Source organism: Muntiacus reevesi, chromosome 1, assembly GCF_963930625.1.
Source record: "Muntiacus reevesi chromosome 1, mMunRee1.1, whole genome shotgun sequence".
NCBI lineage: Eukaryota > Metazoa > Chordata > Mammalia > Artiodactyla > Cervidae > Muntiacus > Muntiacus reevesi.
In genome coordinates, this window is record NC_089249.1 from 115,072,482 (window position 1) to 115,144,570 (window position 72,089).

The following is a 72,089-nucleotide window of genomic DNA, read 5'->3' on the forward strand; positions in this document are numbered from 1 at the left end:
ACATGATGAGAGGTGTGTTATATTTATGTGCCACCTTCTCTGCAGGAGAAGCATTTCCCAGTAATCCACCTTGGTTCACAACCTCATCATGGCTCATGGTACCATTTGTGCTATTTTTCACCTCACAGGACGAGTTAGAAGCAAAGCGACATGACTTTTGTAGACAGAACATGAAAGCATCTTCAGATTACTGCATGGCTTTAATTGATGATATATTTCATCCTCTATATGAAGATGTGAAGCAGGGAACATTTTCTAAACCAGGAGGTTATTATCTATTTATTAAGAAGATGAATGAGCCGAAGGATAAATACCACCAGGTCCCCAGAAAGGGGGTACAGGTAAATTACCTACTGATCACCATTTCTGGGGCCTCGCTGATATGACTCTTTCAAACTACAGTGGGAACAACAAAAATGCAATGGGTAAATGGTGCCTGTGGCTTTCATTGACTACTATGGGTTTATTCAATAGGACAGACTACCATGAGATGAATAGCAGATTCATCCCATGGTAGTGCTTCTTGGAAGCACAGATGGGAGCCCTCAAAAACGTTTGCAGAATTTATTCAATAATTTAGTCATTCTATCATCCAAAAATTCTCTACTCAGGCCTAACTCTATGTCTATAACTGGGATTAGTGCAGTTTTTTTTTTTTTTTTTTAAAAGCAAGTTCTTTCAAAGTATTCAGCAATCAACAAATTATAGCTTACAGCAAATCTAATAATAATAGCAGTTCACTTATAGACCTATTTTGTGTTAGGAAAGAAATGAGCTTAACTCATTCAGTCCTCATAAGAGCAATATGAAGTACATGACATCAGTGTCCTCATTTTATAAATTAAAAAACTGAGAGAAGTAAAATAACTCACCTAAGATGTACAGGTAATAAGTGGTACAGCTGAAATGGAAACTCTAACAGGAAAGTCTGGGCTCATAACTTTGCTTCTGTGCCAGTATACTCAGGTTATATCAGTTAGAATTAGGTTTGGGCACATATGTTTTCCCCCAATTATTTTAATTAGTTGGAGGCTAATTACTTTACAATATTGTAGTGGGTTTTCTCATACATTGACATGAATCAGGCATGGATTTACATGTGTTCCCCATCCTGAACTCCCCTCCCACCTCCTTCCCCATCCCATCCCTCTGGGTCATGCCAGGGTACCAGCCCCGAACATATGTCTCATGCATCCAACCTAGGCTGGCGATCTGTTTCACACTTGATAATATACATGTTTTAATGCTGTTCTCTTAGATCATCCCACCGTCACCTTCTCCCACAGAGTCCAAAAGTCTGTTCTATATATCTGTGTCTCTTTTTCAGTCTTGCATATAGGGTTATCATTACCATCTTTCTAAATTTCTAAATATATGCATTAGTAAACTGTATTGGTGTTTATCTTTCTGACTTACTTCACTCTGTACAATGGAGCCCATTTTATCCATCTCATTAGAACTGATTCAAATGTATTCTTTTTAATGCCTGAGTAATATTCCATTGTGTATATGTACCACAGCTTTCTTATCCATTCGTCTGCTGATGGGCATCTAGGTTGCTTCCATGTCCTGGCTATTATAAACAGTGCTACATTGAGCATTGGGGTACACATGACTCTACATTGGGGTACACATGTCTCTTTCAGAACTAGTTTCCTCAGTGTATATGCCCAGGAGTGGGATTGCTGGGTCATATGGCAGTTCTATTTCCAGTTTTTTAAGGACTCTCCACACTGTTCTCCATAGCGGCTGTACTACTTTGCATTCCCACCAACAGTATAAGAGAGTTCTCTATTCTCCACACCCTCTCCAGCATTTATAGCTTGTAGACTTTTGGATAGCAGCCATCATGACTGGTGTGTAATGGTACCTCATTGAGGTTTTGATTTGCATTTCTCTGATAATGAGTGATATTGAGCATATTTTCATGTGTTTGTTAGCCATCTGTATGTCTTCGTGGAGAAATGTCTGTTTAGATCTTTGTGGGCACATGTTATTTAAAAACAAAACAAATGTGCCTTAAGAACACAGAAGTTTCTTTCTCTTATATACAAGAAGTAAGGCAGAGGGGTCCAGGCTGCTATGACAATTCCACAATCACGCTGTTCCCAGACTCTCCTGTTCTGCTCCAGCACCTTAGCACCCAGCCTCCATCTTCAAGGTCAATTCATGGTATAAGATGGCTGTTGGAGTTTCACCCATTCTTTCCATATTACAGATGGGAAGAAAAGGGGAAAACAGAAAATGTCTCTGGATCAAGTCTCTTTAAGGTGATCTGTAAAAAGCCCAATATAATACCATTGCATAAGTGGTATTAACCAAATTTTAATCTTATGGCCACCGCCAGCTACCAGGGAGGTTGGCTAAAAAAAATGCAGTATTTTATCATGGCCAATGACGTGCCCTGAGTGGGAAAAAAATGAGGTTCTATTATTATGAACAAAGGGGAGTAAAATATTAGGGTGACTCTAGAAGCTGCTATCAAAGAGACAAAAATTGCACAGAGGAAAAATAAAGTAGGGTACAGGTTTAGGAGAGGAAGGGAACATGGTCCTATTTTATATGCAAGATTTTAGATAGGACCTCTCTGGTGAGGTGCTGTTTCAACAGTCTTCAAGGAAGTCAGGATGTAAGCCAAGCGAGCATCTAGAAGAAGATAACTTCAAACAACAGAAAATCCCAGAAGGATGAATTGGTTTATGTCCAACAAACGTGGCAAGAGGGCAATGAGCAAAGAAAGTGGTGGCAGGAGGTAAGGTCAAGAGATGCTCAAGGCCAGAGGATAACCAGGTAGTATCCTGGAGGGCCCTGAGAGTAGTTTCAGTTTTACTTGAAAAGAGTTGGAAAATCAGCAGAGGGTTTGGTGCATCAGAGTGAAGTGATCTTTTTTAAAGTGATACGACACTAGCTGCTCTCAGGAAATCAGACAGTAGGGGAGCAAGAGGAGAAGGAAGTAGGACACGAATTATGAATCTTTAATACCATGGTCCAGGCAAGAAGAGATACTATCCTGGACCAGTGTGTTTGGGAGGAATATGTTACAACTGATGGGCTCTTGCTGGCTTTATTTTGAAGCCAAAGCAAATTGCATTAGCTGATGTAAAGAACAGCCACAAGGTTTGCAATCCGTACAATTAGAAGATAAGCTTTACTGATTACATTTCTAACATCGGGGTGACTGAGAATGAGGCAAATTTGAGGGTGGATCTAGAGTTGGGTTTTAAGCCAGTTTGAGATAGTATTCATTAATAAATTCTAAAACGGGTAAAATGAAATTGAATTGAAACATGTACTGCTAAGTTTTCCTTTAACCCATAACCTCTATTTCCTAATTCTAACTTGATCTGCATCAATAGACAGAAGAGACACTGAGGAAATATTTGGGTTCCAAAGAGGGTGTGGCTGATGCACTTCGACAGACTGATCAGTCGCTGACAGAAAAGGAAGAAGAGACTGAAGGTGAGAACAGCTGAAAACACTCTGCTGCTGCTAAGTCGCTTCAGTCGTGTCTGACTCTTATGTGTGACCCCTTAGTCGGAAGCCCACCAGGCTCCCCTGTCCCTGGGATTCTCCAGGCAAGAACACTGGAGTGGGTTGCCATTTCCTCCTCCAATGAAAGTGAAATGTGAAAGATGAAAGTGCAGTCGCTCAGTCGTGTCCGACTCTTAGCGACCCCATGGACTGCAGCCTACCAGGCTCCTCCGTCCTTGGTATTCTCCAGGCAAGAACACTGGAGTGGGTTGTCATGCCCTCCTCCAGGGAATCTCCACCAAGGGATCCAACTCACATCTCCTGCACTGGCAGTCAGATTCTGATTGCTCAGTGCAAAAATAAACACAAGAGTCTTTCTTCATGAGACAAGCAAACAAGGAAAAAGGGAGAAAGTAGAAATAAAGCTATAAAAATAACTTAAGATTCTCATATTTCTCTGCTTATTTTTCTTCTTAAGTGGAACGTATAAAGTCTGAAGCTGTGGAAGCTGCAAAGAAAATGTTAGAGAAAATGCAAAAGAAGTATCAACAGATGATGCAAGAAAAAGAAGCGAGTTATCAGGAACATATGAAGCAACTGACTGAGAAGATGGAAAAGGAGAGGGCCCAGTTAATAGCAGACCAAGAGAGGGTTCTAGCCCTTAAACTTCAGGTATTCAACTGTAGCATCTCCATTCTACTTCCACTGTGCTGAATCAAAGCTCTTAAAAGTTAGGGCATTATATCAGTTTAAGGACTGTTCTAGCCCAAACACTGGTAGACATTTCATTCCCTTACTGCTTCTACCCCTAACCATCTCTGGTTATTGAAGTCTATCCTGACAGGGAATATATGAGATGGATACAATTTCCTGCATTTTACCAACAAAGAAATCTCATTTCATGAAGGTTGAGTGTCACTAAGTCACAAACCGTGGAATCAGGAACTTCCTGCAGGCCTGCCATACTCAACCATTGTGTGGTGAATTATTAGGGACTTAAAAAGAGAAGTTTCAAATGGAGCAGTGTTTATGCTTTGAGACTCATTCTCTGAAGCTAAAAAAAAAAAAAAAAGGAAAAAAAAAACCATGGGGAAAATAGCTTCAGATAAAAACAAAGAGAAGTAGATGTATTTTTTAAACCAACACTCTATCTAACAGTTTTCTAGAATCTCCCAACATGATGAGGGGTGTGTTATATTTATGTGCCACCTTCTCTGCAGGAGAAGCATTTCCCAGTAATCCACCTTGGTTCACAACCTCATCATGGCTCACGGTACCACTTGTGCTATTTTACACCTCACAGGACGAGTTAGAAGCAAAGCGACATGACTTTTGTAGACAGAACGTGAACGCATCCTCAGATTGCTGCATGGCTTTAATTGATGATATATTTCATCCTCTATATGAAGATGTGAAGCAGGGAACATTTTCTAAACCAGGAGGTTATTATCTATTTATTAAGAAGATGAATGAGCCGAAGGAAAAGTACCACCAGGTCCCCAGAAAGAGGGTACAGGTAAATTACCTACTGATCAGCATTTCTGGGGCCTCGCTGATATGACTCTTTCAAACTACAGTGGGAACAACAAAAATGCAATGGGTAAATGGTGCCTGTGGCTTTCATTGACTACTATGGGTTTATTCAATAGGACAGACTACCATGGGACGAATCTGCTATTCATCCCATGGTAGTGCTTCTTGGAAGCACAGTGGGTAGCCCTCAAAAACGTTTGCAGAATTTATTCAATAATTTAGTCATTCTATCATCCAAAAATTCTCTACTCAGGCCTAACTATATGTCTATAACTGGGATTAGTGCAGTTTAAATAAAAAAGCAAGTTCTTTCAAAGTATTCACCAGCAATCAACAAAGTATAGCTTACAGCAAATCTAATAATAACAGCAGCTCACATATAGACCTATTTTGTGTTAGGAAAGAAATGGGCTTAACTCATTCAGTCCTCATAAGAGCACTATGAAGTACATGATATCAATGTCCTCATTTTATAAATAAGAAAACTGAGGGAAGTAAAATAACTCACCTAAGATGTATAGGTATTAAGTGGTACAGCTGAAATGGAAACTCTAACAGGAAACTCTGGGCTCATAACTAAGCTTCTGTGCCAGTATACTCAGGTTATATCAGTTAGAATTAGGTTTGGGCACATATTATTTAAAAACAAAACAAGAGTGTCTTAAAAACAGAGAAGTTTCTTTCCCTCTTATATACAAGAAGTAAGGCAGAGGGGTCCAGGCTGCTATGACAATTCCACAATCACGCTGTTCCCAGACTCTCCTGTCCTGCTCCAGCACCTTAGCACCCAGCCTCCATCCTCAAGGTCAATTCATGGTATAAGATGGCTGTTGGAGTTTCACCCATTTTTCCATATTACAGATGGGAGGAAAAGGGGAAAACAGAAAATGTCTCTGGATCAAGTCTCTTTAAGGTGATCTGTAAAAAGCCCAATATAATACCATTGCATAAGTGGTATTAGCCAAATTTTAATCTTATGGCCACCTCCAGCTACCACGGAGGTTGGCTAAAAAAAATGCAGTGTTTTATCATGGCCTATAATGTGCCCCGACTGGGAAAAAATAAAATAGGTTCTATTACTAAGAATGAAGGGAAGAAAAATATTAGGGTGACTGCTATCACAGGTCTAGGAGAGGAAGGGAACATGGTCCTATTTTATATGTAGGATTTTAGAGAGGACCTCTCTAGTGAGGTGCTGTTTCAACAGTCTTCAAGGAAGTCAGGAAGTAAGCCAAGCGAGCATCTAGAAGAAGATAATTTCAAACAACAGAAAATCCCAGAAGGATGAATTGGTTTATGTCCAACAAACGTGGCAAGAGGGCAATGAGCAAAGAAAGTGGTGGCAGGAGGTAAGGTCAAGAGATGCTCAAGGCCAGAGGATAACCAGGTAGTATCCTGGAGGGCCCTGAGAGTAGTTTCAGTTTTACTTGAAAAGAGTTGGAAAATCAGCAGAGGGTTTGGTGCATCAGAGTGAAGTGATCTTTTTTAAAGTGATACGACACTAGCTGCTCTCAGGAAATCAGACAGTAGGGGAGCAAGAGGAGAAGGAAGTAGGACACGAATGATGAATCTTTAATACCATGGTCCAGGCAAGAAGAGATACTATCCTGGACCAGTGTGTTTGGGAGGAATATGTTACAACTGATGGGCTCTTGCTGGCTTTATTTTGAAGCCAAAGCAAATTGCATTAGCTGATGTAAAGAACAGCCACAAGGTTTGCAATCCATACAATTAGAAGATAAGCTTTACTGATTACATTTCTAACATCGGGGTGACTGAGAATGAGGCAAATTTGAGGGTGGATCTAGAGTTGGGTTTTAAGCCAGTTTGAGATAGTATTCATTAATAAATTCTAAAACGGGTAAAATGAAATTGAATTGAAACATGTACTGCTAAGTTTTCCTTTAACCCATAACCTCTATTTCCTAATTCTAACTTGATCTGCATCAATAGACAGAAGAGACACTGAGGAAATATTTGGGTTCCAAAGAGGGTGTGGCTGATGCACTTCGACAGACTGATCAGTCGCTGACAGAAAAGGAAGAAGAGACTGAAGGTGAGAACAGCTGAAAACACTCTGCTGCTGCTAAGTCGCTTCAGTCGTGTCTGACTCTTATGTGTGACCCCTTAGTCGGAAGCCCACCAGGCTCCCCTGTCCCTGGGATTCTCCAGGCAAGAACACTGGAGTGGGTTGCCATTTCCTCCTCCAATGAAAGTGAAATGTGAAAGATGAAAGTGCAGTCGCTCAGTCGTGTCCGACTCTTAGCGACCCCATGGACTGCAGCCTACCAGGCTCCTCCGTCCTTGGTATTCTCCAGGCAAGAACACTGGAGTGGGTTGTCATGCCCTCCTCCAGGGAATCTCCACCAAGGGATCCAACTCACATCTCCTGCACTGGCAGTCAGATTCTGATTGCTCAGTGCAAAAATAAACACAAGAGTCTTTCTTCATGAGACAAGCAAACAAGTAAAAAGGGTGAAAGCAGAAATAAAGCTATAAAAATAACTTAAGATTCTCATATTTCTCTGCTTATTTTTCTTCTTAAGTGGAACGTATAAAGTCTGAAGCTGTGGAAGCTGCAAAGAAAATGTTAGAGGAAATGCAAAAGAAGTATCAACAGATGATGCAAGAAAAAGAAGCGAGTTATCAGGAACATATGAAGCAACTGACTGAGAAGTTGGAAAAGGAGAGGGCCCAGTTAATAGCAGACCAAGAGAGGGTTCTAGCCCTTAAACTTCAGGTATCAACTGTAGCATCTCCATTCAACCTTCCACTGTGCTGAATCAAAGCTCTTAAAAGTTAGGGCATTATATCAGTTTAAGGACTGTTCTAGCCCAAACACTGGTAGACATTTCATTCCCTTACTGCTTCTACCCCTAACCATCTCTGGTTATTGAAGTCTATCCTGACAGGGAATCTATGAGATGGATACAATTTCCTGCATTTTACCAACAAAGAAATCTCATTTCATGAAGGTTGAGTGTCACTAAGTCACAAACCGTGGAATCAGGAACTTCCTGCAGGCCTGCCATACTCGACCATTGTGTGGTGAACTATTAGGGACTTAAAAAGAGAAGTTTCAAATGGAGCAGTGTTTATGCTTTGAGACTCATTCTCTGAAGCTAAAAAAAAAAAAAAGGAAAAAGAAAACCATGGGGAAAATAGCTTCAGATAAAAACAAAGAGAAGTAGATGTATTTTTTAAACCAACACTCTATCTAACAGTTTTCTAGAATCTCCCAACATGATGAGGGGTGTGTTATATTTATGTGCCACCTTCTCTGCAGGAGAAGCATTTCCCAGTAATCCACCTTGGTTCACAACCTCATCATGGCTCACGGTACCACTTGTGCTATTTTTCACCTCACAGGACGAGTTAGAAGCAAAGCGACATGACTTTTGTAGACAGAACGTGAACGCATCCTCAGATTGCTGCATGGCTTTAATTGATGATATATTTCATCCTCTATATGAAGATGTGAAGCAGGGAACATTTTCTAAACCAGGAGGTTATTATCTATTTATTAAGAAGATGAATGAGCCGAAGGAAAAGTACCACCAGGTCCCCAGAAAGAGGGTACAGGTAAATTACCTACTGATCACCATTTCTGGGGCCTCGCTGATATGACTCTTTCAAACTACAGTGGGAACAACAAAAATGCAATGGGTAAATGGTGCCTGTGGCTTTCATTGACTACTATGGGTTTATTCAATAGGACAGACTACCATGGGATGAATCTGCTATTCATCCCATGGTAGTGCTTCTTGGAAGCACAGTGGGTAGCCCTCAAAAACGTTTGCAGAATTTATTCAATAATTTAGTCATTCTATCATCCAAAAATTCTCTACTCAGGCCTAACTATATGTCTATAACTGGGATTAGTGCAGTTTTAAAAAAAAAAGCAAGTTCTTTCAAAGTATTCACCAGCAATCAACAAAGTATAGCTTACAGCAAATCTAATAATAACAGCAGCTCACATATAGACCTATTTTGTGTTAGGAAAGAAATGGGCTTAACTCATTCAGTCCTCATAAGAGCACTATGAAGTACATGATATCAATGTCCTCATTTTATAAATAAGAAAACTGAGGGAAGTAAAATAACTCACCTAAGATGTATAGGTATTAAGTGGTACAACTGAAATGGAAACTCTAACAGGAAACTCTGGGCTCATAACTAAGCTTCTGTGCCAGTATACTCAGGTTATATCAGTTAGAATTAGGTTTGGGCACATATTATTTAAAAACAAAACAAGAGTGTCTTAAAAACACAGAAGTTTCTTTCCCTCTTATATACAAGAAGTAAGGCAGAGGGGTCCAGGCTGCTATGACAATTCCACAATCATGCTGTTCCCAGACTCTCCTGTCCTGCTCCAGCACCTTAGCACCCAGCCTCCATCTTCAAGGTCAATTCATGGTATAAGATGGCTGTTGGAGTTTCACCCATTCTTTCCATATTACAGATGGGAAGAAAAGGGGAAAACAGAAAATGTCTCTGGATCAAGTCTCTTTAAGGTGATCTGTAAAAAGCCCAATATAATACCATTGCATAAGTGGTATTAGCCAAATTTTAATCTTATGGCCACCTCCAGCTACCACGGAGGTTGGCTAAAAAAAATGCAGTGTTTTATCATGGCCTATAATGTGCCCCGACTGGGAAAAAATAAAAAGGTTCTATTACTAAGAATGAAGGGAAGAAAAATATTAGGGTGACTGCTATCACAGGTCTAGGAGAGGAAGGGAACATGGTCCTATTTTATATGTAGGATTTTAGAGAGGACCTCTCTAGTGAGGTGCTGTTTCAACAGTCTTCAAGGAAGTCAGGAAGTAAGCCAAGCGAGCATCTAGAAGAAGATAATTTCAAACAACAGAAAATCCCAGAAGGATGAATTGGTTTATGTCCAACAAACGTGGCAAGAGGGCAATGAGCAAAGAAAGTGGTGGCAGGAGGTAAGGTCAAGAGATGCTCAAGGCCAGAGGATAACCAGGTAGTATCCTGGAGGGCCCTGAGAGTAGTTTCAGTTTTACTTGCAAAGAGTTGGAAAATCAGCAGAGGGTTTGGTGCATCAGAGTGAAGTGATCTTTTTTACAGTGATACGACACTAGCTGCTCTCAGGAAATCAGACAGTAGGGGAGCAAGAGGAGAAGGAAGTAGGTAGACGAATTATGAATCTAATACCATGGTCCAGGCAAGAAGAGATACTATCCTGGACCAGTGTGTTTGGGAGGAATATGTTACAACTGATGGGCTCTTGCTGGCTTTATTTTGAAGCCAAAGCAAATTCCATTAGCTGATGTAAAGAACAGCCACAAGGTTTGCAATCCATACAATTAGAAGATAAGCTTTACTGATTACATTTCTAACATCGGGGTGACTGAGAATGAGGCAAATTTGAGGGTGGATCTAGAGTTGGGTTTTAAGCCAGTTTGAGATAGTATTCATTAATAAATTCTAAAACGGGTAAAATGAAATTGAATAGAAACATGTACTGCTAAGTTTTCCTTTAACCCATAACCTCTATTTCCTAATTCTAACTTGATCTGCATCAATAGACAGAAGAGACACTGAGGAAATATTTGGGTTCCAAAGAGGGTGTGGCTGATGCACTTCGACAGACTGATCAGTCGCTGACAGAAAAGGAAGAAGAGACTGAAGGTGAGAACAGCTGAAAACACTCTGCTGCTGCTAAGTCACTTCAGTCGTGTCTGACTCTTATGTGTGACCCCTTAGTCGGAAGCCCACCAGGCTCCCCTGTCCCTGGGATTCTCCAGGCAAGAACACTGGAGTGGGTTGCCATTTCCTCCTCCAATGAAAGTGAAATGTGAAAGATGAAAGTGCAGTCGATCAGTCGTGTCCGACTCTTAGCGACCCCATGGACTGCAGCCTACCAGGCTCCTCCGTCCATGGTATTTTCCAGGCAAGAACACTGGAGTGGGTTGTCATGCCCTCCTCCAGGGAATCTCCACCAAGGGATCCAACTCACATCTCCTGCACTGGCAGTCAGATTCTGATTGCTCAGTGCAAAAATAAACACAAGAGTCTTTCTTCATGAGACAAGCAAACAAGTAAAAAGGGTGAAAGCAGAAATAAAGCTATAAAAATAAATTAAGATTCTCATATTTCTCTGCTTATTTTTCTTCTTAAGTGGAACGTGTAAAGTCTGAAGCTGCAGAAGCTGCAAAGAAAATGTTAGAGGAAATGCAAAAGAAGAATCAACAGATGATGCAAGAAAAAGAAGCGAGTTATCAGGAACATATGAAGCAACTGACTGAGAAGATGGAAAATGAGAGGGCCCAGTTAATAGCAGACCAAGAGAGGGTTCTAGCCCTTAAACTTCAGGTATTCAACTGTAGCATCTCCATTCTACCTTCCACTGTGCTGAATCAAAGCTCTTAAAAGTTAGGGCATTATATCAGTTTAAGGACTGTTCTAGCCCAAACACTGGTAAACATTTCATTCCCTTACTGCTTCTACCCCTAACCATCTCTGGTTATTGAAGTCTATCTTGTTGTTTAGTTGTTAAGTTGTTCCTGACTTCTTTGCGGCCCCTTGGACTGTAGCCTACCAGACTCCTCTGTCCATAAGATTTTCCAGACAAAAATACTGGAGTGAGTTGCTGTTTCTTTCTCCAGGGGATTTTCCCGACTCAGGGATCAAACACAGGTCTCCTGCATTTCAGGGAGATTCTCTACCATCTGAAACACCAGGAAATTCCATATCGTACAATTAGCTGCATACCCAGGCTGCATCTTTCTTCTTGCTACTCTCCAAATCTGTGCCAAGTTGGGATGTCTACCCTGTAATATAGCATGGACCAGTGTAGGCTTTACCTCCTCAACTTATTTCTGTTATCTCTGCTACCAAAATTTGGATACTTGTACTAAATTGCCTGATCAAACACCTGCTGTGATTCTGAATTTTGTAGTAACCTTCCTATGGTGTTCTTTCATCTTCCTTGCCTTCTTAGATATACATTTGGGAGTTCATGTGATATAGAGCTGAGATAGAAAAGGACAGTTTTTTTTTTTTTTAAAGACTGTTGTTTCAGGTTGAAGGAAGTAAAAAATTAATTCTAGGGTTCACAAATATTTTAGAAACTATAAGAGAAGAATATTTCTGAAGCTAAATAAATCCCAGAAAAATTTTGTTAGTAGACTTAAGAAAGAGGGATATAATGAATATTAAAGGAGGAAAAGACTTCAAAAAGAAGTTTCACAACCCATGAGGGATTAATATAGGTATAATTTAGCAACTGTGGGAAATGTTTTAAGTTGTGTGTTCAGTCTCCACTTTCCCTTTTAGGAACAGGGGCGACTTCTCCAGGAGGGATTCCAAAAGGAGGGCATGAAACTTCATCAAGAGATTATAGCCCTCCAGAAGAATCAGGGAGAATTGCCATCATGTAACATTCACTAAAAACCTAAGGACCATAATTTCCTAACCAGCTTCTATCTGTTAAGAACAAGTTGAATGAGCACCTTCAAGATGTCAAACAATTGCCACTAAACTTGAAGTCATAAGATGCATTTGCATTGAGGCTTAAAGTTTGCAAAGATGAAATAAAATGTGAAGGCAGTGTTTAACCTATAGAAGAATTCAATTCATGATTAAATATAGTATAAATGACTAGTATGATACCTCAGTAGAACCTATATTTGAAATCATGCATATTGATTCTAGAGAGACTTTTAATTGTGTAATTGGGATACATTTACATCCAATTTGGGGATATCAGAGGTGTTCTATTCAGTGTAGACTGTTTCCTCACACATAAACCACCCCTCTAGGTATCCTCAGCTCCATGGTCTTACTCAAGGATTTACTTTGGTACTGGGATGGAGTTGGAGTGTTGTGTACACCGGAAAAGTCTGATGGGAGCATACAAAGTCATGGAGCACAGTCAAGCATCACTCCTGCCAAGCAGTCACTAGGTCACATGATGGCTTCCAATAAGGGAGACCTGGAACAATTAACTTCAGGGTGCAGAGAATGGACAGTTCTCCATTAGGTGGAGGCTGTATTGCTGGGGTCACTGAAGGGATTCCTGAACACTGGTAGGGGAATTACTTGCACCTGTGTGAAATGGATATATGAGTGGGTGTTCAACCTTCTTTGTCTAGAGAATCCTTCTAGATAATTACTGCCCCATTTCTAGGCCACAGAATGTCTCTCATGCACAGTTCCAAGAATAACTTCTACAATCACAAAAAGGAAACTTTAGCTCATAATTCCTTTCTATTCCTCCGAGAATCATAGCTATAATTCTTCAAAACCTTACCTAGCTCCATTTTTCAGTGATCAAGACCATACCCATGCAAAAGAAATGCAAAAAGGCAAAATGATTGTCAGAGGAGGCCTTACATGTAGCTGAGAAAAGAAGGGAAGTGAAAGACAAAGGAGAAAAGGAAAGATATACCCATTTGAATGCAGAGTTCCAAAGAATAGCAAGGAGAAATAAGAAAGACTTCCTTGGTGATCAGTGAAAAGAAGTAGAGGAAAAGAAAAGAATGGGAAGGCCTAGCGATCTCTTCAAGAAAATTAGAGCTACCAAGGGAATATTTCATGCAACGATAGGCAGAATAAAGGACAGAAATTGTATGGACCTAACAGAAGCTGAAGATATTTTAAAAAGGTGATAAAATACACAGAAGAACAATAAAAAGCAAGATCTTCATGATGCTGATAACCATGATATTGTGATCACTCACCTATAGCCAGACATCCTGAAGTCTGCAGTCAAGTGGTCCTTGGAAGCATCACCATGAACCAAGCTAGTGGAGGCGATGGAACTCCAGTTGAGGTATTTCAAATCCTAAAAGATGATGCTGTGAAAGTGCTGCACTCAATATGCCAGCAAATTTGGATAACTCAGCAAGGCCAAATTTGGATAAAATGGGACTGGAAAAGGTCAGTTTTCACTTCAATCCCAAAGAAAGGCAATGTCAAAGAATGTTCTAGCTACCATACAGTTGAACTCATCTCACACGCTAGCAAAGTAATGCTCAAAATTCTCCAAGCCAGGCTTCAACAATACATGAACCGTGAACTTCCAAATGTTTAAGCTGGTTTTAGAAAAGGCAGAGGAACCAGAGGTCAAAATGCCAATGCCCACTGGATCAACAAAAAAGCAACAGTTTTCCAGAAAAATATCCACTTCTGCTTTATTGACTATGCTAAAGCCTTGGACTGTATGGATCACCACAAACTGTGGAAACTTCTTCAAGAGATGGGAATACCAGGCCACCTGACCTGCGTCTTGAGAAATCTGTATGCAGGTCAGGAAGCAACAGTTAGAACTGGACATGGAACAGCACACTGGTTCCAAATCGAGAAAGGATTTTCTCAAGGCTGTATATTGTCACCCTCCTTATTTAACTTATATGCAGAGCACATCATGTGAAATGCAGACTGGAAGAAGCACAAGCTGGAATCAAGATTGCTGGGAGAAATATCAATAACCTCAGATATGCAGATGACAGCACCCTTATGACAGAAAGCAAAGAGGAATTAAAGAGCCTCTTGATGAAAGTGAAAGAAGACAATGAAAAAGTTGGCTTAAAACTCAAAATTCAGGAAACTAAGATCATAGCATCCAGTGCAATCACTTCTGGCAAATAGATGGGGAAACAATGGACACAGTGACAGACTTTATTTTTGGAGGGGCTCCAAAATTACTGCAGATGGTTACTGCAGCCATGAAATTAAATGCTTGCTCTTTGGAAGAAAAACTGTGATCAATCTAGACAGCACATTAAAAAGTAGAGATATTACTTTGCCAATAAAATTATGTCTAGTCAAAGCTATGGCTTTTCTGTTAGTCATGTATGGATGTGAGAGTTGGACTGTAAAGAAAGCTGAATGCCAAAGAATTGATGTTTTTGAACTGTAGTGTTAGAGAAGACTCTTGAGAGTCCCTTGGACTGCAGGAGATCAAACCAGTCAATCCTAAAGGAAATCAGTCCTGAATATTCATTGGAAGGACTGATGTTGAACCTGAAACTCCTATACTTTGGCCACCTGATGTGAAGAACTGGCTCATTGGGAAAGACCCTGATGCTGCGAAAGATTGAAGGCAGGAGAAGGATAAGATGGTTAGATGGCATCACCCACTTGATGGACATGAGTTTGAGCAAGCTCCTGCAGTTGGTGATGGACAGGGAAGCCTGGCGTGCTGCAGTCCGTCATGTTGCAGAGTCGGACACGACTGAGAGACTGAACTGAACTGAACTGAATTAATGTTATCTACCATCATCTATATATACCATACAAGATATATACTATAATCTGTATATACCCCATATGATATACCATAGTCTCCATCCCTTTAGTCTACCTTTGTCTTCATAAAGTGGGTTCCTTGTACACAACAGATAATTGAGTCTTGTGTTTTTAATCCACTCTGGCAGTCTCTGTCTTTTAATTCGTGTATTTAGATCATTGATATTGAAATTGATTACTGATAGAGTAGGATTAATATCCACCTTACTTGGTACTTTTTGCTATTCATTGCCCACATCTTTGTCAATATTTTATCTTTCAGTCCTTTTCTAAATTTTGGTTTTAATTATGCATTTTATATGATTCCATTTTCTATCTTTTCTTAGCATAGCAATTATACCTCTTAAAATGTTTTTTTTTAAACTGTTTACCCTAGAAATTGCAATATACGTTTCTAAACAATCCATGTTCAGTGTCAGTTAACACTATACCACATCACCAATAGCACAAACACCTTAAAATAACAAAATATTCCTGACTCTTCTGTCCGGTCTTTTGTATCATTGCTATAATTCATTTCATTCCTACATACACCACAATCTTCAAATATATTGGTGCTATTATTGTTTTAATAAATTGTATGTTAGATCAACTTAGAATAAGAAAAATATATTTTTATTTCCTTGCCATTTATTCCTCCTTTGGTGCTATTTTACTCTTTATGTAGATCCAAATTTCTGATATATTATTTTCCTCCTCTGAAGAACTTTAAACATTTCTTACAATTCAGGGTTCCTGGTGACAGATTCCCTCAATTTTTGCTTTTCTGAGGAAGTACTTATTTCTTCTTCACTCAGAAGAATAATTTCAGTAGATACAGAATTCTAATTTGGTGTTACTATTTCTTTTGAGGTTTTAATTATTTCACTCCATTTTCTTCTTGCTTGTATGCTTTCAAAGGAGACGTCTGATATAATTATTAACCTAGTGCCTCTGTGAGTAAAATAAAATCTCTGGCTTATTTCAAGATTTTCTCTTTGCCTTTGGTTTTCTGTAGTTGAATATGATGTGCTCTTCAATCTGAAAAGTTTCTATTCACACACCTCCAAATTCACTGAGTCCATCCCAATCATGTTCAGTCTACTGATGAACCTACCAGAGACATTCTTCATTCTGTCACCATGTTTTTAGTTTCTTGTATTTCCTTAAAAGTGTGGGAGTTTCCATTTCTCTCTATATATTACTCACCTGTTCATTCACATTTTCCTCTTTCTCCATTAGATTTCTTAGCATATTAATCACAGTCATTTTAAATTTAGCTGTCTGATAATTTGTAAATTTCTGCCATTTCTGAATCTGGTTCTGATGCTTGATTTGACTCATCAGACTGCTTTTAGGTCTTTTAGCATGTCTAGTAATTTTTTGTTGAAAGCTGGCATAGTTTAATATTTTGAAGGACCTGAGGTAAATACGTCTCTAGCGTGAGGTTTTATGTTAACTGTCTACAGGTTAGATTGTGTTTACCACTAGTTTTGGCTGCTGTGTCAGGAAATAAAATTTCCTTACTGTTAATGTTTTTGTCTCTGCTATCTTTTGGTTTCCCTAGAAGAGTGGCCCCAAACATTTTGGAACCAGGGACTGGTCTTATGGAAGACAGTGGAAGTGGAGGTAGAGGATAGTTCAAGTGGTAATACTAGTGATGGGGCGTACCACATGAAGCTTCCCTTTCTTGCCCTGCATCTCACCTGCTGGTGTGCAGCCAAGTTCCTAACAGGCCATGGACTAGTACCAGTCTGCAGCAGGGGGTGGGGGGTGTTGGGGACCCCTGCCCACCCTAGAGAACTTTTCTACTACCATCTAATTCAGTTCAGTTCAGTTCAGTCACTCAGTCATGTCTGACTCTTTGTGACCCCATGAAGATGAAAGTGAAAGAGAAGAGTGAAAAAGTTGGCTTAAAGCTCAACATTCAGAAAACTAAGATCATGGCATCTGGTCCCATCACTTCATGGCAAATAGATGGGGAGACAGTGGAAACAGTGTCAGACTTTATTTTTTCGGGCTCCCAAATCCCTGCAGATGGTGACTGCAGCCATGAAATTAAAAGACGCTTACTCCTTGGAAGGAAAGTTATGACCAAACTAGATAGCATATTAAAAAGCAGAGACATTACTTTGCCAGCAAAGGTCTGTCTAGTCAAGGCTATGGTTTTTCCAGTGGTTGTGTATAGATGTGAGAGTTGGACTGGGAAGAAAGCCGAGCACCAAAAATTTGATACTTTTGAACTGTGGTGTTGGAGAAGACTCGGGCTGCAAGGAGACCCAACCAGTCCATCCTAAAGGAGATCAGTCCTGGTATTCATTGGAAGGACTGATGCTGAAGCTGAAACTCCAATACTTTGGCCACCTCATGCGAAGAGTTGACTCATTGGAAAAGACCCTGATGCTGGGAGGGATTGTGGGCAGGAGGAGAAGGGGACGACAGAGGATGAGATGGTTGGATTAGCATCACGGACTCGGTGGACTCGAGTTTGAGTAAACTCCAGGAGTTGGTGTTTGACAGGGCGGCCTGGTGTGCATATGTCTCCCCAAATATCATATGTTGAAAAACTTATGCCCAATGTGCTGGGTTTTCGTGGTGGGACCTTTAGGAAGCGATTAGTTCATGAGTACAGAACAATCATGAATAAGTGTAATGCTTACATAAACTCATACTATCTACCATCCTCATACCGTACCCTTGCTATGTTAGCTATAATTTTAGTCTTTTGAGGAACTTTCATACTGTTTTCCATAGTGGCTCCATCAATTTACATTCCCACCAATAGGGAACATACAAACGCTACATTTTAAAAGTCTTTTGCATTCATTTTAAAGGCATTGTTACTCTGTAGATAATTCTGGTTGACATTTTTCATTCAACACTTTAATAGAGATGTTATTCCACTTTCTCCTAGCTTATATAATTTCTAGCAATGTTCTTTCCAAACCTAGCTTTTGTTCTTCTGTATGTAATGTTTCATTTTTTACTGCTTTTCTTTAAGATTTTCTCTTCATAATATGCTTTTATTACTAGTCTGTTGGGTGCAAGGCCATATTTATCTTATATTTGTTTAGTTTGGGGTTCTGTGAACCTTCAATTGGCCATTTGTCTCTTTTATTAATTTTGGGAAATTTTCTCTTCAAGTATTTTTCCTGCCTCTTTCCTTACTTCTATTTTTATTTTTCCAATTATGTGTACAAGAAACCTTTTGTCATTGTACTGGGGGTTATCCTAAACTACTGAAGGCTCAGAATACTTTTGTCTCTTTATTTCTGTGTTTCCATGTGGTTAATGACTATCGATCTGTCTCAGATTATATGGTTCTTATACCAATTTGTTCATATATCATCTGTTAATTTTTTTAAAATAATTCTTAGTCACTGATACTGTGCTTTACTTTTATAGGATTTCCACTTAACTCTATTAACAGCATGCAGTCTTAAAAAATTTTTAATGTGTTCATGTGTGTTATTCACTTTTCCATTAGATCTTTCAACATAGTAATTGTGATTTCAAAGGCCCTGATTGTTCCACATTAGGTTTATTTCTGATTTTGTTTCTGTTCTTTGTCTTATCTCATTATGATGCATAGTTTTAACTTGGGTTTTTTTGTTTGTTTGTTTTTGTTTGTTTCTTCTTCTTGCTTGACTCCATTTTTATTGTGTGCTTAGCCCTGTTTAAAAAAAAATAAGTGGATATTGAGATAATAAGATTTATATTCGACAAATAGCACAATCTCTATTTTGGTTAGGATGATTGTGGGGGGCATTTATTCAGTGTAGTAATTCATCTGTGCTGAGTTTTGTTGTTGCTACACTACATCAAGTCCACCACAAGCTTCACATTCCTCCAGTGGAATTCTACTATTTGTAGTGGAAGACCTGAAGCACCAGAAGATTCTCTTAGTTTCCCTGTTCCATCCTCAACCTTTAGCAGGCCCTGCATACTTGTCATGTGGGCAGTCTTGGTGCTCTTGACCTATTCCAGTGGTAGACTGCTGTTTTTGTTTTTTGTTTTTGTCTATCTACTCATTGCAAGGCTTTGTTGAATGCCTGCATACACGTAGGTTTTCTAGGTAAATCTGTTGCACCTCAAACTTTGAAAAGTTCAGCCAGTCTACTCAACAAGTGTTATTGCATATCTCCTGCCCTGCACCTACTATTTCTTATGATACCTGATAGAGGCCAATGGAAGATTTTATGAGTATGTGTGAATTTCTCTTATGTCAAAGTTTATTGCGGATTCGGCCATTGTGCAATATGCAGGATGTTTACTAAAAATTTTGTTATTCTAATATCTGTAATCAGATAAAAGATAACTTGTATATGTGGCTCATCTCCTCAAAAGGGATTGCAACTCTTTGAGATTTTATCTTCTTGTTTTGCGACCTCACTTGGGATGGTTTCTTAAAAGCATGATTTTATAGATTATTTGGACCTTTTTTCTTTTCAGGTTGGAGCAATGTTCTCTTGAGACATTTTGAATTCTTAGTAGTTTGGAACATGGATCTCATTTCTCTTGATTAGTCACTCTAGCTTTACCAATTTCATAAACTACCAATTTTACAAACAGTTTGGTTGCTTTGACTCTCTTATTATATATTGGTTTTCTACTTCATTGTTTTGTTTTTATTTTGGTTTCTTCTACTTTTTCTGCATTTGGTTCACTTGAAGAGATTGGTATTTAGCTTGTTTTCTACTTTAATTCTTTACTATGTATTTACTTTATAGCTTTGAGGATATGAATTTCACTGAAATTAGTGATTTAACTGCATCTTGAAGTCTGATACCTGGTATTATCAGTATTACTCATTTAAAAATATTTTATATTTTTCAAAATAAAATTTTCTGTGACCCATATATTAACTAGAATTGTAATATAAAAATACAAGAATCTTTAGTTATCTTTTTGTCACTGTTTTATAACATTGAAAGGTGAAAGTGTTAGTTGCTCAATCATGTCCAGCTCTTTGCAAACCCCATGAAGTGTAGCCTGCCAGGCTCCTCTGTCCATAGGATTCTCCAGGCAAGAATTGTGGAATGGGTAGCCATTCCCTTCTCCAGGGGATCTTCCCATCCCAGGGATTGAACATGGGTCTCCTGCATTTCAGGCAGATTCTTTATCATCTGAGCCACCAGGGAATATTTTTTTAACATAGCATTATGGTAAATTGGTATACTCTGCTCGACTTTAATTTGTTAGCCTGAAAAAACATGTTTTCTGCAGTGTTTGATCACAATTATCAACATATAAAATATCTATTTGTTCAACTTGCTAATTAGCCTCTTCAAATCATTGTGCTTCCCTGGTGGCTCAGACGTTAAAGAATTTGCACTTTATTTAGTTTGAAATAAAAGATCCAGAATGAAGAGAAGAGACTGATATGTTCAATTATGGTCATCTGCATCCACCAGCACATCACTCTTATCATGTAAACCCCTGAAGTGTGGCATGCTCTAAGTTTGTGGTGGGTAGACTGCTGCTGAGAAATCATACTTCTAATTAAGTAGTGATAAGAATTTTTGTCATGTTTGGAATTTTAAGGATGACATATTAAAAAAATTTACATAATTTGGGGGAGTAAAGTTTAAATATTACCTTCAGGTGTTGAGATGAAGTTTTTTGTTGTTGTTTTTCCCCACTTAGGTGTAGGTCAATTTAAATAATTGGTTTAAAGATTACTAAATGCTTTAAACATATTGTAGCTTATAAACAGAAATGTTAAGGTACATACATGAGAAATTCTTTAAAGTAATTATTGTGCATGCCTGATGCTTAATGGAACACTTAATAGCATCAAATATTGTTTGCAGCAGTCTCCGTAATTATATGCAGACCCTTCCAATGCTGTATCAAAGTAAATGAAAATAAATATATTCACATTGGCTTTTGGGGAGCTTATTTGATATGCATCAAATGGTGTTTTGTTCCTGTGTTTAATGGTGATTCGTGTACAGCTGTGCGTATATTTCATCACTTATTCCAGCATCACTGTTTAAAGAATGGCTATGACTATGTTCAATTTTCACAGAAGTCTTAATAGAGAACATGATCTGTTTTTCCTGTGTAATTAGTTGAGGGGTGTTTAGGAGTCCTTGCAGATTTCTGTAGAATACTGAACTAGATATTCAAGGACTCTGGACTGTGGACACCGAAGCAAGGTAGAATTGGCTGCAGAATTTATTCCAATTGAAAATAGACTCTGGAAGATTGCCGCTTACAAGGCCATATAACGTTTGTTTTCTGAGGCCTTTCCCCCCCCCCCCCCATTTTTTCCCTCCTTGGGTCACCTTGGAAATTTTTTCCCAGCTGGTATTTTGGAAGGGGAAGAGCTATTATACTGTATACTTATTTATAAATGTTTTGACAGCGACTTCATATTTTAATGGAATGTATGTAGAATAAATAGCAATTAAAACTCATTTTCAGGCTACTATTTGAATTTCTCTTGAACACCTTTATAAAGAGTTTCATATTATACTTAATAAAGTCTCATCTCTGTACAGTACAGTATAAATAAATTTGGTTACTTCTGGTCATGATCAAGATAGTAATTATTATTACACAAGAAACTTTGTTCTTATTATTACACAAGAAACTTGGTCTGCCATCACGAGCAAGGAAATCGAAACTGTAATCAGAAATCTTCCAGCAAACAAAAGCCCAGGACCAGAAGGCTTCACAGCTGAATTCTACCAAAAATTTAGAGAAGAGCTAACACCTATCTTACTCAAACTCTTCCAGAAAATTGCAGAAGAAGGTAAAATTCCAAACTCATTCTATGAGGCCACCATCACTCTAATTCCAAAACCAGACAAAGATGCCACAAAAAAAGAAACCTACAGGCCAAAATCACTGATGAACATAGATGCAAAAATTCTGAACAAAATTCTAGCAAACAGAATCCAACAACATACTAAAAAATCATACACCATGACCAAGTGGGCTTTATCCCAGGAATGCAAGGATTATTTAATATCTGCAAATCAATCGATGTAATACACCACATTAACAAATTGAAAGATAAAAATCATATATTTATCTCAATAGATGCAGAGAAAGACTTTGACAAAATTCAACACCCATTTATGATTAAAACTCTCCAGAAAGCAAGAATAGTAGGAACACACCTCAACATAATAAAAGCTATATTTGACAAACCCACAGTAAGCATCACATTCAATGGTGAAAAATTGAAATCATTTCCCCTGAAATCAGGAACAAGACAAGGGTGCCCACTCTCACCACTACTATTCAACATAGTTTTGGAAGTTTTGAGCACACCAGTCAGAGCAGAAAAAGAAGTAAAAGGAATCCAGATAGGAAAAGAAGAAGTGAAACTCTCGCTGTTTGCAGATGAATATCCTCTATATAGAAAACCCTAAAGATTCTACCAGAAAATTACTAGAGCTAATCAACGAATATAGTAAAGTTGCAGGATATAAAATTAACACACAGAAATCCCTTGCATTTCTATACACTAACAATGAGAAAACAGAAAGAGAAATTAAGGAAACAATACCATTCACCATTGCAACAAAAAGAATAAAATACTTAGGAGTATATCTACCTAAAGAAACAAAAGACCTATACATAGAAAACTATAAAACACTGATGAAAGAAATCAAAGAGGACACAAACAGATGGAGAAACATACCGTGTTCATGGATTGGAAGAATCAATATTGTCAAAATGGCTATATTACCCAAAGCAATCTATAGATTCAATGCAATCCCTATCAAGCTACCAACGGTATTTTTGACAGAACCAGGACAAATAATTTTACAAATTGTAAGGAAATACAAAAAACCTCGAATAGCCAAAGTAATCTTGAGAAAGAAGAATGGAACTGGAGGAGTCAATCTACCTGATTCAGGCTCTACTACAAAGCCACAGTCATCAAGACAGTATGGTACTGACACAAAGACAGAAATATAGATCAATGGAACAGAATAGAAAGCCCAGAGATAAATCCACGAACCTATGGACACCTTATCTTCGACAAAGGAGGCAAGGATATACAATGGAGAAAAGACAACCTCTTTAACAAGTGGTGCTGGGAAAACCTGAAAACCACTTGTAACAGAATGAAACTTGAACACTTTCTAACACCATACACAAAAATAAACTCAAAATGGATTAAAGATCTAAATGTAAGTCCAGAAACTATAAAACTCCTAGAGGAAAACATAGGCAAAACACTCTCCGACATGAATCACAGCAGGATCCTCTATGACCCACTTCCCAGAATATTGGAAATAAAAGCAAAACTAAACAGATGGGACCTAATGAAACTTAAATGCTTTTGCACAACAAAGGAAACTATAAGAAAGGTGAAAAGACAGCCCTCAGATTGGGAGAAGATAATAGCAAATGAAGCAACAGACAAAGGATTAATCTCAAAAATATACAAGCAACTCCCGAAGCTCAATTCCAGAAAATTAAATGACCCAATCAAAAAAGGGGCCAAAGAACTAAACAGACAGTTCTCCAAAGAAGACATACAGATGGCTAACAAACACTTGAAAAGATGCTCAACATCACTCATTATCAGAGAAATGCAAATCAAAACCACAATGAGGTACCATTACACGCCAGTCAGGATGGCTGCTATCCAAAAGTCTACAAGCAATAAATGCTGGAGAGGGTGTGGAGTAAAGGGAACCCTCTTACACTGTTGGTGGGAATGCAAGCTAGTACAGCCACTATGGAGAACAGTGTGGAGATTCCTTAAAAACCTGGAAATAGAACTGCCATATGACCCAGCAATCCCACTCCTGGACATGCACACTGAGGAAACTAGATCTGAAAGAGACATGTGCACCCCAATGTTCATCGCAGCACTGTTTATAATAGCCAGGACATGGAAGCAACCTAGATGCCCATCAGCAGACGAATGGATAAGGAAGCCGTGGTACATATACACCATGGAATATTACTCAGCCATTAAAAAGAATTCATTTGAATCAGTTCTAATGAGATGAATGAAACTGAAGCCCATTATACAGAGTGAAGTAAGTCAGAAAGATAAAGAACATTACAGCATACTAACAGATATATATGGAATTTAGAAAGATGGTAATGATAACCTTATATGCAAAACAGAAAAAGAGACACAGATGTACAGAACAGACTTTTGGACTCTGTGGGAGAAGGCGAGGGTGGGATGTTTCAAAAGAAAAACATCAAAACATGTATATTATCTATAGTGAAACAGATCACCAGACCAGGTTGGATGCATGAGACATGTGCTCGGGCCTGGTGCACTGGGAAGACCCAGAGGAATCAGGTGGAGAGGGAGGTGGGAGGGGGGATCGGAATGGGGAATACATGCAACTCCATGGCTGATTCATGTCAATGTATGACAAAACCCACTTCAATATTATAAAGTAATTAGCCTCCAACTAGTAAAAATACATTAAAAAAAAAAAGAAAAAGAAACTTGGTCTTCAGTCCAATAGCTGATTGGGTTAAGCCTGTAGTATTAACAGTGTGGAATGTGGAAGTGAAAATAATTGGATGTTAGAAATTTGAATGTATTGTCATCTAGAAGAAGTTTTGATTTTATTGTAGTTGGTTGTCTCTGTGATGTGATAACTAAAATTAAAGAATACATGTAAACTTTCATTGTATTCAGCCCTTCTTAAGCATCTTTAATTTACACTTTCTCATGTGTCATTTTCTGTATTTAGTCAGTGGCTCATGGTATTTATAATATGTCCTTAGCTAGTTAAATGCAGTGGTGTTATGGTACACAGTACTTGGACGGAAAAGAAGTCTTATAAAGATTTATCTGTGTGAAGAAATGTGAAAAGTTTATGTATTATATAGTGAATAGTCAGAAATGCCCACAGTGAATTAAAGCTTCGTATCTGCTTTGTGAATGAAAAAAAAAAAAAAAAAAAAAAAAACACGAATTTGCTTACAGGGCAGGGAGCTAAGATGGCAGAGGAATAGGAAGTGGATACCACTTTGTTCCCCACAAATTCATCAAAAGGTCATTTGAACACTGAGCAAACTCCACAAAACAACTTCTGATTGCTAGCAGAGGACATCAGACACCCAGAAAAGCAGCCCATTGTCTTTGAAAGGAAGTAGGACATAATATAAAAGATAAAAAGAGAGACAATAGAGTTAGGGATGGAGATCCGTCCCGGGAAAGGAGTCTTAATAGAGGAAGTTTCCAAACACCAGGAAACCCTCTCACTGGTGGCTCTGGGGGAAGTTTTCAAATCTCGGAGGGCAACCTAACTGGGAGGAAAAATAAATAAAACCCACGTATTAGGTGCCTAAAAGCAACTCCCAGCAGAAAAGTACCCCAGACGCTTGCATCTGCCACCTGCAAGGGGGTGCTGAATGAAAAGGAGCGGCTGGTATTGCTTAGGGTAAGGATGGGGCCTGAAAGCCCTGAGGGCAATCTGAGGGAGCTAAGGAGAGATAGCAACTTAAACTATGGGATAGCAAGGGAGAGAGAATTAACCTGGGAAAAAGCCCTAAACTAAGGCACTACTTGCCCCTCCCCAGAACAAAGGACTGAGTAAATACCAGAGAAGAACTAGCCGGCTGCGGACTGGCCCATCCACCGCCAGAGGCAGGAGTCAGGGGCGAGGGGAAAGGGGCAAATTCGGCCCCAGAGAAGGCATCCCCTACCAAAGTGCAAACAGGCTTCCAGTCTCTAACCAAAGACTTCTTGAGATTCTGGATGGTTGACATCCGACAGGAGGGTCGCAACTAGAGACCAGCTTCCCAGAAGGGACGCAAGGCGCTCACGACTGGCGCGCCCGTAAACTGAGTCTGGGACCACGGAGGGGAGAAGGTACACCGCACCCACCCGGGGAGAGTGCGCTCCTCAAGCTCCTGGCTGTCTGAGCTGTTCCGGCGGGGAAGGCACAAAATGCAGGCCTAACTGAATCTGTGCCTTTGTGGAGTACCCAAAAACCTGAACCTGAGCGGCTTAGGCCTGGGAAGTGCATGCAACTCAGGGCCCACTCCCTGTAGAGCAGCCTGGATCCTGAGCAGTCTAGACGGGAAAGCACACACACCGTGATCAGGGGCATACCCACTGTGGCCAGAACACTGCGAGTGCTCCCCACACAGGCCAGTGACACTTGTCTGCAGCGCCCCTCCCTCCCCGCAGCAGGACTGAACTAGCTACCTAAACAAGAGACCACCTCCGCCGCCTTGTGTCAGGGCAGAAATTAGACACTGAAGAGACCGGCAAACAGAAGCCAAATAAACAAAGGGAACCGCTTCAGAAGTGACGGGTGAAACAGATTAAAATCCCTGTAGTTAACACCGACTACACCAGAAGGAGCCTATAGGTATCGAGAAGTGTAAGCTGGAACGAGGAGCTATCTGAAACTGAACTGAACCCACACTGCCTGCAACAGCTCCAGAGAAATTCCTAGATATACTTTTACTATTATTATTATTGTTTTTAATTAAAAATTTCTTTCGTTTTCCTTTTCTTTTTTTTTAAAGTCCTCTATTACTCCTTAATATTCATTTTTATAACCCACTATAACCTGGCAAAATAAAAAATGGACTCCATTTTTAAAGCAAACTTCATATATATTTCTTACATGTTTTGTGTTTCTGTTGTTCTTTAATATTGTATTTTTCAGAGTCTAGATTTTTAATATTTGTTTTTCAGTATTTGATATCAATTTTGGACATTTAAGAATCCAAACCTCAGTACCCATTTTGACTCAGGAGTGTGATTACTGGTTTGATCGCTCTCCCCCTTTTTTCTCTCCTTTTGCTTCCCCAGATCACCTGTATTTCCTCCCTTCCCCTTCTCTTTTCAGTCCAATTCTGTGAATCTCTCTGGGTGTTCTGGGCTGTGGAGAACACTTAGGGAACAGAGTACTGCGTAGATGTGTCTCTCTTCTCTTGAATCCCCTCTTTTCTCCTCCTGCTCACCTCTATCTCCTTCCTCCCTCTCCTCTTCTTCATATAACTCTGTGAACATCTCTGGGTGTCCCTCACTGTGGAGAATCCTTTCACCATTAACCTAGAAGTTTTCTTATCAGTGCTGTATGGATGGAGAAGTCTTGAGGCTACTGGAAGAATAAGACTGAAGTCCAGAGGCAAGAGGCTTAAGCCCAAAACCTGAGAACACCAGAGAACTCCTGGCTACAGGGAACATTAATTAGTAAGAGATCACCCAAAAGCCTCCATACCTACACTGAAACCAACCACCATCCAAGAGCCAATAAATTCCAGAGCAAGACATACCATGCAAATTCTCCAGCAATGCAGGAACATAGCCCTGAGTGTCAATATACAGGCTGCCCAAAGTCACACGAAACTCATGGACCCATCTCAAAACACTACTGGACACTCCATTGCACTCCAGAGAGAAGAAATCCAGCTCCACCCACCAGAACACTGACGCAAGCTTCCGTAACCAGCAACTCCCAACAAGCCAAACATCTAGCACGACCCACTGGGAGAAACTTCCACAACAAAAAGGAACCACAGACTACCAGAATACAGAAAGGCCACCCTAAACACAGCAATCTAACTAAGATGAAAAGGCAGAGAAATACCCAGCAGGTAAAGGAACATGAAAAATGCCCACCAAGCCAAACAAAAGAGGAGGAGATAGGAAATTTACCTGAAAAAGAATTTAGAATAATGATAATAAAAATGATCCAAAATCTTGAAAACAAAATAGAGTTACAGATACATATCCTGGAGACAAGGATTGAGAAGATGCAAGAAATGTTTAACAAGGACCTAAAGAAATAAAAAAGAGTCAATTAAAAATGAGTAATGCAATAAATGAGATCAAAAACACTCTGGAGGGAACCAACAGTAGAATAACGGAGGCAGAAGATAGGATAAGTGAGGTAGAAGATAAAATGGTGGAAATAAATGAAGCAGAGAGGAAAAAAGAAAAAAGAATCAAAAGAAATGAGTTCAACCTCAGGGACATCTGGGACAATGTGAAACGCCCAAACATTCAAATCATAGAAGTCCCAGAAGAAGAAGACAAAAAGAAAGGCCATGAGAAAATATTCAAGGAGATAATAGCTGAAAACTTCCCAAAAATGGGGAAGGAAATAGTGACACAAGTCCAAGAAACCCAGAGAGTCCCAAACAGGATAAACCCAAGGCGAAGCACCCCAAGACAGATATTAGTCAAATTAGCAAAGATCAAACACAAAGAACTAATATTAAAAGCAGCAAGGGAGAAACAACAAATAATGCACAAGGGGATTCCCATAAGGATAACAGCTGATCTTTCAATAGAAACCCTTCAGGCCAGAAGGGAATGGCAGGACATACTTAAAGTAATGAAAGAGAATAGCCTCCAACTCAGATTACTGTACCCAGCAAGGATCTCATTCAGATATTAAGGAGAATTCAAAAGCTTTACAGACAAGCAAAAGCTGAGAGAATTCAGCACCACCAAACCAGCCCTTCAACAAATGCTAGGGATCTTCTTTAGACAGGAAATACAGAAATGTTGTATGAACACAAAACCAAAACAACAAAACAAATAGCAACAGGAACATTCTTATCAATAATTACCTTAAATGTAAATGGGTTGAATGCCTCAACCAAAAGACAAAGACCGGCTAAATAGATACAAATGCAAGATTCCTATATATCCTGTCTACAAGAGGCCCACCACAAAACAAGGGACACATACAGACTGAAAGTGAAGGGCTGGAAAAAAATATTTCACGCAAATGGAGACCAAAAGAAATCAGGAGTTGCAATACACATGTCAGATAAAATAGACTTTAAAATAAAGCCTATGAAAAGAGACAAAGAAGGGCACTACATAATGATCAAAGGATCAATCCAAAAAGAAGATATAACAATTATAAATATATATGCACCCAACATAGAAGTACCATGATAGGTAAGGCAAACGCTAACAAGAATGAAAGGGAAAATTAACAATAACACAGTAATAGTGGGAGAATTTAATACCCCACCCCCACCTATGGATAGATCAACTAAACAAAATTTACAAGGAAACACAAACTTTTCTTGACACAATGGTCCAGCTAGACCTAATTGATATCTATAGGACATTTCACCCCAAAACAATCAATTTCACCTTTTCTCAAGTGCACATGAAACCTTCTCCAGAATAGACCACATCCTGGACCATAAATCTAGCCTTGGTAAATTCAAAAAAATTGAAATCATTCCAGTCATCTTTCCTGATCACAGTACAGTAAGATTAGATCTCAAATATGGGGAAAAAAAAACTATTAAAAATTCCAACATATGGAGGCTAAATAACATGCTTCTGAATAACTAACAAATCACAAAAGAAATAAAAAAGGAAATCAAAATATGCATAGAAATGAATGAAAATGAAAACACAACAACGCAAAACCTATGGGACACTGTAAAAGCAGTGCTAAGGGGAAGGTTCATAGCATTACAGGCTTACCTCAGGAAACAAGAAAAAAATCAAATAAATAACCTAACTCTACACCTAAACCAACAAGAGAAGGAAGAAATGAAGAACCCCAGGGTTAGTAGAAGGAAAGAAATCTTAAAAATTAGGGCAGAAATAAATGCAAAAGAAACTGAAGAGACCACAGCAAAAATCAACAAAGCTAAAACCTGGTTTTTTGAAAAAATAAACAAAATTGACAAACCATTAGCAAGACTCATTAAGAAACAAAGAGAGAAGAACCAAATCAACAAAATTAGAAATGAAAATGGAGAGATCACAACAGACAACACTGAAATACAAAGGATCATAAGAGACTACTACCAGCAGCTCTATGCCAATAAAATGGACAACTTGGAAGAAATGGACAAATTCTTAGAAAAGTATAACTTTCCAAAACTGAACCAGGAAGAAATAGAAGATCTTAACAGACTCATCACAAGCAAGGAAATTGAAACTGTAATCAGAAATCTTCCAGCAAACAAAAGCCCAGGACCAGATGGCTTCACAGCTGAATTCTACCAAAAATTTAGAGAAGAGCTAACACCTATCTTACTCAAGCTCTTCCAGAAAATTGCTGAAGGCAAACTTCCCAACTCATTCCATGAGGCCACCATCACCCTAATACCAAAACGAGATAAACATGCTGCAAAAAAATAAAACTTCAGGCCAATATAACTGATGAATATAGATGCAAAAATCCTTAACAAAATTCTAGGAAACAGAATCCAACAACATATTAAAAAGATCATACATCATGACCAAGTGGGCTTTATCCCAGGAATGCAAGGATTCTTTAATATCCACAAATCAATCAATGTAATACACCTCTTTAACAAATTGAATGATTGAAAACCATATGATTATCTCAATAGATGCAGAAAAATCCTTTGACAAAATTCAACATCCATTTATGATTAAAAAAAAAAAAAACTCTCTAGAAGTAGGCATAGAAGGAACATACCTCAACATGATAAAAGCTATATATGACAAACCCATAGCAAACATTGTCCTCAATGGTGAAAAATTGAAAGCATTTCCCTTAAAGTCAGGAACAAGACAAGGGTGCTCACTCTCACCACTACTATTCAACATAGTTTTCGAAGTGTTGACCACAGCAATCAGAGCAGAAAAAGATTTAAGAATCCAGATAGGAAAAGAAGAATTAAAACCCTCACTGTTTGCAGATGACATGATTCTCTACATAGAAAACCCTAAAGACTCGACCAAAAAACTACTAGAGCTAATCAATGAATAGAGTAATGTTGCAGGATATAAAATTAACATGCAGAAATCCCTTGCATTCTTATACACTAACAATGAGAAAAGAGAAGGAGAAATTAAGGAAACAATGTCATCCACCATTGCAACAAAAAGAATAAAACACTTAGGAGTATATCTACCTAAGGAAATGAAAGACCTGTATGTAGAAAACTATAAAACACAGATGAAAGAAATCAAAGAAGACATAAATAGATGGAGAAATATACCGTGCTCATGGATTGGAAGAATCAATATTGTCAAAATGGCCATTCTACCCAAAGCAATCTATAGATTCAATGCAATCCCTATCAAGCTATCAATGGTATTTTTTGCAGAACTAGAACAAATAATTTCACAATTTGCATGGAAATACAGAAAACCTTGAATAGCTAAAGCAATTCTGAGAAAGAAGAATGGAAGTGGAGGAATCAACCTGCCTGACTTCAGGCTCTACTACAAAGCCACAGTCATCAAGACAGTATGGTACTGGCACAAAGACAGAAATATAGATCAATGGAACAGAATAGAAAGCCCAGAGATAAACCCATGAACCTATGGACACCTTATCTTCGACAAAGGAGGCAAGGATATACAATGGAGAAAAGACAACCTCTTTAACAAGTGGTGCTGGGAAAACTGGTAAACCACTTGTAAAAGAATGAAACTTGAACACTTTCTAACACCATACACAAAAATAAACTCAAAATGGATTAAAGATCTAAATGTAAGTCCAGAAACTATAAAACTCCTAGAGGAAAACATAGGCAAAACACTCTCCGACATGAATCACAGCAGGATCCTCTATGACCCACTTCCCAGAATATTGGAAATAAAAGCAAAAATAAACAAATGGGAACTAATGAAACTTAAATGCTTTTGCACAACAAAGGAAACTATAAGAAAGGTGAAAAGACAGCCCTCAGATAGGGAGAAAATAATAGCAAATGAAGAAACAGACAAAGGATTAGTCTCAAAAATATACAAACAACTCCTGCAGCTCAGTTCCAGAAAAATAAATGACCCAATCAAAAAATGGGCCAAAGAACTAAACAGACAATTCTCCAAAGAAGACATACAGATGGCTAACAAACACTTGAAAAGATGCTCAACATCACTCATTATCAGAGAAATGCAAATCAAAACCACAATGAGGTACCATTACACGCCAGTCAGGATGGCTGCTATCCAAAAGTCTACAAGCAATAAATGCTGGAGAGGGTGTAGAGAAAAGGGAACCCTCTTACGCTGTTCGTGGGAATGCAAACTAGTACAGCCGCTATGGAGAACAGTGTGGAGATTCCTTAAAAACCTGGAAATAGAACTGTCATATGACCCAGCAATCCCACTCCTGGGCATACACACTGAGGAAACTAGATCTGAAAGAGACACGTGCACCCCAATGTTCATTGCAGCACTGTTTATAATAGTCAGGACATGAAAGCAACCTAGATGCCCATCAGCAGACGAATGGATAAGGAAGCTGTGGAATATTACTCAGCCATTAAAAAGAATTCACTTGAATCAGTTCTAATGAGATGGATGAAACTGGAGCCCATTATACAGAGTGAAGTAAGCCAGAAAGACAAACACCAATACAGTATACTAATGCATGTATATGGAATTTTAAAAGATGGTAACGATAACCCTATGTTCAAAACAGAAAAAGAGACACAGATGTACAGAACAGACTTTTGGACTCTATGGGAGAAAGCGAGGGTGGGATGTTCTGAGAGAATAGCTTTGAAACAAGTATACTATCAAGGGTGAAACAGATCACCAGCCCAGGTTGGATGCATGAGACAGGTGCTCAGGGCTGATGCACTGGGAAGACCCAGAGGGATGGGATGGAGAGGGAGGTGGGAGGGGGGATCGGGATGGGGAACACATGTAAATCTATGGCTGATTCATGTTAATGTATGGCAAAAATCACTACAATATTGTAAAGTAATTAGCCTCCAACTAATAAAAATAAATGAAAAGAGCAATAAAAAGAAAGAAAGAAATCCATGCTACAAAACTAGAAAGAAGTTACTTTTGTTTAGCTTTAATTTTCTTATTTTTAAATGATTAACAAAGAAACCACTATTAGGTTTTAAATGCAGTGTCATTTTTTTCTACAATGAAGTCTCTTTAAGTAGTAAAAATGTATTTGCTTTACTCTTTTTTTGCAGTGCAGTGTGGGAACTACAAGAGTGTATTTACATAAATACTCCACTTAACATGCTTCAGTCTTATGCAGTCCCCTATGAAGCTGCAGTTTGAGTAAAAGGCTACTGTTTATCAGCACTTGCCTAACTGTGGAAGAGGTATTCTCCATGCTGATGGGAAACGAAGGGAAGACTCAATGGGAAAAAAGGTCCCAAGGCAACCAGAACAAGCAGGTCTATAAATGTAGATTCAGTGGCATTAGCTGCTCCTGTGCTTTTCTCTCATCATGTAATATTTTGAAACACTGCATAATCTTTTTCACAATGCTAACATATGTGATGTAATCCCTATATTCCTTACAAATGCAGGGAACATAAGGCAGCTGTAAAAAACTTTGATTAATGTTTCTATTATATAAAGCAAGAGTCTGCAAACTATGGCTTCCTAGTGCAAGCTGTATTTTAAAACAATGTTTTCTTGGAACACAGGCATACCATCCATTTATGTGTCATCTGTGGTTGCTTTATGGCAGAGTTGAGGACATACTCATGAATAGTTACTATCTCAGGTTTTAAAACATTAGCCAATTATGGCTATATAAACTAAAACATTTTTTTTTTTTTTTTGGTGAAAAACTATAAAAAATCAGAAATGTAAAGTTCAACATTTTACATTTTTAGTTCCAGACTGAAATAATTCTTCATTGCTCTGAAAAGTTTTGAGCACTTACCTAGGGCTTTTGACAGTTGTGATAAAGTCCTAAGTAATACCAAGAGCATTATTTTTCTGATCAAAGGAAGTAAAAAACAACCCATATTCTCTTGGGGGAAAGTAAGGAGACTTTCAAGTGTGACTCAAGAATTGGGAAACAATAGCCTAAACTTCAGGGTTATGAACAATTTAATAATTAATTTAGCTCAGTTTTCTAACACATTATCTGTCATCATTTCAAACTCACTTTTGCAAGTTAGAAATGGCTACAAACACAATGTATAATTGCCATCCTGTCACTATGTTTAGTCTAGTGTCACTTAAAGTTCTAAAGTATCCCATTAAAATTATTAATTAAGTAATTAAAATTATAATCTGGGTGAAATGAACAAGAAGGGAAAGTTTCTTTTTTTAGCCCACTTCTTTATGATCCAAGTCATAATCATGCTAATGGTTTCTTCCATCTTCCTGTGGAAATTCTGTAGACCTTCTAGATCACTATGCAAGGTGATTTGCTTTAGCTTGGGATTCACCAGTAAGCACTGCCCATTCCAGGTATCCAGGAGTCACATCCCTACTGACAAACTGTGCAGTCTTGAAGCAATGGGACACCATACACTGCCTTCACTAGAAGCTAAAATGGTTCTTCCCAACCTTTTGTGCATTTGGTCAAACTCATTACCAACTATGTCCCAAGACTTTGACATAAGACTTTGCTCAGTATCCACTTGTTTAACTAGTGGTCATCTGGAAGAAGTTCCTGGGTGGTACCAGTTTATGATACCTCCTGTGCTGGCACAGAGGTAAAGTGCATTTGCTACACAGTTTGCAATATTGTGAGGAAGATGTACATGATTTCAATTATAGAACTGCGTGTCTTTGCAAATTTTAGTGTAGTAAAAATGCAAAACCTAAATATTATCAAGTATGGTGACATTTTTCTCAGTTTTAAACTTCTTGAGTAATGCCTTGTGTAAGAGTGACAAGGAAAGCTCTATTCTTTAATTCTTTAGCTTAGGAAACATTCCTTTTTTGGTTTATTCATGTTCTTCTGGAGATTCTGTATTTCATTATGAAGTAGTCTTGTCTCTTCTTGAAATCCTTCCTGTAGTAGTCGGGACTGTTCCTAAAAAAATACAAATGGAGACTGAGTAGTGTATATAATTAAGTAAATCTCTAACTACTATCTAGTTTCCACATTCAAGGATTTTTTATTTTTTCATTTTTACTTTTAATTAGTTTATTTTTTTATCAAAGGATAATTGCTTTACAGAATTTTGCTGTTTTCTGTCAAACCTCAACATGAATCAGCCATAGGTATACGTATATCCCTCCCTTTTGAAGCTCCCTCCCAACTCCCTCCCCATCCTACCCCTCCAGGTTGATACAGAGCCCCTGTTTGAGTTTCCTGAGCCATATGGCAAATTCCCATTGGCTGTCTATTTTACATATGGTAATGTAAGTTTCCATGTTACTCAAAAATATTTAGTTTCTTCTTGAAATTTTCCCTATCATTAATTATCATTATACCTTCTCTTACATCTTCTATCTCTGTGATTGCTTTTCCTGAGTCTCCCTGAGTTAAGAAAGATTTTTGACTTATATCTCCTGATATAAGTTCATCCTGATATGTTGATAAATCTCAATTAGCAGTCTTAATTTTTTCTCCCATTATTTGTATACAACCTTTGTAGACAATCTTAATGAAATGTTTGGCTTTGAGTCTTATCTATGTATTTTTATTTTTTAATACACACACACGTACACACACAGCACAGAAACAGACAGATTTCCAAAATCTGATACATTGTCTGAATCTTAGATCAGGAAATTTGATCTAACCTTCCACAACTTGGTGGCAGGAGGACCAAAATATAGGTGAGGGAATCAGGGCCCCAGACTTGACATACTGGATTTCTGCACAACTCAACACATACTAGGAGCAGGGCATAGGAAACCAGATGGACACAGTGGTGTGACGGTTAAGGAGTCCTGCTAATGAAGGATTTCTTATAGCTAAAAGTCATACCAGTTGTGACAGAAAAAAAAAAAAAATCATGTATTCCTCTAAGTGGTGAAGACAGTTCAGATATCTTCCCAAGCATTGTGACCCTATAAAAGTTATTTAGTCTTGTCTTAACCTCTCTTTCATCTCCTAAGTATTAAGGACATGACAGCTCTTGCTTTGATATGGAGAAGACCCCCTTTTTTTAATGCCTAGCAGATAACAGCTACCATGATTGACAGATATAGTGATAAAAGACTAGTTGTGACATAACTGCAAGTAAAATCTTTTAGAAACAAGACACTGTAGGGGCCAGTTCAGGCAGACAAATGGGGTTTGAAAAGTACAAGTGAGCAAGCAAGGTCCTTCTTCTGGGCTTCAAGTTCTCACTGCTGGGTCACATTTGTGACCAGAGAATGTAGACGGAAAACAGAATAACAGGAGCCACATGGTGTTGCAATTAAATACCTGCAGTTTGACAGCAAGAGTTCTCTCTTGCTCTTCCAGTAACTGGGTCCTATCCCTCTCCATCTTCTCAGTCAGTTGTTTCACATGTTCCTGATAGCTCTTTTCTTTCTGTTCCATCATCTGCTGGTTCTTTATTTGCATTTCCTCCAGCATTTTTGCTGCAGCCTGTGCAGATTCAACTTTCACACGTTCCACTGTCAGGAGGAAGAGGAAAAAGAAAAATGTATGTGGAGACCAAGTTGCTTCTTTCTTCCATCTACAGTTACCTATCACTGTTGCTACTAGCTGCATACACCCTATTCAGAAAAGATATTAGCAAACAAGAGACATCTTTTCTCATGTTGCTATAGTTTAAGGCTCCTTGGTTCACCTAGCTGAATTAGCTAGAACATTTAGGAGCTTTCAGGGCTGTCTAGACTCTTGACTAGCTCCTCACCTTCTATCAACTTTTCCTTCTCTGAGAGCATCTGGTCTGTCTGTAGAACTGCATCGGTAACAGACTCCTTGGACTTCAAGTATTCCTGAAGAAATCTCAGCCTGGGACCCAGACAAAATAGGGTTAGTATTAGGAAATGGCTGTAAGCACTCATTCCTGTTTGCCCACCACCTTTCCCTCTAAGAACTGTTCCTCTTGGCCCTGGTGTGCCTGGTGATCAGGTTTCCTAGCACTCAGATAAGCATATGCTCCAGACTGGCCAAGCAAGGTGCCCTCCTGAGCAGAATCCTTTATAAGAGGTTGACATACATGTAAATAGTGATTCTCTGTTCTTGTAAACTGAGGGCTCTGATTTTGGAGCTGTGGGTGCTGTGGTCCCATACGGCATGAGCTTGTTGGAGAAGGAAGGCATCATGGATAAAGTGGATCTGAATAAAGGGGGTAGAGGGAGACTGGGAAGGACGGACGTCTGGGGCTGGGGAGAGCCACAGGCAGAGAGGTAAATGATGACATTATTTGAAATTTTGGATACATCTGGTAATCCAGTTTATAACTCAATTGTTAACTTAGTGTATGCTCTTGGATGAACACATTGGTTATATCTGGTGTAACAGGCTCCCTGTACGTGTTTATAGAATGAAAGCCTGAATGCTGTTGGTCCTGTAATTGCGCATCTGTATACAATACACGTGTTCAAACTGTCACCTCAAGGAGGCATCAGTAGCTTCCCAGAATCAAACTTGGTTACCTGTATGCCCTTTCTGGGCTCCTGAAAATACTTCTTCTTCAGCTCTTGCATCTTCTCAATGAAGAGGCGATAGCCCCCTGGTTTCAAATAAATCCCCTGTTTCATTTCTTCTTCTAGAGGACTGAAAACATCCTTCAGTAAAGCAGAGCAATGATCTTCTGATGCTTTAAGATTCTGATTACATAAGTCATCTCGCTTTTTATCTAGCTGGGTCTTTAATGTAAAAAATAAGAAGTATTTATTAACAGAAGTATTAAAAGAGGTTATCTTGACCTCCAAATTTCTGGGAAAGCTTCTCAAAAAAATAAAAGTAAAAAAGGTCTGTGACCACTAGAAGAATTCACAGAAATGCAACAAAATCATATCCTTCCTTCTGATCCTGACTTTCTACAGAAGCCCCTTTCTCCATGAGGGTAAACTTTGGAGCAGAGATTACTAGCTACATGCTTCACCTTTGGAGAAAACTCCTAATTTTCCAACTGGACAAATGATTGCATGTGAAATAAATGTAGCTCAAAATAAACCTGCTCATGATAACTAAGAAAAAAATATTCTTTGCTTTTGGCCAAAATAGCCAATCAGTCTGATAAAAATGAGTATGTGATTGATTAAAAGCTCTGATTATTACCTGTATGCATGTAATGAAATTATAGGGAAGATTATTAGTTTATTCATGAAAGAAAAAAGTTTCAATGCCTCATAATAAAGTATATCATAATAAAATTGGTTCCTCTTATGATAGCAAATAATGTTTGTCTAGAAAAGTTGCTTTTCACAAAATAAGCACCTATTTCATTTTCTAGTAATACTTTACTTTCCAAGAGTCTAATGTGTATAAACTTGAGGAAAAAATTACTGCCAATTCTTTTTGAAACAATTGGTCTATGTCTTTGAAGGAACTCTTCATGAGGACTTCAGTGGTCTCTTCCTACTGGCCCTGTGCAGGTCCAGCAGCTCCTGGAGGGTTTCTGTGGGTAGTTGCAGCTCCTGGCCCATCTGCTGGTCATAGTGGACAACGGCCTTTTGTACTCCGGCTGCGTTCTTGATCACAGCCAAGGCCAGGACTGCATTCTGCATGCAGGGCAGATCTCTACTGTTGATGGTACTAACATAGGTCTGCACCAGGGTCTCTAGACCTACGACAGAAAACAATGATGATGTTTACTGTAGGCAGAGTGAGGAAACTTTCTATTCTGTCTAATTCTAGTGTTGTTTATTACCAACCATTTATTTTACAGAATCACTGGAAAACTTGCTAAAAATGCAGACTCTCAGCCTCTGCCCCAGTTTGACTGACTCAGACCCTCCTCTTTGGCAAGATCCTCAGGTGGTATATATACATCAAAGGTTGAGAAACTTTTGTGTTTATTGAGTACATTTACTTCACCTGCAGGTACTGTTAGGCCAGAAACCATCTCTCTCTCACTTATGTCTGTACCATCAGCACTGGTAAGTCCATGGGAAACATTTGATTAATATTTGTGGAGCAAATCAAAATGAGTCCTCCATTTTGCTTATTCTAGCAGAGCATTATAGGAGAAATTTCTGTGATGATGGAAGTGTTCTGTGTGTGCTGTCCATGGTGGGAGCCACTAGCCTCACGTAGGTGTGAGCCCTTGAGACATAGCTGTGTGATCAGAATGTTAAATTTGTATATTTTTCATTAGCTACATTTAGATAGGCACACCTGTCTAGTGACAGCCATGTTGGACAGGGCAGATCCAGTTTACTAGGACAATTGTAAGCTCTTAGAGCTTTTATTCTTTGCTTTTGTATCTTTTCTCAACTATGAAGTCTGACTAATAAAACCTATCAGAAGTGCTGATGCCACCTAGAATTTAACACGATAATAGCAGTAGATGTGCAGTTTTCAAAGTTGAAGCTATATGGATGTTATCACACCATCCTTTAGTCTTAACAGTGAGAGTGAAGACTGGGGATAGGACTCACGAGGTCCATCCACCTTGATGCCTCCTGAGAGAGTTTTAGTTTTGGAATTGCTAAAGATGTAGGAACAGAAGACCGCAGCTTGTTGCACAAATTCAGAGTCCAGCTCATCGTCACACAGTTCCTCAAGCTGGGCCAATTTCTTCCGGTGAGTGGGCCGATCAAAGATGAAGCATTTCTTCTTTGGGAAGAACTTTCGGATACAGAGTCGAGGCAGATTAAAAGTTTTATCTTTCGGGCTGGTACCTGGAAGAAGAAAAAAGGAATTTGCCTAATGTAGGATCTTGCAAACATTTCCCATAAAGGGTCAAACAGTAAATATTTTAGACTTTGCAAGCCAGATAGATGGTCTCTTTTTCTGAGTATTCAAGTCTCTTATTGTAGCCTAAAAGCAGTCATAGAGAAACTATAAATGAATGGGTATGACATTATTCCAATAAAATCTTATTTACAAAACCAACTGGCAGGCTAGATTGGACAATATTTGCCTGTGACAATCCTTTACCACCCCTGAACTGTGCATGGTTCACACTTGCATTTCTTTTCTTCAAATAAATGACGATTCTACTCCTATTCTTTGGCTAATTAGAGCACCACAAGTCCTAAGCATGGAGATATCAATCTAATCACAGCACAGGGAAGGTGAAAGAAAAAGAAATTTATTCTTAGAACAGGGAGAAAAGTAATCTAAAACCAAATCTATTAATTCAGATAATAAACAAGCATTACTTCTTAGTAATCACCCCTTGAGAAGAAATAGAAACTATAATCAGAAGACAACTGTTGACAGAAAACTAAGGAACAAAAGTTTTTAGTGTTTTGTCATCTGTTTACCAATTCACCTTTACCTTTCTTAAGCTTGAGTGAATTCTCCAGGTACTCTTTGGCTGTGATGGACTGTCCATCTGCTTCCAAGTCGAGGGAGAAATCCCTCAGTGTCCGTACGAAGTCTGGAAAGAGGCTCACAAAGTCAGCTGAATCCTCAAACCCATCCACATCAGGTGTGGATTTTGTCCTGATTCTGTCTGTCAGCTCTATCACATGACTGAGTAGCAAAATAAGGAAAACTGGCATGAATGAACAGTAAACCCTCTGCAGTCCTACATTAGTCCCACATATAAACCTTTATCTCCTTTGTCCTTAACCCAAGTATCCCCAGTATCAATTCTTCAGTAGGTTATAGGATTTTCCCCTTGCCATTGAATTCTTTTTTATATTCCTTGTGTTTGTTTCACCAGGATTCATAGTTAGTCAGCTGTTTTTTAAATATTGGTCTGCCCTCTGACTTTGATGTGGTTTGGATCCCAAAAGGATACTGCAGTTGGCCCATGGTCTGATGGTTGATAGTTCCCATAATATTGTACACAAAAGTGCTGCTCGAGAGTATTGTTAGGGCAAAGATCCAGGAGTCATTCTGGTTGTCACCCTGGAAATCAGAACATATATTACCAGGATTGTGTTTCATTCTTTTTTTTTTTTTTTTCCATTTATTTTTATTAGATGGAGGCTATTACTTCACAATATTGCAGTGGGTTTTGCCATACATTTACATGAATCAGCCATGGAGTTACATGTATTCCCCATCCTGATACCCCCTCCCACCTCCCTCTCCACCTGATTCCTCTGGGTCTTCCCAGTGCTCCAGGCCTGAGCACTTGTCTCATGCATCCTACCTGGGCTGGTGATCTGTTTCACTATAGATAATATTCATGCTGTTCTCTCAAAACATCCCACCCTCGCCTTCTCCCACAGAGTCCAAAAGTCTGTTCTGTACATTTGTGTCTCTTTTTCTGTTTTGCATGTAGGGTTATCATTACCATCTTTCTAAATTCCATATATATCTGTTAGTATGCTGTAATGTTCTTTATCTTTCTGGCTTACTTCACTCTGTATAATGGGCTCCAGTTTAATCCATCTTTTTAGAACTGATTCAAATGAATTCTTTTTAATGGCTGAGTAATATTTCATGGTGTATATGTACCACAGCTTCCTTATACATTCATCTGCTGATGGGCATCTAGGTTGCTTCCATGTCCTGGCTATTATAAACAGTGATGGAATGAACATTGGGGTGCACGGCTCTCTTTCAGATCTAGTTTCCTCAGTGTGTATGCCCAGGAGTGGGATTGCTGGGTCATATGGCAGTTCTATTTCCAGTTTTTAAGGAATCTCCACACTCTTCTCCATAGCGGCAGTACTAGCTTGCATTCCCATGAACAGGGTAAGAGGCTTCCCTTTTCTCCACACCCTCTCCAGCATTTATTGCTTGTAGACTTTTGGATAGCAGCCATCCTGACTGGCATGTAATGGTACCTCATTGTGGTTTTGATCTGCATTTCTCTGATGAGTGATGTTGAGCATCTTTTCAAGTGTTTGTTAGCCATCTATATGTCTTCTTTGGAGAACTGTCTGTTTAGTTCTTTGGCCTATTTTTTGATTGGGTCATTTATTTTTCTGGAATTGAGCTGCAGGAGTTGCTTGTATATTTTTGAGATTAATCCTTTGTCTGTTATTTCAGTTGCTATTATTTTCTCCCAATCTGAAGGCTGTCTTTTCACCTTTCTTATAGTTTCCTTTGTTGTGCAAAAGCTTTTAAGTTTCATTAGTTCCCATTTGTTTATTTCTGCTTTTATTTCCAATATTCTGGGAAGTGGGTCATAGAGGATCCTGCTGTGATTCATGTCGGAGAGTGTTTTGCCTATCTTCTCCTCTAGGAGTTTTATAGTTTCTGGACTTACATTTAGATCTTTAATCCATTTTGAGTTTATTTTTGTGTATGGTGTTAGAAAGTGTTCAAGTTTCTTCTTTTACAACTGGTTTACCAGTTTTCCCAGCACCACTTGTTAAAGAGGTTGTCTTTTCTCCATTGTATATCCTTGCCTCCTTTGTCGAAGATAAGGTGTCCATAGGTTCGTGGATTTATCTCTGGGCTTTCTATTCTGTTCCATTGATCTATATTTCTGTCTTTGTGTCAGTACCATACTGTCTTGATGACTGTGGCTTTGTAGTAGAGCCAGAAGTCAGGCAGGTTGATTCTTCCAGTTCCATTCTTCTTTCTCAAGATTACTTTGGCTATTCGAGGTTTTTTGTATTTCCATACAAATTGTGAAATTATTTGTTCTAGTTCTGTGAAAAATACCATTGGTAGCTTGATAGGAATTGCATTGAATCTATAGATTGCTTTGGGTAGAATAGCCATTTTGACAATATTGATTCTTCCAATCCATGAACACGGTATGTTTCTCCATCTGTTTGTGTCCTCTTTGATTTCTTTCATCAGTGTTTTATAGTTTTCTATGTATAGGTCTTTTGTTTCTTTAGGTAGATATACTTCTAAGTATTTTATTCTTTTTGTTGCAGTGGTGAATGGTATTGTTTCCCTAATCTCTTTTTCTGTTTTCTCATTGTTAGTGTATAAGAATGCAGGGGATTTCTGTGTGTTAATTTTATATCCTGCAACTTTACTATATTCGTTGATTAGCTCTAGTAATTTTCTGGTAGATTCTTTAGGGTTTTCTATGTAGAGAATCATGTCATCTGCAAGCAGCGAGAGTTTCACTTCATCTTTTTTTATCTGGATTCCTTTACTTCTTTTTCTGTTCTGATTGCTGTGGCCAAAACTTCCATAACTATGTTGAATAGTAGTGGTGAGAGTAGGCACCCTTGTCTTGTTCCTGATTTCAGGAGAAATGATTTCAATTTTTCACCATTGAGGGTAATGCTTGCTGTGGGTTTGTCATATATAGCTTTTATTATGTTGAGGTATTTTCTTTCTATTCCTGCTTTCTGGAGAATTTTAATCATAAATGGGTTTTGAATTTTGTCAAAGGCTTTCTCTGCATCTATTGAGATAATCATATGGTTTTTATCTTCCAATTTGTTAATGTGGTGTATTACATTGATTGATTTGCAGATAATAAATAATCCTTGCATTCCTGGGATAAAGCCCACTTGGTCATTGTGTATGATTTTTTTAATATGTTGTTGGATTCTGTTTGCCAGAATTTTGTTAAGGATTTTTACCTCTATGTTCATCAGTGATATTGGCCTGTAGTTTTCCTTTTTGTGGCATCTTTGTCTGGTTTTGGGATTAGTGTGATGGTGGCCTCACAGAATGAGTTTGGAAGTTTACCTTCTTCTGCAATTTTCTGGAAGAGTTTGAGTAATATAGGTGTTAGCTCTTCTCTAAATTTTTGGTAGAATTCAGCTGTGAAGCCATCTGGTCCTGGGCTTTTGTTTGCTGGAAGATTTCTGATTACAGTTTCAATTTCCTTGCTTGTGATGAGTCTGTTAAGATCTTCTATTTCTTCCTGGTTCAGTTTTGGAAAGTTATACTTTTCTAAGAATTTGTCCATTTCTTCCAAGTTGTCCATTTTATTGGCATAGAGCTGCTGGTAGTAGTCTCTTATGATCCTTTGTATTTCAGTGTTGTCTGTTGTGATCTCTCCATTTTCATTTCTAATTTTGTTGATTTGGTTCTTCTCTCTTTGTTTCTTAATGAGTCTTGCTAATGGTTTGTCAATTTTGTTTATTTTTTCAAAAAACCAGGTTTTAGCTTTGTTGATTTTTGCTATGGTCTCTTCAGTTTCTTTTGCATTTATTTCTGCCCTAATTTTTAAGATTTCTTTCCTTCTACTAACCCTGGGGTTCTTCATTTCTTCCTTCTCTTGTTGGTTTAGGTGTAGAGTTAGGTTATTTACTTGGCTTTTTTCTTATTTTTTGAGGTAAGCCTGTAATGCTATGAACCTTCCCCTTAGCACTGCTTTTACAGTGTCCCATAGGTTTTGGATTGTTGTGTTTTCATTTTCATTCATTCTATGCATATTTTGATTTCTTTTTTGATTTCTCCTATGATTTGTTAGTTATTCAGAAGCGTGTTATTTAGCCTCCATATGTTTGAATTTTTAACAATTTTTTCCCTGTAATTGAGATCTAATCTTACTGCACTGTGGTCAGAAAAATGACTGGAATGATTTCAATTTTTTTGAATTTTCCAAGACCAGATTTATTGCCCAGGGTATGATCTATTCTGGGGAAGTTTCCGTGTGCACTTGAGAAAAAGGTGAAGTTGTTGGTTTAGGGTGAAATGTCCTATAGATATCAATTAGGTCTAGCTGGTCCATTGTGTCATTTAAGGTTTGTGTTTCCTTGTTAATTTTCTGTTTAGTTGATCTATCCATAGTTGTGAGTGGGGTATTAAAGTCTCCCACTATTATTGTGTTACTATTAATTCTTTCATACTCGGTAGCATTTGCTGTACATAGTGCGGTGCTCCTATGTTGGGTGCATATATATTTATAATTGTTATATCTTCTTCTTGGATTGATCCTTTGATCATTATGTAGTGTCCTTCTTTGTCTCCTTTCACATCCTTTATTTGAAAGTCTATTTTATCTGATATGAATATTGCGACTCCTGCTTTCTTTTGGTCTCCGTTTGCGTGAAATATTTTTTCCAGCCCTTCACTTTTAGTCTGTATGTCTCTTGTTTTGAGGTGGGTTTCTTGTAGACAGAAACGGTATGGACCTAACAGAAGCAGAAGATACAAAGAAGAGGTGGCAAGAATACACAGAAGAACTGCACAAAAAAGATCTTCATGACCCAGGTAACCACGATGGTATGATCACTCACCTAGAGTCAGACATCCTGGAATGCAAAGTCAAGTGGGCCTTAGGAAGCATCACTATGAACAAAGCTAGTGGAGGTGACGGAATTCCAGCTGAGCTATTTCAAATCTTAAAAGATGATCCTGTGAAAGTGCTGCACTCAATATGCCAGCAAATCTGGAAAACTCAGCAGTGACCAGGGGATGGGAAGGTCAGTTTTCATTCCAATCCCAAGAAAGACAATCCCAAAGAATGCTCAAACCACCACACAATTGCACTCATCTCACATGCTAGGAAAGTAATGCTCAAAATTCTCCAAGCCAGGCTTCAACAGTACATGAACCATGAACTTCCAGATGTTTAGTCTGGATTTAGATAGGCAGAGGAATCAGAGATCAAATTGCCAACATCCACTGGATCATTGCAAAAGCAAGCGAGTTCCAGAAAAAAATCTACTTTTGCTTTATTGACTATACCAAAGCCTTCGACTGTCTGGATCACAACAAACTGTGGAAACTTCTGAAAGAGATGGGAATACCAGACCACCTGACCTGCCTCCTGAGAAATAAGAATGCAGGTCAAGAAGCAACAGTTAGAACTGGACATGGAACAACAGACTGGTTCCAATTGGGAAAGGAGTACATCAAGGTTGTATATTGTTACCCTGCTTATTTAACTTATATGAAGAGAACATCATGTGAAATGCCGGACTGAATGAAGCACAAGCTGGAATCAAGATTGCTGGGAGAAATATCAATAACCTCAGATACACAAATGACACCACCCTTATGGAAGAACATGAAGAAGAACTAAAGAGGCTCTTGATGAAGGTGAAAGAGGAGAGTGAAAAAGTTGACTTAGTACTCAATATTCAGAAAACTCAGATCATGGCATCCAGTCCCATTACTTCATGCTGGGGAATAGATGGGGAAACAATGGAAACAGTGAAAGATTTTATTTTGGGGGGCTCCAAAATCACTGCAGGTGGTGATTGTAGCCATGAAATTAAAAGACGCTTGCTCCTTGGAAGAAAAAATATGACCAACCTGGACTGCATATTAAAAAGCAGAGACATTGGTTTACCAGCAAAGTTCCATCTAGTCAAAGCTATGGTTTTTCCAGTAGTCATGTATGGATGTGACAGTTGGACTCTAAAGAAAGCTGAGTGCCAAAGAATTGATGCTTTTGAAGTGTGGTGTTGGAGAAGACTCTTGAGAGTCCCTTGGACTGAAAGAAGATCCAACCTGTCAATCACAAAAGAAATGAGTCCTAAATATTCATTGGAAGGACTGATGTTGAAGCTGAAACTCCAATACTTTGGCCACCTGATGCAGAGAACTGACTCATTGGAAAAGACCCTGATGCTGGGAAAGATTGAGGGCAGGAGGAGAAGGGGACGACAGAAGATGAGATGATTGGATGGCAGCACTGATGCAATGGACATGAATTTAAGTAGGCTCTTGGAGTTGGTGATGGGACAGGGAAACCTGGTGTGTTGCAGTCCATGGGATCGCAAAGAGTCAGACCCAGCTGAGCGACTGACTGAACTTAACTTGCTAGCATATGAGATGAGTGCAATTGTGTGGTAGTTTTAATATTCTTTGGCATTGCCTTTCTTTGGGATTGGAATGAAAACTGACCTTTTCCAGTCCTGGGGCCACTGCTGAGTTTTCCAAATTTGCTGACATATTGAGTGCAGCACTTTCACAGCATCATCTTTTAGGATTTGAAATATCTCAACTGGACTTCCATCACCCCCACTAGTTCATAACGATGCTTCCTAAGGCCCACTTGACTTTGCATTCCAGGATGTCTGACTCTAGGTGAGTGATCACACCATCGTGATTATCTGGGTCAGGAAGTTCTTTTTTGTATTGTAATTCTGTGTATTCTTGCCACCTCTTCTTAGTATCTTCTGCTTCTGTTAGGTCCATACCATTTCTGTCCTCTATTGTGCCCATCTTTGCATGAAAAGATCCCTTGGTATCTCTAATTTTCTTGAAGAGATCTCTACTCATTCCCATTGTATTGTTTTCCTCTATTTCTTTGCATCGATCACTGAAGAAGGCTTTCTTATCTCTCCATACTATTCTTTGGAACTCTGCATCGAATGGGTATATCTTTCCTTTTCTCCTATTCCTTTTGCTTCTCTTCTTTTCTCAACTCTGTAAGCCCTCCTCAGAAAACCATTTTGCCTTTTTGCATTTCTTTTTCTTGGGGATGGTCTTGATCACTGCCTCCTGTGTAATGTCACAAACCTCCATCCATAGTTCCTCAGGCACTCTGTGTATCAGATCTAATCCCTTGAATCTACTTGTCAATTCCACTGTATAATCGTAAGGTATTTCATTTAGATCACACCTGAATCATCTAGTGGCTTTCCGTACTTTCTTCTATTTAAGTCTGAATTTTGCAATAAGAAATTCTTGAAAAAAGGAGTTCCAGCAAAATAGGTCTTAAAAATTATAGAAATATTATGGTGCATGTGTGCTAAGTCACCTCAGTCATATCCGATTCTGCAACCTATTGGACTGTAGTCCACCAGACTTCTCAGTCCACAGATTTCCCAGGCAAGAATACTAGAGTGGGTTGTTGTGCCCTCTTCCAGGGGATCTTCCCAATGCAGGGATGGAACCTCACATTTCTTATGTCTACTGTATTGGCAGGCAGGTTCTTTACCACTAGCACCACCTGGGAAGCCTATAGAAAAAATACAGAAAAAGTGAAATGTAGCAGGTCAGTGTGTCTGGACTCTTTGCAACCCCATGGACTGTAGCCCACCAGACTCCTCTGCCCATGGGATTCTCCAGGCAAGAATACCGAACTGGGTTGCCATTCCCTTCTCCAGGTGATCTTTCTGACCCAGGGACTGAACCAGGGTCTCCTGCATTGCAATTTGCGAATCTTACCACTGAGCCACCAGGGAAGCCCTGGTGGGCTTTTATGAATTACCCAATTGGGTTACATTATAGGAGTTTGAAATTTTTAGTTGCTCAAAATATGATTTATTATTAAAGAAAGAAAAGCAAATATTTTAACATCTGTCTTTTTCCCTGTTCTTTGCAGAGTTTTATTAGGCTGAATTTCCCATAATCAGATAGGGTCTTGTTCTTACTGTTCAGCTGTACTTCCAGACTTGAACTGAACTTTCAAAGGTACCAAAGACCACAGCCTATTTTGCTGGAGCACTTACTAATAATACTTTATAACTGCCTTTGCAAGCTGTACAATTCATAAAGGAAAATGATAATGTACAATTTAGTATCCAAGGAACTGTCTTGGTTGAAAAGAACACTATCTTCAAAATCAATACTGATTTCATTATTACTTCTCTTACAGAGATTTCTAAAAGCTGAGATTGGGTAAAATTAAGTCACTTATCGAAAGTTCCAAGTTTGGTACTGTTAATGTAGAGCATATTACAAATTGTCAGATCTCCAGTATACTTCTCTTAAGGAAGACACAGCAATAGACTATGCTGTGTCTATTAACTCTGTTTATCAATACAAATACTGGTTTTGATGGCACTGGAGCTATAATAATGACATATAAGTGAAATTTAAAGTGAAGTCACTCAGTCCTGTCTGACTCTTTGCGACCCCACCGACTGTAGCCTACCAGGCTCCTCAGTCCATAGAATTTCCCAGGCAAGAGTACTGGAGTGGGTTGCCATTTCTTTCTGCAAGGGATCTACCGGACCCAGGGATTGAACCCGGGTCTCCAGCATTGCAGGCAGACACTTTACCGTCTGAACCACCAGGGAAGTGATAGGCAAGATGCAAATCAATTGCTTTTGACAGAGATGTTTGATTGACATGACACCCAAGTCACAAATTTGAAAATTTCTTAACCTAAAATGAAGTAGCCTTGAAATGTTTTAGAAGTGTATAATGGACACTTTCAAATTTATGATAATCTTCTCATATACATCTTCACCTTTGGAAATAGATGTCATAGGAAACAAAGGAAGCCAAATTATATAACTGTTGTTTTAATTTCACAGATTGGATCTTAAGACCAAGAGGTGAAGATACTACTTCCAACTGGCCTCAATTGAGAGGCACCAAATCTGTTCCTCTGGAATGCTGTTAGGGCAAATGAGGAACACTCCAGACTCCAGGGCTGTATCTGCAGTAGTGTTTATGGTCACCATCAGTGATGTGGCTTCACAGGAAAATACTCAGCCTTAGAAAAGAACAGCTGAATCTGTGTTGAAGGAAAAGGGACAGAAGGGACATCAGTGCCTCTCAAGGAGTGACAGAAGAGAGCCTTTTGTCTTCTTCACATTCACAAATATGTGATGCCACATTTAGTGGGATACTTTCTTGTATTTATTCTACAAGTAAGAAATCTTCATATAAATTTTAGAGTCACTTTTCTTCCACCAACAATAGCATAAATTTTCATTGGATTTACACTGAGTCCATTAAAATATGTATCTATCAACTTTGCTATGAAACCTCTGTATTTTTATATCCATTTGGAGTCTTTTTTACTGAGTAAAGAAATCTGAGTTACTATTGTTTTATTTAGTACTTCAGAAATGTTTTTCCACGTTCCCTAACTGGCAGAGTTTCCAGAAAGAAGTTGTTCATATTCTTACCCTTGTTTCCCTGTATGTAGCGTCTGTTTTTGGAGAAGGCAATGGCACCCCACTCCAGTACTCTTGCCTGGAGAATCCCAGGGATAGGGGAGCCTGGTGGACTGAAATTTATGGGGTTGCACAGAGTCGAACATGACTGAAGTGACTTAGCAGCAGCATCATCTGTTTTTCTCATAGCCTTCAAGATCTTTTTGTTTAGATCTCATTGCTCTGCCTATGTTGTGTTTTTCTTTGTATTTATCCTGCCTGGGTTTCTCTGAGCTTCTGAACCTGTAGTGTGCTGTCTTTCAGTAATTTTGGAAGGTTCTCTTGGCTTTTGATTTTTTCATATCACATGTATAGCAAATCTTCTGATATTGTTTTATGATAACTGAGCTACTGGATGCTCAACTATTTCTTTCACTCCTTGAATAACTTCACGGTCAGTTTAAATTCAATTGACCTATCTAAAGTGCTCTGATTCTTTCCTCCACTGGGTATTCATTCGGTCATCTGCTAAACCCATTAAAGTGTGTGTTAGTCGCTCAGTCGTGTCTGACTCTTTGCGACCCCATGGACTATAGCCCACAAGGCTATAAAGGACACCTTGATTGTCATTTACAGTATTTCCATCTGACTCTTCTAATAGTTTCCAGTTCTCCACTGAAAATTCACATCTGTCTACTGTGTTTATCTTCTCACTAGATCCTTTAACATAATAATTATAGTGATTTTAAAAGGGCTGTCTGATGGTTCCAGCACTTGGTCTATCACTATTTCTGTTGCTTGCTTTGTGTCTTCACAATGGATAGCTTTTACTTCATTTTTTTTCTGTGTCTCATAATTTTTTACTGAATCCTGGTGACTGTGTAAAAAACAGTTGGGACTGACATAGTACTTATGCTTAGAAATGGGTACATCTCTTTTCTGTTAAGATGATTCAGTATAGTTGCAGTTCAGGTGGACATGGGTTTTGTTTGTTCTATAGCTAATTTAAGTGAATAAAGCCTCAAATTTCTCCAGTGGAGTTCTGCAATTACATTGTTCTTTATGTAAAACCTGGAGAGTCAAAAGGTTTTTCTCAGTATTGCTGTTCTACTCCCAATTTTAGCAGACTCTGAACACCTGCATCATATGGGTCTTTTATTTCTTTATGATCTTGTTCCTATCCCAATGGTGGGCTGCAATTATCTGTAATTCAGCTCAAGTCTCCTGGTGACATCAGTCATCTCTCTTCTCTAGGTACAGAGGCATAACCTCAAACCAAGAAATGTCCAGCCTGCCTGCCCCACCACGGCAGCTCCCTCATGCCTCCTGCCCTACACTTAATATTTTCTGTGAGCACCTGATGGAGGTCAGCTTTTTCAACTTTCCCAAACTTTGTGTAGCAGGATGTTGAATAATGAGATTGCTCCTGTCTGAATATTTTCATTACGCCCAATGGCTGAGTACCCTAGGTTTCAAAGAACCCCACCATTTCTAAAACAAGATGCTAGACCATTTTTTTTCTGGAATTCACTAATAGAATATGAAAAATTTCATATCACTTAAATGCAGCCCCATTAAATTCTACCAGTTTAATAAGCCATTTTAATAAAATTTCCTTTACCAATATTATACTCTTATAACTGAACTTTTGAGTGTAATTAAAACAAATATTCTTTGGAACATTTACAAATCATGGAATCTGAAAGAAATAATCTGAATTTATTTTTGCCTGCATTATTAAATATTAAAAATATCTTGTTTACATTCAAAAAAGAACTAACTCTCCTTAGATATTCTTTTCTAGAAACCCATCTTTATAGCCTCAATAAACCATATTAAAAATAAAGCCAAAAACATAAGAGAGAAAGGATGACCTCTTGGATCCAGTGAGGAGATAAAGGACTGTTAACATTCAGGTCTGGGTCATGTGCCCATCCTCCTTCTACATCAATCTCTGTGTCTCAGAAGTACAGGGCCACTATACTTAGCCCAGCTTGGGTTCAGGTTTCAAAATGGCCAAGACTTTTTCAGGATTCATTAAAAAATTTTGTGATATTTTGTTGCATATATTTTTGGTGTTATAACAAAATTATCTCATGGTTTCCTGAGCACACCAAGCTTGTTTTCACCTCAGCAACCTGCTGATCCCCTGCCTGAAACATTATTCCACTACCTCTTCAAATGGCTTACCCCCTCCCTTTATTTACAACTTTTATATATGTTACCTCTTCAGAGAATCCTTTTTTGACTAACAGAGCTAGAATAGCTACCCCCTATGCCCATTACACATATACTTGTTACCATTCTTCATTTTCACCTGAAATTTTATATGCATATACTCATTCATGTGTATACATTCATGTTAACACATATGTATTCATATACTAATTATTATTTGAATTAGTATCAAATGTGACTTAGCAACTAAACCACCACCAGATTACCTTTGTATGTTTTTCTTATAAAACTCTCACCTTTCAAGACTGTAAACACTTTAATATCTGGGACCATGTCACAGTCTATATCTATTACAGGGATAAGCATATAATAATTATGCAATTAAATGTCTGTCAAATTGAACTGAATCAATATAGAATCAATCACATTTATTACTCATTTACTTGTACTGATTTTTTAAAACTGACTAAAAGATTAAAGTAGTCCATCTTTGTGGGTACACACCAAGTGTTAAAATAGTTCTTAAAAAAAGAAATATAGCTTTCAGTTTAATGCCAATTATTGCTTGGAAGATTCATTCTAAAAGCTCACATATGTAGCAAACCTTTGAGGTACATATTGAGGAAACAATATTTTTATTGCCAACTTAGAGTTAAGCGAATTGAAAATCTGCATTGATTTTAATATCATAAATTGGAAAAGTACAAACAAATACTAGAGATTAGCTAAATCCACTTAGAGATAAATAAACTGCAGCTAAGAAAAACTAACAGAATTCCCAAAGTCCTTTCAGACTCTGAGTGGACTAATGTCAAAAGATGAAATACTGGCAATGTTGAAATAGAAAATTATGTTTACTTCATACATTTTGTAAAGTTTTTTTTTTTTTTTTTAAAAGAAAGCACTTATCATCTGATTTCACCATGATACTGTATTGGACGAGTACATTTTAGCTTTAACATTAGGAAAGATGGTATATAATCACAACTTAAAGGTAAACTTTCCTAAGAAAATGTGATGAATAGCATTACATCAAATATAAAAGAAAAAAGGATTTTTATACCTCAATATTAAATTCAGGAGACCACACAAGATGATAGAGTAGAAAGACACTCATCTGAGCTCACCTCCTCTGATAGGCATAGCAAAGTCATACCATTTGCAGAACAACCATGGATTAAAAAAACTGGAACCTTCTGGAAAAGATCTACCACTAAAGATCTAAAGAACCATAAGACAGATGGAGGGGGGGTGGAGTCATGTGTCCAGACTTGTGGACACAGCAGCAGGAGGAGGGGGTGGGAGAAACTAAGAAAGTAGCATTTCCATTTATACAATATCATGTGTGAAATAGATAGTTAGTGGGAAGCTGCTTTATAACACAGGGAGTTCAGCCTCTGTGCTCTGTGACCCTAGAGGGACAGGATGGGGGGAGGCTCAAGAGGGAGTATATATATATTTAAAATGACTGATTCACATTGTTTATGGCAGAAGCCAACACAACATTGTAAAGCAATTATTCGCCATTTAAAAAATAAATTAAAAAAGAAAGCTAGCTAATGAACCAAAGACCACGCTGTTCTAGCAAAACAGCTCCTACCTATAACTATTCAGAAGACAACAAAAATAGTAAAAGGTTAATTTAATTATAACTGTCATTCAGTTGCTCAGTATAATGAAATGAAATTTTAACATGTACTAAAAATGTTTCTTCTGTAGGGCTCAACATTATTAAGAATGCCAGAAATTATTGTGCACAATGAAATTCAAATATGATAAGAAATAAGAAGAAAGTATTCTAACATGTGCAAAAAAAAAAAAAAAAAAAAAGAAGAAGGTAATATAAAGTTCTGTAGCCCTCTCGGCTTTAAGAAAATGTTACTTAGAATTTATTTGCTAATTTTAATTTTTTTTGAATTTTTATTTTTTATTTTCTCTAAAGCAGAACTCCAAATTATATAAGCTTCAGGGTATCAAAATACAGATATACCTTAATATAAGAAAGGAAAAAAATCAGGAGAATGTACATCAAAATCACAGTGATTATCTTTGTGTAATCTATAATATCAAGGTTTCATATATGCACGAACATACTGCACATATTTTTATTGTTATGAATAGAGTAGGTATGTTAACTACAAAAGTACTCTTTTTAAAAGCTGTGGGAGACAGAAAACAGACAGGAAATGCGTAAGCAAAAATTACCAAAATTAACCATTCACGCAAACAAAACCTCAAACCTCTTTCCCAGCAAAGCACCCCTGAGAAACGGTCTGTTGAACTATTTCACCCCACAGTTACTTTGTCACATTCACGGCTGCTGCTCTGTATTGCGCGGCCAAAGAAACCCAAGCCAACCGTAAAAACCGGGCCAGGTCTCGTTTGGTGATACCTGGGTTTCCAATGCCAGGTGTAGAGGAGCCAAGCCGACTTGTCACCAGCCTCCTCCCACAATCCGTTCCCCAATTAAAAAAAAAAAAGGAAAAGGAAAAAAAACAAAAACAAAAAACCACCAACGTTAAAAACTCCGACAGTTAAACCACAAAATGAGCTCTTCTTTCGGTTCGCCTCTTCTCCAAGCAGGAGGGCTATAACATCCATTCTTGATTTTCAGCTACTGAACAGTCGATTTCCGAAGCCAGACGCGGGGAGAGCGCGAGGGGCGAGCAAAGGCAGCTGAGAACTGAGAACCTGTCCCCCAGCTACAGCTCCCCCGCGCAATACACAATTCGCTTCTCGGTATAGTCTTCCAGGCACGTTTCCGTTAGCGAACAACAAAAATTTTCCAGCACAGACCGCACTGGAGTACCCTCGCTTCCCCTGCAAGCTGAAAGGTAGTTGGCGGCCGCGCGGCGATGCTGTGTGTGGTGGTTGCGGTTGCGAGACCAAAGTAAGATGCGCTGCTCCTCCTCCGGCATCCCCCTGGGGGCTGCACAAAAAGCCCTACAAAGGAAGAGAAATGAATCCTACCTCAACTGCGGAAAGGAGGCTGATATCCTTTCTCTGACTGAGGACCAAAACTCAGCCCCTTTGCTGAGGTGCGGGGTGGCGTCCCTTCCTCCCGTCTCCTCCTCCCTTCTTCGAGCATTTTCTAACTGCCCCCTACCAGGCGTTGGAGAAACCTGAGAAAAAAAGACTAGAGGGCCCCTACCTTCAGACTGTTTACACCCCAGTAGGTTATTTCTTGCTTATTTTTGTAATAACTATATTTAATTTCATAAATTCTTCAAAGCTCTAATATATGAAATAATTCATTCACATTTACGCTCACCAACTGTTAAAAATAGCTATAAAGTTTACTCATTTAGCATGCACTTTTTAAAAGCATGGCTCATGCACAAGTTACATCAGAATCAACTGTGGTAACTTGCTGTAAATAGGGATTTGGGACATTTTTAATCATCACGGAGACTTTACGGATAATAACTTTTGGAAACTGTTAATGATCTACACAATCTAATAATCTAATTCACCTGTTTAATTGAAGTTTAAAGTTTATTTGCTTGGATATCTCCTTTACAGTAAAAGCGAAAAACAAAAGCAAGCAAACAAAACACCTGAGATACCCAGTCGTGTAAACTCATCTACTCTTCCCCAAAGCTTTTTGAAATATTAACTCTAAGAATTCTTTAAATTCTCCTGCTTATAAGACACCAAAAAAACAAAACAAAACAAAACAAAAAACCCTGCTTTACTCCATACTGCTCACCAACAGATAAAATGAAATAAAATATTTCATACAGAGAAGTGTTAAGCCAATCTATAATTTTTTTCTGACAAAATAATCTATCAATCAGATTTCTAGGCATTTTACAGTTTACAGGACTTACGGACATATGAACTCATGGCTTCACTTGCTCACTGAAGAAGTAGTATATTAATCCTGGCTAAATAAAAATTATTTATTAAGCTATTTGTTATCAACCTGTACAGTAACAAATCCAGGAGGAGTTATTGTTTTACCTACCTATTCTTAAGAACATGGAGGCTCACAGAGCTAAGATCTTTTTCATGCTTTCATAGGCAATAATTATTGAGCAGAGTTCCCTGTGCCATGCAAGGCTTTCCAACTCTTACACAAGAGAGAAATAAAACTTTAGGCTTCCCAAGTCTGGCTAACAATGTTTGTATCGTGCATGGGTGGGCCGAGCAGATCAGGGTAGCTAGGGACCTGGCACAGAGCAAGTGTCAGGAGAAACCTGTTCATAGGAGCAGACTCTTGGGGTTCAAGGTATCTATGTAATTCCAAGACCTAACGTACACAAATTCCCATATTCCCCTAAAGGCAGAACTGAGAAAATCTGGACTTCCTTACCTGGGAGAATTGGGCGGCTAGCTCAGGTATCCTCCAAAAAGAGACTCTCAGCAGCCTTGATTTCCGGAGAATCCCAAGACCCCTCAGGCAGCCCTTCCAAATGGAGATCGATTATCACCAATTTAAAGCTGCTCAGAATGATTTTTATCGGTTGTATTCCCTCCACTCCTGAGGCTATGCAAGTTGTTGGGGACAGGCCTGAGCGCCACAGTTCTGGAGAGCACCAGGAAATAGTCTCATGTGATTAGGTAATGCCACCCTGGTCAGCCTCCAATTTCTTAAAAGTTAAGTTGTGTTCTATAATGTAGCCTAAGCATAGGATGAAAACAGCCTATTTCCAGGGACAATACAGTGTATATATATTAGAGGAGAGATATCTTCAGGGACTTTTTAATTCTTCTTACCAGAGACACAATCACTGAAAACTTTTTTTGTTTTTGTTTTTTTTTTTTTTGCCTATAAAACTTCCTTTTCTTTAATTTATTCAGTTTTAATTGGAGGATAATTGCTTTACAGTGTTGTGTTGGTTTCTGCTGTATATCAACAGAATCAGACTAAATAACGTCTGACCAAAAAAGTCTTAGTTGATATTGATAAAGTGCCAGAAAACAATCTGAATTGTAATTGTCAAGAGCAAGGGATCTAGTCCATTTCCATATCTTCACACCTTCAGGTCATCATTCAAAGTACTCATGAAAGGTTCCACCCTATGTTCAGAGTGCTTGGAGCCATTACTGGGCAAGTTATTTTTCTACATGTAAATTTTCATTCATAGCAATACAAATTATTTGAGAAAGTTCTGCTTTCAGCCACAATCCACCATTTTATTGCTCATTATTGGGTGTTGGGTCACTATTAATCATACTACAGTTGTACTACAGTTGTACTAGGGTATCTCGAGTTCATGGTTGCCAAACTCATCATTTTATGGATAATGAGATTGGCCCCAGGGAATGAAGAGAATTTCCATAGGTAACCTCGAAAATTAGTCAGAAGTGGCTGGCTCTAAAACAGGTTTCTAGATACCTTGCCCATTCCAAATTCCAGCCACTCTAAAGCCATCAGGCTATTTTGTCCAAGAGAATCACAGCTGGAGAATCCTTTCTGTTAATAACAACTTCTTTATATTGTATTTTTCTACATTTCCCTGGCAAGATACTATAGAAAAAGGAAGGATGATTTATTGTTGCAGAATGAAAAGGTATCTGTCAGTTATTGCCAGGCTGAGCTGAAACTGCTTTTAGAGCCCACAGTGGAGACTATTTCGGCAAATTTCTCTGTTTCTGGAGGACACAATCTTTACTCAGAGGCAAAGAAAAGGTTGAACTTGACTATTAATTAGTGCCCAAGAAAGGAGTTAAGATAAGGAATCTTTGCAACTCTGTGGATTAGCCCGCCAGGCTCCTCAATTCAAGGTATTTCCCAGGCAAGAGTGGAGCGGGTTGCCGTTCCCTTCTCCAGAGGATCTTCCCGACCCAGGGATCAAACCCAGGTCCCCTGCATTGTAGGCAAATTCTTTACCATCTGAGCCCCTAGGGAAGCTCAAGGAGAGATCAGAGATGGGTAAATGAAAGAAGTCAAATGGTCTTTATCCCTCTTTCTGAAGGCCTAAGACCAAACAGTACCAGCTATAGGGGGGAAGTGGAACATGATGATAGCTTGACTTTTTATCTTTTTATAACCATAATTAGATATTCTTGAAGAGACCACAAATATTTGTAAAAATAGTTTAGAATAATGAATCCAAGTAAATGAGATTTCCTTCTTGTACTGACTTTTTCTAAAAATGGGATACAATATTTAAGACACACTTTTGATTGCACAGTGGTTATTATCTGAAATGTAAACAAAGATAATAGTTCATTGAGTCTAGTTTAAAAAGAGTTATCATACTAGAATGCACAGATGATGATGATGATTGACAAGGAATAGTATAAGAAGAAAAGTTCCTAACAGCTAATACATATTCAGTATGCAATTTTTGTGTCAGGCATATTCTAAAGTGCTTTTGCTGGATTACCAAGTTAAGACTCAAGAATAATATTATGCATTCGATTCTACTGCTACCCACAATATACAACTGACAAATGTGATGCACAAAGAAGTTAAGTTATTCAAAGTCACACATCCAGCATGGAGTATAGCTAAGGACCGACTCAAAGTACTTGACAGCCATTCCAAATCGGGAAGGGAGCTTAAGAAAAATTGGGGTAAGAAGAGATACAAGATACTAGAAGTAGTATGACTCAGTGTGCTAAGTGGTTGAGAAAGGGTGGATGAGCATCAAGGCACAAGAAAAAGTATGTACAAATATATGAAAAAATAGAGATTGCGTTCTTGTATGTTATAACTCAATGGGAGGTGGGAGGCATCACTTAAGAGATAAGGATGGAAAGCTAGAGAAAAAACTGTGATGGAGGGTTTGTTCAGTTCAGTTCACTTGCTCAGTCATGTCTGACTCTGTGACCCCATGAACCGCAGCACACCAGGCCTCCGTCCATCACCAACACCCGGAGTTTATCCAAACTCATGTTCATTGAGTTGGTGATGCCATCTAACCATCTCATCCTCTGTCGTCCCCTTCTCCTCCTGCCCTCAATCATTCCCAGGATCAGGGTCTTTTCCAATGAGTCAGCTCTTCGCATCAGGTGGCCAAAGTATTGGAGTTTCAGCTTCAGCACCAGTCCTTCCAATGAACACCTAGGACTGATCTCCTTTAGGATGGACTGGTTGGATCTCCTTGCAGTCCAAGGGACTCTCAAGAGTCTACTCCAACACCACAGTTCCAAAGCATCAATTCTTCTGTGCTCAGTTTTCTTTATAGTCCAACTGTCACATCCATACATGACTACTGGAAAAACTATATCCTTGACTAGATGGACCTTTGTTGGCAAAGGAATGTCTCTACTTTTTAATATACTGTCTAGGTGGGTCATTATTTCCCTTCCAAGGAGCAAGCATCTTTTAATTTCATGGTTGCAATCACCATCTGCAGTGATTTTGGAGTCCAGAAAAATAAAGTCAGCTACTGTTTCCCCATCTATTTGCTATGAAGTGATGGGACCAGATGCCACAATCTTAGTTTTCTGAATGTTAAGCTTTAAGCCAACTTTTTCACTCCCTTCTTTCACTTTCATCAAGAGGCTCTTTAGTTCTTCTTCACTTTCTGCCATAACGTAGTGTCATTTGCATATCTGAAGTTATTGATATTTCTCCTGGAAATGTTGATTCCAGCTTGTGCTTCTTCCAGCCCAGAGTTTCTCATGATGTACTCTGCATATAAGTTAAATAAGCAGGGTGACAATATACAGGCGTGACATACTCCTTTTCCTATTTGGAACCAGTCTGTTTTTCCATATCCAGTTCTAACTGTTGCTTCCTGACCTGCATACAGGTTTCTCAAGAGGCAGGTCAGGTGTTCTGATATTCCCATCTCTTTCAGAATTTTCCACAGTTTGTGGTGATCCACACAGCCAAAGGCTTTGGAATAGTCAATAAAGCAGAAATAGATGTTTTTCTGGAACTCTCTTGCTTTTTTGATGATCCAACGGATGTTGGGAATTTGATCTCTGGTTCCTCTGCCTTTTCAAAAACCAGCTTGAACATTTGGAAGTTCATGGTTCGTGTATTATTGAAGCCTGGCTTGGAGAATTTTGAGCATTACTTTACTAGCATGTAAGATGAGTGCAATTGTGTGGTAATTTGAGCATTCATTGACATTTCCTTTCGTTGGGATTGGATTGAAAACTGACCTTTTCTTGTCCTGTGGCCACTGCTCAGTTTTCCAAATTTGCTGACATATTGAGTGCAGAACTTTCACAGCAGCATCTTTTAGAATTTGAAATAGCTCAGCTGGAATTCCATCACCCCGACTAGCTTTATTTGCAGTAATGCTTCCTAAGGCCCACTTGACTTTGCATTCCAGGGTGTCTGTCACTAGGTAAAAGATCACACCATCATGATTATCTGGGTTGTGAAGATCTTTTTTGTACAGTTCTATGTATTCTTGCCACCTCTTCTTAATATCTTCTGCTTCTGTCAGGTTCATACCATTTTGGGCCTTTATCGAGCCCTTCTTTGCATGAACTCTTCCCTTGGTATCTCTATTCTTCTTGAAGAGATCCCTAGTCTTTCTCATTCTCTTGTTTCCTCTGTTTCTTTGCTGAAGAAGGCTTTCTCATCTCTCCTTGCTATTCTTTGGAACTCTGCATTCAAATGGGTATATCTTTTCTTTTCTCCTTTGATTTTTGCTTCTCTTCTTTTAACAGGTATCTGTGAGGCCTCCTCAGACAGCCACTTTGCTTTTTTGCGTTTCTTTTTCTGAATATTAGGTACATGAATCAAGGCAAATTGGAAGTGATCAAACAGGAAATGGCAAGAGTGAACATTGACATTTTGGGAATCAGCAAACTAACATGGACCGGAATGGGTGAATTTAACTCAGATGACCATTATATCTAATGCTGTGGGCAGGAATCCCTTAAAAGAAAAGGAGTAGCCATCATAGTTAGCAAAAGAGTCTAAAATGCAGTACTTGGATGCAATCTCAAAAATGAGAGAATGATCTCTGTTCATCTCCAAGACAAACCATTTAATATCACCGTAATCCAAGTCAATGCCCTGACCAGTAGTGCTGAAGAAGCTGAAGTTGAATGTTTCTATGAAGACCTATAAGACTTTCTAGAACTAACACCCAAAAAAGATATCCTTTTCATTTTAGGGGACTGGAATGCAAAAGTAGGAAGTCAAGAAACACCTGGAGTAACAGGCAAATTTGGCCTTGGAGTACAGAATCAATCAGGGAAATGGCTAATAGAGTTCTGCAAGGAGAACGCACTGGTCATAGCAAACACCCTCTTCCAACAACACAAGAAAGACTCTACACATGGACATCACAAGATGGTCAACACCGAAATCAGATTGATTATATTCCTTGCAGTCATAATGGAGAAGCTCTATACAATCAGCAAAAACAAGACTGGGAGTGGACTGTGGCTCAGATCATGAACTCCTTTTTGGCAAATTCAGATTTAAATTGAAGAGAGTGTGGAAAACCTCTAAACCATTCAGGTATGACCTAAATCAAATCCCTTATGATTGTAAAGTAGAAATGAGAAATAGATTTTGAGGACTAGATCTGATAGACAGAGAGCCTGATGAACTATGGACAGAGGTTCGTGACATTGTACAGTAGTCAGGGATCAAGAGCATCCCCAAGAAAAAGAAATGCAAAAAAGCAAAATGGCTGTCTGAGGAGGCCTTAGAAATAGCTGTGAAAAGCAGAGAAGTAAAAAGCAAAGGAGGGTTTGTATGTCCCACCAAAGAGCTTGGAATGTATATTATGGTCAGGGACATAAAGACACAAATGTGGACCAAGTCCCTGCTGGGCCACCTGCAGAACCACAGGGACCCATCAGCCAAGTGCTTGAACATAGGCCCCATGATGTCCTGCCAGGACTGTTCCAGAAAGGATTCTGTTTTCAGGACAAAGCTTTCCACCAGTGCTTTTCCAGACCTACAACACTTGGGCTGGTGTCTCATTATCTGCACCTTCATCTACACACATCTTGTCTTCACAGATGAGCACTAGAACCTCAAACCATCCAAAGGAGCCCAGAGAGACAGCATAGCCTGGAAATTCAGCCAAAACAGACTGTATTTCACTCTAGTTCCATGATCTGATTTCTCAGGACACAAGGGTTCTCATCGATATGAACAGTTACAGTTTCTCTGAAGATTCTTGTACTGGAGACCAATTCTGCTTCTATTATGAAAATCCAGACACCAATCATTTATTTGACATATCTTTGAGTGTCCTTCTGTGCCAGGACCCAAAGTGTATTTAGTTGTCACATCTCCTTAGTGTCAATCTGTTAACAGTTCCTTGGTGCTACAGACAGAATATTTTTCTCCCTCCAAAATTCATGTGCTAAAATCTAATCCCTAAAGTATTTGAAGGTGAGACTCTGGGAGTTGATTAAGTCATGAGGACATATGCTTCATGAGTGGGATTAGTGCTCTTATAAAAGAGGACCCAGAGAGCTCCCCCACAACTTACTCATGTCAGGACATGACGAGAAGGCACTGTTTATGAACCAGGAAGCAACTCTCAGTACACACCCATTTTCTGGCAACTTGATCTTGGACTTCCCAGACTCCAGAATTGCAAGGAACAAATGTTTGTTGTTTGTGAGTGATGGGGAAGAAGAAACAAAGCAAGATCTTTGGGTGCTGTTTTGCAGAAAATTTTCACTTTCATCTGACATTCAAAGGATTTGTTAAAATAAGCCAAGTACTAATAAATAATACCAATATTTATTAGAGAATTATTTGGCTTACTTTCAAATGTGTGTGTGCTAAGTCCCTTCAGTCGTGTCTGACTCTGGGACCCCATGGACTGTAGCTGCCAGGCTCTTCTGTCCATGGGATTCTTCAGGCAAGGATACTGGAGTTGGTTGCCATGCCCTCCTCCAGGGGATCTTCCCAACCCAGGCATTGAACCTACGTCTCCCGCAGCTCCTACATTGCTGGTGAATTCTTTCCTGCTTGAGCCACTATGGAAGTTTTCAATATACTAACATTAAAAGAAAAGAGAAATAGAAACAGTAGAGGATATGTCACCAAATTGGGTTTTGACCAACACTCAGACTTAAATAGTGCTGGCAAGTCCCATGACACAGCACATCTGGAGTTCCGATTGGGAAAATGTCCCAGGCAATGTGTCTTCTTCATGGGTGAGACGTCAAAAATTGCAATTTGGGATTCCTGCTTATAATCACAGGAGGCAAACTGATATCATCATCAATCTGTCAGCAAATTGCAGTTCTGATTTCTTGTTAATGCTGTTTGTTTTGTGTAAAATCTTGTAATGTTGTTAAGTCTTGGGCTTCATTGGCCAGACTCCCTCCAGAGACTCAACAATCTCAAGATTTGTCCTCTATCTTATATGGGGCCTCAAGGCTTGAACTCTCAGCAGGCAGTCACGGTACTCACAATCAAGACAGTGTCCAGGAAGGTTAGAAGCAGGGTCAAGTCCAGCTCTGTTTTCTCTCTGAAGCCTGAACAAGGCTATCTATTTAATTGTTCTAACAGATACAAAGTTTACAAGGTCAGATTTGGCATTTTAATTTCCCTAACAAGAGTTTAGATCTTTCATGTGCATGCATTCTCAGTCACTTCAGCCCTATCCAACTCTTTATTACCCTATGGACTGTAGCCCACCAGGCTCCTCTGTCCATGGGATTCTCCAGGCAAGGATACTGGCGTGGGTAGCCATTCCCTTCTTCAAGGGATCTTCCCGACCCAGTCAAATCTATCTCTTCTACATCTCCTGCATTGCAGGTGGACTTTTTTTTTTTAACTGCTGCGACACTAGGAAGCCCTCTAGATCTTTCTTACCTGAAATATTTTTGTTCCCTGTTTCTTCAGGTGACAGAGGTCTCCCAGTGTTCCCTGCAGTCACAGAAAACAATAGAGGAATCCATCCTGCAGAGAGACAGAGCTCTCACCAATGGAGAGAAGGCCCTAGCAGGTATAGGGGCAGGGCTCAGGTCACAGCAAATGAGTAGGTTTTGGCAGTGCCTTCTGACATATTTGAGTGGGGTATATTCCTATAATGAGGAACATCATCTCTTTCTGTGGAACACATTCTGCCTTATCTGAAAAAAACAAGTGAAGTTATAGTTGGATGTCCAGCGAGACAGGCCTTGCCTTGCCCATCACATTCTGACACATGCTTTTGATGGTGTGTACACTGAATGGATTCAGAAATTTTGCAACTATTCTTAACATTATTTCTCTGGTCTCAGGACAGCAAAGCATAGGTCTAACTGTTGCTTTTTTTCATAAAAACTTCATGGGTAGTAGACTGGGCTAAGGAAACAGTTCAGAAGGAATGGGAGCTACTAAGTCAGAAACTGTGAAAGAAGCAGCAACAGATGATGGCTCAAGAGTGAACCTTTGGTAGATGAACCTAGATCCTCTTGTACAGACTGAAGTAAGTCAGAAAGTAAAAAAAAAAATTCCATAGTAACAGGTGTAACTGGAATCTAGAAAAATGGTACTGATGAACCCATTTGCAGGGCAGCAATTGAGACACCAACATGGAGAATAGACTTGTGGACACAGTAAGGGAAGGAGTGCATACTAAGTTGACTCAGTCATGTCCGATTCTGTGAAGTCCTAAGAACTGCAGCCTGCCAGGCTTCTCTGTCCATGGGATTCTCCAGGCACGAATACTCCAGTCGAGAGTCTTCTCAAGAATACTCCAGTCGAGCGTCTTCTCAAGAATACTCCAGATCTCCTCCAGGGGATCTTCCTGTCCCAGGGATCGAACCCGTGTATCTTTCGTCTACCTGCATTGGCAGGTGGGTTCTTCACTACCAGTGCCACCTGGGAAGGCAGGGTGGGACAAACTAAGGCAATAGCACTGAAACATACACAATACCATATGTATGCACAATACCCATAAAATAAGTAGGCAGTGGGAATTTGCTGTATGACACAGGGAGCTCAAACCCAGTGCTCTGTGACAACCTAAAGGGGCGGGATAGGGTGAGAGGAAGGTTCAGGAGGGAGGGGACGTATGTATACCTATGGCTGATTCATGTTGCTGTATGGCAGAAACCAACACAACATTGTAAAACAATTATCTTCCATTTAAGAAGAAATACATTCTAAAAATTAAAAAATAAAAATTGAAACGTTAAGGAGAATAGACCCTGACTCAAGGCTGAGAGAATGGGAAAGAATGCCGAAGCACCAACTGAAGTTAAGTCTAGATCAGACCTGGGCAATGCCTGATGAATAATGCCAAGGCATTTCATGAAGTACTGACCCCAAATTATAAGTGAAGTCATGGTCTCAGAGAAAAACACAAATGGCTTATGACTCACCAACTGCCTCAAATCCGTCTGGATTCTGCTGAAGCCCTTAAATCTATAAGAGTCCACCATTTTCTGTTATGTTAGGCTTTAGAGTGTACATGTAACATCTCCCAGGGAGCTGGGCTTCTATGTATGTCGATTATAGGATGGCCTCATTGGGTCCTAAATGAATAGAGCCTTAACCTAATGTAGCCTTAGCCTACCCTTCCTAATTTTCTTGGTACAACTATCAGAGAGACCCGAAATAGATAGATCTAGACTTACAAGTATCAGGCTTGGTCAATATGGAATACAGGATGTGGACATTTCTAAAACCTGTTGCATTTACAAACACTGAGGAATATACTTTCTTTAATTTAACCTGGGCTTCCCTGGTGACTCAGACGGTAAAGAATCTGCCTGCAAAGCAGGAGACCCACACAGGTTTGATCCTGAGGTCAGGAAGAGTCCCTGGAGAAGGGAATGTCTACCTACTCTGTATTTTTGCCTAGAGAATTCCATGAACAGAGGAGCCTGGCAGGCTACAGCAGTCCATCATGTCACGAAGAGTGACTAACACACTTCACTTTGTTACCCAGTGATTTATACAGGGTTAACGGTTTCCATTATTTGTTAGATGCTACCTCAGTGGAACTGAGAATTAGGAACACTTTCCCTCCTCACCAAAACCAATGCATCACCCATGGAGAGGGCACATCAGTTGACTCTTAATACGATCTTTTCTAGATTGGATCTTGGGAAGATGGATAAGGGTTTTTTTGGTTTGTTTTTTAACCTCAACCCGTTTACAAATCACTGAATTTTTCTCTAGGGAGGTCAGTGAGTCTGTGAAGGGCCCCCTGACAGGAAGCATGACCAGGAGTCTCAAGCGTTAGCCAGCAGTAACATCAGTGATGTGAGACAAGGCTCTTCTTACCTCTTGCTGGGGTAGATGTGTGTAAGGGATCACTATGGGCAGAACCAGCTTCAGAAGGGACCAGGGAACTGGCTGGAGCCTCTCAGAAAGTGGCATGCAAACCAACCCTGACTTTGTAAACATAAATATGTAACTCTAACATGTCAATACCTGGGTCTTACTTAAGGCTTCTTTTCTAAGTAGCTATCCTATAAGTTAAAAGCCTTTGTTACCAAGTTTTCCCTTTAAATCTTATGTTCCAGAGACACTGAAACTAAATAAAGGGTGTATGTTTTGGTAATACAACTTTCATCCCAACTTGCAAGCAACATGGCATTTATTTTGCTTTCTCAACCTGAAAGTTTTATTGCCTTACATTTGTGTAAATCTGAATTCTGACTTTCTTATCCTGGGTGCTTCCACGCCCAGAAATATCCAATGTGTGGTTTTTTTTTTTTTTTTTTTTTTATTAGTTGGAGGTTAATTACTTCACAACATTTCAGTGGGTTTTGTCATACATTGATATGAATCAGCCATAGAGTTACACGTATTCCCCATCCCGATCCCCCCTCCCACCTCACTCCCAAGGTGTTTTTCTTTTAGGTGTTTTTTTTTCAGGTGTTTTTTTTTCTGAATTTTTTCCATGTAAAATCTTTCTTGATTCATTTGTCATTTTAAGAATCTTTTTTTAACAGTATTACCAAAAGTGAATCTCTAATATCTTAGTAGTTTTGTTTTTTTTTTAACAGTATCGGCTGAGTGAAATTTACACAAAGATATTGCTGAAAATGGAATTACCATTTTTAATGTCTTGTCATCCACTCAGAATATTCTGGGCAAAGTGGCTGATGAACCAGTGTGCACAAAGATTCCATGACACAGTTCCTATCTGTATCCATACAGAGGCCAACAGATGTCAGGTAATGGATCATGTAGTTTTAGTTCACTAATTCAGTACAGGGGAGTGCCTTATATTTGTATATTTTTAGCTTCTCCAGAATTATTACACTAATACTCAATGATTATTAGAAGCATCCTATAGAAGAAAAAATGGAAGCTGAGAGAAACTGTTTGATGATTTGACAGATATGAAAAATCTATTGGTTATGGTTGCTTTGCACACTTAAATAAATATGCACTTTTGAATTTTTTTCTTATTTTTAAAATTTTAAAAATTAAAGCATTGTTGAGTTACAATGTATTAATTTCTGCTATACAGCAACTGATTGACTTTGAATTTTTATTTATGCATCATTCTAAGTGAAGTCCCCAAGGATATAAACTCTGGTTCCCCCAAATCTGCATTCATTCCAGTGAAAAAAATGAGCCTCCAAATGATAGTGATTATTTTGAACTATAAAATCACATGTTTTACAAATATACACATTCAGACCTTTTAGTGGGGCACCTTTGGACAAGAGAGCACACTCTCATTACATATAATTCACAGGAAGACTAAACTGTTTCTGGAATTACTTCTTGTTGCCTGATATAAGCAACAGATTTCATTGGTCTGGAGAAGCAACAGGTGATTTCTCAGCATTAATCCTATTTCAGATCAGCCCTGTCCTACTTTCACATTCACTTTCACTTATGTTAATAGGAAATGAAAGTTGCAGGAATACTTCTCAACCCTGGGTCATGTTTGCTGACATATCATTGTCAAGTCACACGGCAAAACATAAACGTAATGTGGAGGGGACTACACAGGGCATAAGTACTAGATGTCTTCTGGTGCCACCAATGTCACTACCAAACCTACCTGAGTGGTTGTACTAAATTTACTCAGGAACTATGTCTAAGAATTCTAGTAGCTCCATGTCTTTGTCTACATTTCCATTTATCAGTATTGTTAATTCAGGCCACTGTAATAGGTGTGTGCTACAATAGCCTAGTGACGTTAACTTGATTTATCTTATGATTTATGCTGTTAGATCTTTTTCAAATGCTATGATCATTTGGATACCTTCTTTTTGAAGAACTGAATTATCATTTTCAATTTTCTATTGAGTACCTATCTTTCTAGAAGTTATTTATATGTTTGTATGTGGTCATTTATCATTTATATATGTCTTCCCATATGCAGTTTACCTTTTTCTATTATTAGAGCATCTTTTATTAACAATATATCTTAATTTTCATATAGTCAAATTTGTTAATCTTTACAACTGCTTCACACATTTTATGCCCTAAAACTACCTTTCCTATCCTCAAATTTTCTGTCACCAGATGGTCAACACCGAAATCAGATTGATTATATTCTTTGCAGCCAAAAATGGAGAAACTCTATACAATCAGCAAAAACAAGACGGGTAGCTGACTGTGGCTCAGATCATGAACTCTTTATTGCTAAATTCAGACTTAAACTGAAGAAAGTAGGGAAAACCACTAGACCATTCAGGTATGAACTAAATCAAAACGCTTATGGTTATACAGTGGAAGTGAGAAATAGATTTAAGGGACTAGATCTGATAGACAGAGTGCCTGATGAAGTATGGATGGAGGTTCATGACATTGTACAGGAGACAGGGATCAAGAACATCCCCATGGAAAAGAAATGCAAAAAAGCAAAATGGCTGTTTCAGGAGGCTTTCTAAATAGCTGTGAAAAGAAGAGAAGCAAAAAGCAAAGGAAAAAAGGAAAGATATTCCCATTTGAATGCAGAGTTCCAAAGAATAACAGGGAGAGATAAGAAAACCTTCCTCAGCGATTAGTGCAAAGAAATAGAGGAACACAACAGAATGGGAAAGAATAGAGATCTCTTCAAGAAAATTAGAGATACCAAGGGAACATTTCTTGCAAAGATGGGCACAATAAAGGACAGAAATGGTATGGACCTAACAGAAGCAGAGATATTAAGAAGAGGTGGCAAGAATACACAGAAGAACTGTACAAGAAAGATCTTCATGACCCAAATAATCACAATGGTGTGATCACTCACCTAGAGCCAGACATCCTGGAATGTGAAGTCAAGTGGGCCTTAGAAAGCATCACTATGAACAAAGCTAGTGGAGGTGATGGAATTCCAGTGGAGCAATTTCACGTCCTGAAAGATGATGCTGTGAAAGTGCTGCACTCAATATGCCACCAAATCTGGAAAACTCAGCAGTGGCCACAGGATTGGAAAAGATCAGTTTTCATTCCAATCCCTAAGAAAGGCAATGCCAAAGATTGCTCAAACTACCGCACAATTGCACTCATCTCACATGCTAGTAAAGTAATGCTCAAAATTCTGCAAGCCAGGCTTCAGCAATCCATGACCCGTGAACTTCCAGGTGTTCAAGCTGGTTTTAGAAAAGGCAGAGGAACCAGAGATCAAATTGCCAAAATCTGCTGGATCATTGAAAAAGCAAGAGAGTTCCAGAAAACATCTATTTCTGCTTTATTGGCTCTTCCAAAGCCTTTGTGTGGATCACAACAAACTGTGGAAAATTTTGAAAGAGATGGGCATACCAGACCCCCTGATCTGCCTCTTGAGAAACCTGTATGCAGATCAGGAAGCAACAGTTAGAACTGGACATGGAACAACAGACTGGTTCCAAATAGGAAAAAGAGTATGTCAAGCCTGTATATTGTCACCCTGCTTATTTAACGTCTATGCAGAGTACATCATGAGAAACGCTGGGTTGGAAGAAGCACAAGCTGAAATCAAGATTGCTGGGAGAGATATCAATAACCTCAGATATGCAGATGACACCACCTTCATGGCAGAAAGTGAAGAGGAACTAAAAAGTCCCTTGACGAAAGTGAAAGAGGAGATTGAAAAAGTTGACTTAAAGCTCAATCTTCAGAAAACTAAGATCATGACATCTGGTCTCATCAGTTCCTGGGAAATATATGGGGAAAAAGTGTCAGACTTTATTTTGGGGGGCTCCAAAATCACTGCAGATGGTGATTGTAGCCATGAAATTAAAGGATGCTTACTGCTTTGAAGGAAAGTTATGACCAACCTAGATAGAATATTAAAAAGCAGCGATATTACTTTGCCAACAAAAGTCCGTCTAGTGAAGGCTATGGTTTTTCCAATAGTCATGTATGAATGCAACAGTTGGACTGTGAAGAAAACTGAGTGCTGAAAAATTTATGCTTTTGAACTGTGGTGCTGGAGAAGACTCTTGAGAGTACCTTGGACTGCAAGCAAATCCAACCAGTCCATCCTAAAGGAGGCCAGTCCTGGGTATTAATTGGAAGGACTGATGCTGAAGCTGAAACTCCAATACTTTGGCCATCTCATATGAAGAGTTGACTCACTGGAAAAGACCCTGATGCTGGGAGGGATTGGGGGCAGGAGGTGAAGGGGATGAAAGAGGATGAGATGGCTGGATGGCATCACTGACTCGATGGACATGAATTTGTGTGAACTCCAGGAGTTGGTGATGGACAGGGAAGCCTGGCGTGCTGTGATTCATGGGGTCACAAAGAGTCAGACACAACTGAGAGACTGAATTGAACTGAACTGAACTGATCCTCAAATATTTGAAATTATTCTTCCATATTATTTTCTAGAGGCTATTTTTTTTCTCTTTTAAATTGAATTCTATAATCTTTCTGGAATAACTTTTTGTGTTTGGTATGGCATGGAAGTCATTTTCTCATTTTTCTTTGTGGATATTCATTGGCCTAGGACCATTCATTTAAAAATCATCATTTATGCCAGTTTTAAATGATTACTGGCGGTCCTCAAGCTGTCAGTTGAGGCATAAGCCTGAGATAATATTTTAAATGAGAATCCACCATAGCATTAGCATTACAATATGTTCTGTCCACACTTGCTCTTTTTTATTCCCACTGATTCTAATCTTTGCCATTTAGTAGTTTATTATTTAACTCTCTGTTCAACTTAATAGGAGGTAATTTTTCAGGTGAAGATTAGTTTTATTCATATTTATGTTATATAACTATTTATTTGTAAAAATTGCTAGATGGAAATTTGGAGACATAGAACGGGATGAAGAGCAAAGAAAGGAATTCCACTGAGTTCTATTAAGTTCTATTGAATATCTATTGAATATCCATAGAACACTGTAGCCAACATACAAAGGGTATATTTTAAAGTACACAAGAATATTTAGGCTGACTTAGTTCTTACCTTCTGACTCTTTTTTCCTCATTAACTATGGGGGTAATAAGTGTCCCATATCTGAAGTATTGTTATGAGCCTTAAACTACACATTGATACAAAGAGCATTGGCTTCAAAGTCAGACAAATCTAGATGGCTTCAAATTCAGGTCCACATTCACATTTACTAGTCTTGGACTTCTGACAATTCACAGTCTCCAGATTTTATCATCTGTAGAATGGGGACAAACCTAGTACTTTGCTTTTATTTCTGCATTTATTCTTTCTAATACTAATACCAAATGCATGGAACAAAGGTTGGTGTATTGCCGGGGTCCGGCCTCAGCAGGATCCAGGGGTACCCTCAGGATGAATGGTGTCGACGACAGAGAGAGAGAGAGAGAGAGAGAGAGAGAGAGAGAGAGAGAGGGAGGGAGAGAGAGAGCAGACTGGGGTCTGCAGCAGGGTCTGGTCTTGCTTTATTTCTCACTGTAGCCTTTATACCCTAAGTTAGTACATTTTTTAAGGGGAGGTGAAAGATAAGCATACTGATTTAGTTTAACATTACATCAGTTTGCCCTTTACGAGACCAGGATGTTTTTTGCACATTTTTTTGTTTATGAGAGTCTTTTTCCATAGTAGATTTCAGTACATTATCTTCTGGCCTTGGGGCCCATTGGCATTTTATGACCTGCTAACTGCTACTGCTAAGTCACTTCAGTCCTGTCCGACTCTGTGTGACCCATCCCTGGGATTCTCCAGGCAAGAACACTGGAGTGGGTTGCCATTTCCTTCTCCAATGCGTAAAAGTGAAACGTGAAAGTGAAGTCGCTCAGCCATGTCCAGTCTTCGCAATCCCATGGACTGCAGCCTACCAGGCTCCTCTGTCCATGGGATTTTCCAGGCACGAGTACTGGAGTGGGGTGCCATTGCCTTCTCCTTTTTATGACCTAGGTGAATACAAAGCTGTTTTCCGGAGTCTATTTTTTTATTGTTCTCTTTTGCCTTGAGCTTAGCAGAAAACAGAAAAGTTGTAGTCTCATGGTACAGCAGGTTGCAACATAGTAGAAATAAAATCCTGTTAACACAAAAGTCAGTCTTTTTGCAGAAGTTCTCAGCTAAATTTACCTAGAAAGTTTACCACACAGAGACTCTGTGGCTCTGGTGAG

The 72,089-nt window shown here is 38.9% G+C and overlaps 2 protein-coding genes across 2 annotated transcripts in view; one reads left to right on the forward strand and one right to left on the reverse strand.

Annotated features, from left to right (window-relative positions):
- LOC136149247 (guanylate-binding protein 2-like) overlaps positions 1-5,098 on the forward strand; it is a 20,991-nt gene extending 15,893 nt beyond the window's left edge. The window contains exons 8-11 of the mRNA XM_065909369.1: positions 129-341; positions 3,357-3,459; positions 3,950-4,143; positions 4,775-5,098. Coding sequence (XP_065765441.1) covers positions 129-341; positions 3,357-3,459; positions 3,950-4,143; positions 4,775-5,032 — 768 coding nt within the window. The 3' untranslated portion in view covers positions 5,033-5,098. The remainder of the gene's footprint in view (positions 1-128; positions 342-3,356; positions 3,460-3,949; positions 4,144-4,774) is intronic.
- A 29,719-nt stretch (positions 5,099-34,817) lies between these two features.
- On the reverse strand, positions 34,818-54,684 carry LOC136146914 (guanylate-binding protein 1-like). The gene is given in 11 exon segments (XM_065906050.1): positions 34,818-34,934; positions 36,282-36,475; positions 36,718-36,812; positions 37,458-37,678; positions 38,322-38,395; positions 38,398-38,601; positions 39,416-39,658; positions 40,261-40,457; positions 40,729-40,838; positions 54,076-54,211; positions 54,473-54,684. Coding segments are annotated over 11 exon segments (1,803 nt in total).
- Positions 54,685-72,089: the final 17,405 nt, after the last annotated feature.